The sequence below is a fragment of the Poeciliopsis prolifica genome, unplaced genomic scaffold (genome assembly GCF_027474105.1).
Source record: "Poeciliopsis prolifica strain line A6 unplaced genomic scaffold, Auburn_PproV2 SCAFFOLD001, whole genome shotgun sequence".
NCBI classification, from domain to species: domain Eukaryota; kingdom Metazoa; phylum Chordata; class Actinopteri; order Cyprinodontiformes; family Poeciliidae; genus Poeciliopsis; species Poeciliopsis prolifica.
This window is the reverse complement of record NW_026562376.1, coordinates 11,080,896-11,150,554: the sequence shown is the minus strand read 5'-3', so window position 1 is coordinate 11,150,554 and position 69,659 is coordinate 11,080,896. Positions and strand designations below refer to the sequence as shown.

Genomic DNA, 69,659 nt, shown 5'->3' with positions numbered 1-69,659 from the left:
CTTTGGTCTATCCTGAGTGGGGAAGAACCCTATCCAGGTATCAGTGATTATCTTTTAATCTTTTCCCATAATTAAAAACCTTCTTAGTTAAAATTACAATAACTTATTTGCTTTACATCAAATTTCAAATTGTAAACATAGTTTACACCCATTTCCACATACATGTCTATACACATTCACATTTACCCTTGTTAATGCAGTTTTGTTGTTTTGAATACTTAGGGAAGCCAGTAAGTCTTGTGAAATACAGCATTGATCGTGGAGACAGACCTGATGTCAGTCTTTGCCTGGTAGAGGAGAAAGAAAAGAAGACAGCAGTGATTGAACTCATGGAACATTGCTGGAAACAAAAACCATCTGACAGGCCTGACTTTAATGGTATGAGCAGTTTTGTCATGGAAAGAAGAATGTGCATTGACTCTTTGTCATACAGGACTAAAATCTTAATGTTAATCTATTAGTTACATAAATGTTTGATAATTTGCATGATTCTTTTGATAGCCCATATCATCTGAAAACACAAACTTGTTTTTCTTTTAGAAATCGTCCAAAAATCTGAACCGATTTTCTCACTTCACAAGGATGGAATTGATGCAGCCATTCATGACGTTTTACTGAAACTAAGACAAAATGTAATTCCAGAATAAAAAACGAGTATGTGTTCTTTTGTAGCTGCTACATAATCTTTACTTCCCTTTTCCAGCAGTCAGGAAGTAGCAGCCAGTTTTCTCAGGCAAATGCTGCAGAGTTGGTTCCTTCACCCACTCCAGGTAGATTGATCAATGCTTCACATGGCTGTATAACAACCCACTAATTTTATACATTTCTTTCTGTCTCTTTTAGGAAATGATGTTGTTGATCGTCCCTCAGATAAAGTTCAGGTATTCTCGAGTCTAGATGTATTAAATGTGAGCTTGAAATGAAGGGAAAATATTAAAACAAAAAAGAATATCAAATTTAAGCTGTTTTGTTCTAAATCAAGAGACTTCATTCGTATGTTTAATTAGCATATTTTATTTCAGCTACAGTGAAATAATTGTCCATATTTGGTCCTCATATTGATTTGTAAGTCTCTCAACATTCATGTTTTCTCTGTTCTCAGCAGCCATCTAATGTAGTTGAAACTGAAGATTTAACAGAAGAAGAAAAAGGTCTGTAGCATTTTTGTGAGTTTCTGTGTCAAAAAACAAAAAAATAAATAGGTGGTGATCATGTTTTTTTTTTCCTGTGTGCAACAAAACACTACACACAGTGGCGATTGTTGATGACATCAGGGAAGCTGTGATACAGAACAACACACATGTCATGGCAATTGCTGAGGATCTTAAGAAAAGGGAGATGATCCAAAAAGAAACCTACTCCGAAATTGAGGCGAAAGAAACGAACGAGGCAAAAATGAGGGAGCTCTACAAGTCATTACGTGCAGCAGACCTGGTGAAAGTTGCTTTCTATGATGCACTGAAAAAGCATGAACCAAATATTCTGAAAAGTCATGGTATGATTTCCTCTTATTAGTCATGCAAGGTTTTATTTGTGCTGTTCGGGTTTTTATTTTCTCCTTTTCTCTCCTCAGGTGACACTTGAGGCATTCTTGCATCAGATGATCTAAAGTGTGTGTGGTTTTCATCATTTTTCTTTGTTTCATTTTCAATGTATAAATACAAATTTCAACATGTATCCATCCTTCTTATCTTGAATTACAAAACTGGTGGAGACACATCGAAAAAGACTGAATATATATGAAAAGACACACATTCTTTTTAAATTTTAAAATAAATTTCACTTCATAGTTAGGTATTTGTGAGGTGAAATACATCCCAAAACTATTACTATTACAACTAATATTAATAATTAAAAACTCAGTAAAGATTGACAAAATATGACGAAGCTCAAGGACTATAAATATTTTTGTTACGTGCTGCAAATGTTAGCATCTGGATTAAGATAATGAAAAATGGGTCAAATTCCACTTTTTATTTTTCCACCTCAGTGGGAAAAAGAGCTGTGGAGCCGTGGAGATGGAAGGTTTGTAAGAAGCTTTTCTGGTTCAATCCCTAACTATAACTGTCACAAACAATTAGTCAATCAACTGTAGCTGATGGTAGGAAAAAAAAAACACTTGTTGCATTTTAATTTACTGGAATGCAAATGACTAAAATCATGCTAAAAAATAAAAGAAAAGAGGAATTAGGGCAAAATGAATCTTCTATATCAAATTTTTCTATGGCAACGATTGTTCAGTTGTTTGCAGATTGTTTTTGTGTTTTTTTAAATATTGGGTAGATCTTTAAGACTCAAATAATTGCTATGTTCAGTTTTATTGGCATTTTAGTTTTTTAATGTGTGCACACATGCAGACACCAGTTTTCTCTTTACTTCATTTTGGAGGTGAGACCTAAGTAGGACTTGACATTCACACATTTTCAGAATTCTGGTCCTTCAAGGGGAAAGTGTTACAGCGTAATCTCGGCCCATCCTTCTTCATCAGTGCTGCCTCCTTACTCCACCCTACACACCTATCTCACTCCACCCCATCCTGCTTTAATGCTCCCAATCCTCTTTGTGGGAGAGTGACGTCTGCTACAGTCAGAAACAGAGTTAAGCTCAGCAGCCACCAGGGTGACGGAGTGGAGAGAAGCTCCCAGGCTTGAGGGAAAACAAACACGGCTGGGACCAACTCAACTTCTCAACCTGGGAGTGTGCTGACGATTCTGAACCTACCATCCCTTGATAAGGAAAAAGACTCTTCTTCCTGCTAGAGGGTTTGGTTTCTTACAGGATGAAGTGTTTTCCAACTGGAATATGAACACTCCTGATAACTGACAACATTTTTCAAGGTGTATTTTACTGGTGCTGCATACTTAAGCTGCAGGTATATCTGTGCAAAACTGACAATTTTATAATTTGGTTAAGCTGCTGCTCAGAGGGCAAACTAACTGGCAACAAGTACAAGCTTCCTGGTGTGAGCATGCAATCAACTGAACAACACATGGAGTGTCTCTTGAGGTCTGCCAATGTTTACCTGGAGTGCAAAGTGTGATTCCAATTGTATGCAAAAAAACTGAAGAGGAGCGTGCGTGTGGAGGTCACAGAGCTGGATTTCCTGGAGATGGAAGGTCATGGATATGACCGCTTTGGAGAAAGTGACAGGGACAATTACCAGATTGATTACAGAAGAATTGTAGGAGACATGGAACCAGCACGGCCTCGCGTCTCAAACAGAGATGGGGAGCAGTCTCAACACTCCTTTTTGACTCATGCCTACCCGCCGTCATATGGACATGGACATGAGACTGCAGCCCAGAGGTACAGCGCCACACGAATCCAGGCTGGATATGAGCCAGAAAGGTCAGTGTCCACATTGAGGCATCATTACTTTCAGTTAACAGTAGGAAACTGTTAACTGAAGCATAGTACCATGAAAAGGGAAAAGTAATTCAAATATTCTCACTTTCTGTTGGCAACAACCACTTCCCATTCCAATCTATTTATCAGCAACCTTGGCAGCCAACCAAATCCTCTTACCTTGTGTGCTGCCGTCATGAGTATATAGAAGGAGTTTCCATTGATGGGGATACGTTCCGGTCTGCACTCCTGATCTAGGTACAACAAGAGTTATGCAGAGGTCAAGACAGAAATAAACATCATTTTTAGATAAAGATTTAGTAAAGGTTTTAATTGTTATTGCTGTCAGACCGATCGTAATCTGTCAAATTACTTATGAATCTGAATCATTCTTTTTCAAAGAAATGTTTGATTTAAGCATTGCTCTGGCTGTTGCTTGTTAAGATGTCAGAGGTGGCAAGTTCAGTTGATGTGTTCATGTTTCAGCATGGCGGACTACTTGATCAGTGGAGGAACAGGTTATGTTCCAGAAGATGGACTCACAGCACAACAGCTGTTTGCTATTGGAGATGGGCTGACATACAAGTAAGACTTTACTGAAGCACACACACTGCTAACCTACTGAGACCACTGCAAAAATGCTTTCTGCAGCACTTCCACCTGCAGCGAGCACAGACTTATGCAATGAGTTTCATGGTAGCTAAAAGTTACAGTGATGACACATCTGCTTAGGCTTTAAATGGAGGATTAAAATGAGTAATAGTACTTTAAAGGATTCTGAGTTTAAAAGCAGTATGCTTGTGTGTGTGTGTCATGGTGTTGGTATGAATTTAGTGTGGAAATAGCTATCAGGGTAGCTTCCTTGTGGAGGTGTGTGTGTGTGTGTGTGTGTGTGTGTGCGTGTGTGGGTGTGTGTGTGTGTGGGTGTGTGTGTGTGTGTGGGTGTGTGTGTGGGTGTGTGTGTGTGTGTGTGTGTGTGTGTGTGTGTGTGTGTGTGTGTGTGTGTGTGTGTGAGACAGAAAAATAGGGAATCGGAAGGAGAGATATTAAAATAGTGCTTCACTTCATTGCCAATTTTATTACAATATAGTTGCATGAGTTGCTTTTCATGTGTAGTAAGTGGTGCAAGCAGTTACTCGTTCAATTATTTTACACAAATTTATAACCTGGAGTAATGTGAAGGTAGCTTATGTTGCATTTTGTAACTACAATGGGTGCTTAATGGTAAAAGAAGGGAAATTTAAATCTAAGCTAACTTTTATCAAATTTTAATAATTTAACAATTTGCAGCCATTTGACGCAGTAATTACTTCTTCTAAATATATTGTTATTAGTGTTATTATTATTATTACTATTATCTACTTTCTTTCCATTTTCAGTGATTTCCTTATCCTCCCTGGTTTCATAGATTTCACGTCTGATGAGGTGGTGAGTAATTTTAAATATATGGGTTTTTATAGGCAATACTCTTACTGTTTGTGCCCCAACTTTTGCAAAAGTATTGATACCCATGAAGCTCCTATACTGGCTCACATTACAATCATAAGCACCAATTTATTTGAGGTTATTTTATATGACAGACTCACACAAAGTATTACATAATTTTCATAAATATATTTTACAAAAAAATCTGAAAAGTGTGCTACAAATATATATTGAGTCCCCTACATAATTACAAAACAATAGAATCCATCTCTTTTTAATTATGTCCTCTTATGAATACAGTTGGCCTATGCAGTTTGTTAATGTGCCTTAATAAGTAAAGCAGTTAGAACCAAATAACACATCAGAGAGGTCAAGAATCATTTTAAATTTAAATTAGGTTATAAAAAAACATATGAGCATAGGGTTATTTATTTCCCTTTCTCTGTTTTCAAGGTCTGCTGGGACATTAAATTAATTTTATGCCTGCTCACATGGGTGGTTGCCTGTTAGCAGGTGTTCAAAACACACATACACACCTGCGTCTTTTAGCACTTAAGAGCTAAACCCAGTAAATAACAGTTCACTGTGTCCAAACAGTCTCTTACGTGTATTACATTGTAGTTTTGAAAACTATCACAGAGTGAAATTATGGTTCACCATTTTTATTTTATTTTAAAGGACCTGACGTCTGCACTGACAAGAAAGATAACTCTGAAGACTCCACTCATTTCATCACCCATGGATACAGTCACAGAGTCGTCCATGGCTATCACCATGGCAGTGAGTACAGACTCTGAACACATGCACTGTGCATCTCAATTCATTTAACATCAGCTAAAAAGAAATTTAAAGCAGAACTTCCATTATATGAAAACATGCCACACATAGAGATAAATTTCAAGCATTTGTTTGGATTACTTTTATGGTTCATGAGGAAGTGCCACAGTCAGAGGCATTTCCTCATGAGTGTCTGTGGCACTCATGAAGAAAAAACACTGATGCAGTGATACAAATTAAAGAAAGACCTGGCCAAAACCTTAGTGTTGATGCACTTTTTTGGCAAACATACACTTCTGTTTAAACATCTATTTTCTTATATAAAACTAATGTTTTACGAGATAAACAAATTTCAAGTTTGCATCCGCTGTAAGCCATCACTGTGCATGTTCGATCCATCCAGGATGACTTTCAAGATCTGGTCACAGCAGCTCTGATTAAAATATGCTCTTGACCTGTATGCTGACCTAAATAAATTTTCCATTTTCATCTAATGGGGTACTTATTTTTCCTTGTTTCCATTGTTTCCCTCTGGGTGATGTTAGCTGATGGGAGGGATTGGAATAATCCATCACAACTGCACTGCTGAATTCCAGGCCAATGAGGTGCGAAGAGTCAAGGTAAACTGACAAAATAAGTCAATATAGACAAAAACTTTCATCTTAAAAATAAAACATGTCAGTGGAACTATGACCTTATTTGTTCACAGCATGGACAGCAATAATGCTACACTGTGAATAAACACAGATGTTTGTTGTTTTTTTGGGGTTTTTTTGCCAGAAATTTGAGCAAGGTTTCATCACAGACCCAGTGGTAATGAGCCCACATCACACAGTGGGTGACGTGTTTGAAGCTAAGACACGCCATGGTTTCTCTGGGATCCCAGTGACAGAAACAGGCAAGATGGGCAGTAAGCTGGTTGGCATTGTGACCTCCAGGGATATTGACTTTTTGTCCGAGAAGGATTATGAGAAACTTCTGGAAGAGGTGGGTCTCGAGTTGTTTGAACTGGGAACAAATTTGTCTTATGAACATATCATGCTACACCCATTATTCTGTCATTTGAAAAAGTGTATTAACATCAATCAGTCTATACAGTTGCAATATTTTCTAATACAGGCCATGACAAAAAGGGAAGACCTAGTTGTTGCGCCAGCTGGAGTCACGCTAAAAGAAGCTAACGACATACTGCAGCGAAGCAAGAAAGGTAACGATTTCAAAAGGTTCTGCTGCTGAGAGGAAAATGAGTCGGATTATGAAAGCCATCTCCTGGTTTTACTGATTTTAAAATTTGATTCTTTCAGGAAAGCTCCCCATTGTGAATGACAGCGACGAGCTTGTTTCCATCATAGCAAGAACTGACCTGAAGAAAAACAGAGATTATCCTCTGGCTTCCAAGGACTCACGCAAACAGCTGCTGTGTGGGGCTGCCATTGGTACCAGGGAGGACGACAAATACCGACTGGACCTCCTCATGCAGGCTGGAGTGGATGTGGTGGTTCTGGTGAGTCTTGAGTATTACATGTTTCAGATTTTGATGGTTTACTTTATATTTGTTAAGGTAAACTCAAAAATAGTAGAGTATGAAATGTAGCAATAACTACTTCCTAAATCTTAATAGTATCATTAACATTTTTTGTGACAAATTTGTCAATAACTAATTCAGAAATAACTAATTAGTTATTTCAACTTTGTAATTTTTTCTATAATTTTCCTTAAACCTTCACACAGTAACCAAGTGCATCATAGGACTTTGAGCAGAATATTTCACCTTTGTAAACCAATGAAGCCTCTTCAGTTTGAATGACCAAAAAGTATCACAGTTTAGAACAAGGTCACCAAATGTAGGTCCCCATCTCTGGAGATTGTTCTCTCATTTTACTATTTATTCCTGTGGTCGCCATGAATATTATTTGTATTTTCTCCCAGAAGCAAATGCGAATTTGCTCCATTTTGATAAATGTATTTGTTACAAATACATGTATTTGTTACAAATACATTTATTAAAAGTACTTTTTTGTGTTCATTGGGTGCAGCAAAGCTGCAGCTGAGCTTTTTTTTAAATTCACCTTTAACAGGACATGAAATTCCCTTGATTTCTAATAAAGTTAGGATGGATGAAAGTGCTTTATTGTTTATGTTACATGTTTTCTAGATTGTCTTTAAAACTATAAAAAGACAAAAGCATTTAGTGAAATTAAATAGCATGTTCTATCTCTATGGATCCATCTTCTGATTGCAGGACTCGTCTCAAGGAAACTCAGTTTATCAGATCAACATGATAAACTACATTAAACAGAAGTATCCCGATCTACAAGTGATTGGAGGAAATGGTGATTGTGCTGTCTGAATTACATCACTTTGACCACATTTGTTTCCTTCATCTTTCAGCTGTTCTCTGTTCCTCTGTCTCTCTCTAGTGGTGACAGCTGCACAGGCTAAAAACCTCATAGATGCTGGCGTAGATGCGTTGAGGGTTGGGATGGGCTGTGGTTCTATCTGTATTACCCAGGAGGGTAAAAAAAACGAAGCTGACCCAAAAATGACCTAAACAGCTATTTGATCTACATCATTTTTTACACGTCAACTACTTGTTTCAGTCTTATGTTGTTCATTTCTTCCTCAGTGATGGCATGTGGACGACCTCAAGGAACATCTGTTTATAAAGTTGCAGAATATGCCAGACGTTTCGGAGTACCAGTAATCGCAGATGGAGGCATTCAGACAGTGGGGCATGTGGTGAAAGCTCTTGCTCTGGGAGCGTCGACAGGTAGAAATGGGCAAGAGTCCCAAATATTTACCACTTTCTTTGGTTCTGTGGGGATATAATAACTGTCCCCATCTTGCAAAATAAGTGTTTAACTGTGGACATTGTTGAGCAAAATGTTCTTGCCAAACGTTGCAAATGCTTCACTCCAAAATTGTATTTTTTCATCAGTGATGATGGGGTCTTTGCTCGCTGCAACCACTGAGGCTCCTGGAGAATATTTCTTTTCAGATGGTGTGCGTCTGAAGAAATACAGAGGAATGGGCTCCTTGGATGCAATGGAGAAGAATAACAGTCAAAAGCGTTACTTTAGGTATAAATGCTTACAGCATTGTTGTGGATAGTAGGTGGCTGATGGCTCCCCCTGGAGCCTGTAGGACAAAACCACTTAACAATTACTTTAAACAACCATATTTGAATAACAATTTTTTTTTCTTAATAAAGTTGTAATTGACTGTTATTGTAAAATAGTGCAAAAAAATATTTTGTCTGTATGTCTTGAAGTGAGGGAGATAAGGTGAAAGTAGCTCAAGGGGTCTCAGGATCAGTTCAAGATAAAGGTTCTGTCCAAAAGTTTGTTCCTTACCTCATTGCTGGGATACAACATGGCTGCCAGGACATTGGAGCCAGAAGTTTGTCGATTTTAAGGTCAACACTTTATGAATTAATTTATTTGAGCTTTTGGTGGTGTGAAATCTTTAGCAAGTTTTCACTGTGTGTGTTGGGTTGCAGGTCAATGATGTATTCAGGAGAGTTGAAGTTTGAGAAGAGAACCATGTCTGCTCAGATGGAGGGGGGAGTTCATGGGCTCCACTCGTAAGCATTTCCCTTGGCTTTATATCTCTTTTATTGTGCTTTAGAATTTGCATGAGTGTGTTTATATTGCCACTTCATCTGTTTGGGACTTATGATTCAGTATTGACTTTTACAAGCTATTCATTTTTTGCTTCCTTAATTTGCTTTTGTCTGAGCTGGAACGAAATTAAACTGTTGCAACATCACAACAATCTTTTTTCTTCTTCTTTTTGCCTTCTTGGTGTCATATTAGATATTCTTTTTTGCCATGTAAGTACTTGCATACCAACATCCTCATCATTGCTTGACTCGTCTGAGCTGAATGTAGCTATTTTACTAATAAAATTTATGATCATGTTTTTTTTTTTGTTTGTTTGTTTATTTTCAATTGTAGTTACAAGAAGTGGCTTCAGTGAGGCAGGAGGGCGAGGAAGCATGCGATCGGGACCAAATGTCCCGACCCCAGCTGCAATGAGCCGATGCAATGGACTCATGTGAATAGAGAGTTGACAATAAGATGATAGAGTATATTTGCAAATGTCTCTCTTTGCGTTAAATCAGGATAAACAGCAAGATTGTGGACAACAAAAAGTCAAACTACAGGACACATTGATCATTTGATGAACTCTTCTTTTTTTTCTGTTTTTGCAACGGTAGAGGGTTGAAAAAGTTGTAAAGAAGACATATTTTAATCAACAGGCACATTTTAAATTTGAAATACAAGAGGATCTTTTCATTTGAATTGAATCTGATAGAAATCTGTGTATATATTTGTAGAAAAATACCAAAGCATTTTATTTCACATTGTTCAAATTTATCCCTTCATAAGAAAGTGTTTTCAAGATTCAATAATTAGTAGTTTCCTTTTCATGTCATTCCTGATTTTCTTGATTTGTATCTACCTTACATTGTTGACCAAAATCTATCTTCTTCAAGTGTTTATTGTTATCATGACAATGCTTGGTATTTTGTCTGTTTACATCCACCATTAAAAAAGAAAATACCTACTGACTTCAATTATCATTGAAACAATACAGAATTAAAAAAAATAAAAATAAAAATAAAAAATTATATATATATATATATATATAATTTTTTTTTTTAACTTTTTTTTTATTTTTTATAGATATATATATATATATATATATATATATATATATATATATATATAACTTTTTTCAATTTGGTAATTATTATCATTGCTATCATAAACAATTCCAGGAAAATGTCTGAAATTCGTGCAATTTGCATCCAGCTGAGTTTATTCAGCTGTTCCAATAATGATGTTTAACAACATCATTATTGTTCTCATCTACATAAAATAAGAAAAACATTGAAGTGATAACTAGCACTGTCAGAGCAAAAATATATATAGATTTTTTGAAGTCAACATTGTGACACATTTGTAAAGTTTTTATAAGTACTTTGGCATACAAAAAGAAAATATTTAATTCTTACTTCTCACAGATAGTCAAGAATTTGTGATAAACATGTCTGATCTGTATGCAGACAATTGAATATATAATAATACAGGCTATGAACACAATGTTAAACAAAGAAAGAAAGAAAGTACCACTGCAATGCCTCTTCCCATGTTTACCTTAATACTTCCTAAAATCTTTATTGTAAATCTGCTTTGTGACCTCCTGTATTGGAAATACTGAGTTTATGAGAGGCATAATAAAATGTACACTATGAACATTATGTGTTAAATTGTTGATACAATAGTTAGCAGAATGACAGTGTCTCAATTAGTTCGAAATGAAATGAATTCCGGTATTTATTGAAATACTTAAAAATTTTACTTTTCTCAATGGCAAAGCTGTAGATCAGATTCACAAGGTTTAATTTTATTGATGAATGTGTGTAACTTAAATTCAATGGAACACGTAGTCAAAAACAAATTTCCAACTCATATAAATAAGGATCTAATAAATGCAAATTTATTCAACAACACGACTGTCTAATTTCTGTTTCTTGAGGTTTTGCATCATATTTTCTGTTGGTAATCATTTAAAGTCAGCATGGTTAGTTATCGCAAGTTCTGACTAATATGTTGTCACTGGGTCTTTCACATGAAATAGTATGAAGATAAAGAAGTCAGATTTGTATACATTGAAAATTTGTTAACATTGAAATGTATGGAACATTTAGCATGTTTTAATGTCATAAACATACAATCTTTAAGATGTTTTGGGAGTTCGTGGTTCTTCTTCATTTTCCACCCAATAAACTTTAAAGAGAAGCAAATTCTGTGACAGTAAAAGGAATTATGAATGCTACATTTGGCTTGATATTTGTGTTGTGGCAGAAAAACAAAAATGCCAACTCTACTGAATGGCTATAACAGTCGTTGTAGCTAAAGCTTATTTTAACTCCATTTGGTGAAGAGAGTCAAAGATTCCAAAGAAAATCATTTTTTTCCATCCTTTATTTCATTTCCCACTGTTGTTTCAGGGTTGACATTTAAACAACACATTCTTGCTATGCAAATGTTTCCCTTGCTGAAATAAAAACATATATACATATAATTTGCTAACAATAAGAAATTGTCTTATTTTCTCACCAATGGTTTGGCGAGTTAATTATGAAAACATTCAAATTTCTTGTAGTAAAGTTAGATCTACAGCACTTGCACTGCTTAAAATTTGTAGTTTCACACTTTATATATATATAAAAAATCTGTGTTTATTTTTGCTATTTATATTGAGCATAATGAACATAGAAAACATTCCCTCAGTGGAAACCTTTTGAAGTTATTGGGTAATTGCTGTATCTTTTTTTTAAATTTGAATTTTAATCTCTAAATTAAACAGCAATAAATGTCAAATGAAGATGTGGGGCAAAGATCTTTAACTTCACACCATTTGCTGGACAATGGTCACTGAATGCATTTTTTTGTGTCTTTCACAGTCTCTTTGATCAGGATTAGACAACAAAAATAATTAAGTATTTGCAATAATTCATCCAAGTTGTTATCAGAATATCCCACCCAAAGTGCAAAAAGCTTAGTTGATCTGTACTGCAGATAGATCACCATTTTCGTCCATTTAACAGGAATTTCACATGATAAACAAAAACTTGAGCTTGAAGTCTTTATTGTAAGAAACCTTTGTAAGTTTACTCCAAACTAATGTTCTGAGCAAAAAACATCGAGCAGATATTCTGCTTGCAAACGTTTGATGCCGTGGACTGATTTCTAAATTGTACAAGAATAAGAGTGTAAAAAAAACATTTTTGCAAGATACACAATATTTACAGATAATTTTTAGGCCGCATTAAATTAATAACATACATTCTACCTACATTATAGGTGATAGTCTCTTTATTATTTTAAACTTTGAATTCTTAACTTGCATAAATTTTCAAATCTTTTTACAATTCAATAGTGTCACTGCACATACTCAGGGCATCAATTTGTTTGCATACATTAACAAACTCTGCTTGTACTGCCATATCCCATTCAAGCTGCTTGCTTTCACTTAAATGCTTAGTCACTGGTAACCGGCCGGACCCTTGACTGTCTTGGGATGCTAAGCTCAGGGTTCTGTATTTCCTGTGATAAGACAGAGAGGGTATTGCCCTTGGAAAGTTGCTTTGGGCAATACATTGCCCCCTGTTTGTCCATGAATTTGAACGCAACTTTCCTGTTTGTTTTGGATAGTTGCACAAACCTTGGGTTGAACCAGTAATGCTCCCTTTCCAGTCTATCTGATCCGTTGGCGCAAGTGCTTTCCTGTGAGACATCAAAGACCCATGTGGTTGAGAAGCTCTGGAACTGGATATAGCATTCTCTTGATCCACGTCTCCACAAGATGAGGCCCGGTGTAGAGTATCTACAGCACTTTTGGGCCCCTGGTTTAATGAGTCCTGGGCAGGAGAGCTCAATGAAAAACTAGAGGAAGTATGGAATAGTCTTTGTGGACTAAAAATGCTGTGAGAAAATAAGGACTCACTAAAGAGAGCCTGGTCAATGCTGCGGGACAAGTCTATGGGAGATGGGGGTCGGAGATCCCCAGTGGAGTCACTATCTGTACCTATGCTATCAAGTGATGATAGCTGGAGCTCGTCTGCATTTTTAGGTTTGCTGGGTGGTTTTTGAGGTGTGTGTAAAGGCAGAGTACTCTTGTTTGCGCTCTGCTTGTTTGCACAGTCTACTTCTTTTTCAGGACAGTCAACCACTGAGCAAAGAGGAAGCGCTTCTGACTGCTTCTTGGCATCAATATTGCAGACCATCAAGCTTTCCTGTTTAACCTGGGACCAGGACTCAAGAGTGGAGAGAACTGGAGAACTCACTTCTTCCTGTGAGGGTCTCCTGTGTTCTCGCAAAGGGGAGTTGCAGGATAGACGGGACCAGGATCCTGGTCTGCTGCTATTAATGGTTTTCAAAGAGGGGTTGTTGTTACAAAACAGAGGATGTGTGCCAATAATGCATAATCCTAGACACACTCCAATCTCACAGAACCTGTAGCCAATCTGGTAGCCCCACCAAGGCCAGGGTTCGAACCCAAAACCATCAATTCCACCCAAACCAAGAGCATGCAAGATCCCATAAAGCTGAAAACCACCACAGCCCAACAAGCACAGTGAACTTCCTATTCCAGCTCCTGCTGCTCTGTCCCAGTCTTCTACTTTGGAAAAAGGGCAAATTACAGGGCGTATCATTTCTGGTGATCCGCCAGTCTCTCCATTTTCACTCAGCCTGTAAATGTGTTTTGTGTTTAGTTGTTTCAAGCAGTAAAAGATGAGGTAGGAGAATGAAAGAAAGATAGCTATTAAGACAAACAAACCCTGAGGGAATAAAATGACCACAGTGGGGACACTGTGAAATAATTGGAGGAGTCCAACACACCCAAGTGAGATCATAAACTGCAACAGGCACATACACAGCAAAAGACAAGGCTTTGGCAAGGCTGAAAATGAGGTAGAAATAGCAATTGGTAGTGAAAGATAGCTGCGTGAGTGCAAGGACAGAAGGAAAAAGGCCAAGGAGAAGGCTGATATTAAACAGGGCATTGGTAATTCTGAGAGTAATTGAGTGACCAGAGGAGGAAGACGGTATTGAGAATTATAAGCGTCATACAGCAAACTGAAGCCTTGGATGCCTGCAAATGCCAGAATGAAGAAGTGTAGCATTATAAAAAGTCCAATTCCAGGGGGGCACCGTAGAGGCAAGCCTAACAGGCAAACCACAGAGATTAGGCAAATCAAAGTAAAGACAGATCCCAGACCATAGATATGTGCTTCCCATGCAAAGCCCCATGTTGCAAAGGCAGAATTCCAGTCTGAATACAGAGGAACCAGAAGGGCAGGACTGAGAGCCAGAGAGGGAAGCGAGGGCTCACTTGGTGTAAAATCCTCTGGAGAGCTGGGAGTCCAGGACTGATCTGATGTTTTACAGGGTGTGGTGGGTATATCCATGTCACCCTCGAGCAAAAGTGTGCCAGTGGCCTTTGGGACATTTAGGGTGTCATCTGTAAAGAGAAGAGATTGTGACACAGGAAAATATTGTGCACTTACTACGTTTTTGGAGCAGCTCATGAGATTAGACATTAAATAATATTCGAGTCAGGAGTACAGAATGCAATATGTTGAAAATATTGCAATTTTTGCAATATTTCTGAAATGTGTTTGGTTGATTGAAAGAAATTTTTAACATTTTTAATTATTTAAGTGAAGTAAATGCCAAAAAAGCAATAGAAATGTTAACTGTTTATGTGAACAAAAACTGGGGTTTTAACAAATAATAATAATGATAATAATAATAATAATAATAATAATAATAATAATAATAATAATAATAATAATAATAATAATAATAATAATAATAACTGTTTGTGCCTACAACATCCTTTTTCCATTGGTTTTCTGTCAAACCATGTTCTATTATTTTAAATTCTTTTTGATCACCTATTTGAATAACAGCAACATGATTATGTCAATACAAATTATAAAACAGGCAACTCAGGCAATCATCTCTTAATTCCAAAGGCTTTGGCTTTTAAAATGAGACCAGAAGTGAGCAGTGAGTGTATGTGTGAAGTCAATCCATAATAAAACAGAGCAGGCTTGCAACTGGGAAGCTCTAAGTGGGTCACACAGAGAGAAATGGGAGCAAGAACAAGTTGTATGCGTTGGTGTTCATGTGAACATAACTGACAGTGATTTGTTTATTAACCAGTATTGACCTGATTACTGTTTTTGTTTTTGGGATGTAGCTATTAAACAGGGTCAAGATGCTATGAGAACCTAGTTGTATTCTCAATCAACTATAAATGATTGATTCTGTGTACAAGAGATATGAATCTCTATGTGGTCATGAAATAAAAGGCTAGAACGTAAAGCTGGTTAGAAAATTAAATGTGTCCTATTTAGAGAACTTTGTTAAAGATGAAGTTATTGTGTTAATACAGAGTCAGCAATCACTATTGCAAACAGTGGGTGTTAATCTCATTCAATATCAATATTGTGGTCCAACTAACAATAACTAAGCTAGATTTGGTTCGGCTGATTTGTAATTTGGTAAACATTAGTGGAGTAAAACATGCAGATGGAGGAAGAACCATGTATTCCAGTTTTGTCAAAGTGCACTTCCCCCAATCATGTAAACACAAACTCCCCTGACAAGTGACTGTGAGTGCATACAGTAAATAATGGTATGAGGCATCTGATCACCATCCGAGGCAGTGATCAGCGCGGCACACTTTGTGAATGCAATCAATGTGTTTTCGAAGAGTTAAATATTAGGGAATTCAAATGCAATGAAAAGACTAAGAAAGAAAGGTAACCAAAAGTAACAGATTAGAGTTGTAGAGAGAGTAAATCCCAGTGGTCACAAAAGATGTAAAACATACTTCTTTAGAACAAATCTACAAAATATAAAATTGCATCTTCCTGTGTCTTCCTGGCAGGAGCCAGTCACTGCATGTTGGCATTTTGGATCATTTTGCTCGGCTTGTTTGGCTACATTTAGTGCAAAACATCTGCATCAAAAATGCTGCAGTGACACAGATTCTGTTGTGAGATGCTATGTGGTCAAATTTACTGCTGTACTAGTGAAGTATGTGCTATGAGTGAGCTCATAAACTGCTTTCCTGTGAACTGAAGACTTGATTCTTACCTATGGCTCCCTCGGTGCTTATTGTTACTCTGGTTGAAATAGTATCTGCAATAGAATTTGTCCCAGTTTGATTTTTCTGTATGAATGTTGGAATGCCTTCAGTCCGTCCCTCGTTGTTTTTTGCTGCTGATGGAGTTTGGTAGTCTGGGTTATTGTCTGGTCCAATGAATGGTGATGAAGTTGAGTTCCAATCAGGAATGGGTGATGGAAGAGAGTCAGAAAAAGGTAAAGGAAAATGAATATCAGAAATTTCATTCTGCAATGTTGTCAATGTTTGCTCATTCTCTCTGATTTGCGGAGGATGCTCTGCAGACACTTGGCTTCTCTCATTTGACAGAAAATGTAATGTTTCCTTTGTTGGATTTTGTAGAGCCTTTCCTAACAAAGATTCAGATGTCTGTACATCCTCCACTAGAGTGGTGTCCTTCTTCAGCATGTCTGAAGGCTTTGATGTGAGTCTTTCATCATTGGGATAAGAAGGAGATGCCTCAATACCTTGAATGTCACTATATTCTCCAATTACACCTTGTCTGTCTAAGTCCTCAGATGACGAGAAGGGCCAATTCAAAGGGCGATTCAGGAAGTCAACATTTTCAGGTCCAAACATAAAACTGTCTTGTGCCAAACTTGATTGCCGAAGTTTTTCTGTGGGTTGTGTAAGAAACCGTGTCGCTTGGTAGTAGTCAGTCTCTCGTGTTTCTTTGGTATTTTCTTCAGTGAAAGCAGTAGCGTGAAGTAAGAGAGAAAATGAAAGAAGGAAAAGAAAATAAATTTTCCACAGTGATCCCATGCTGAGGGTCTCCAAGCTTCACTGATTGTTGTCTGTTCACATGTTTGGACTGTAAACATCAGGATGTCAGTGATTCAATTTGTGACAAACCTGGAATAGAAGTGAAAGACAAATGATGCCTCTTCACACATTGTATATCTCCAAGGTATTTGCAATAAGATAGATTAAACTGCATCATGTGGGTTTTGGACACTGCAAGATTACAAAGTAAAAAAATCTTTAAACAAACTGTATGTAGCGGTCCTATTTTCTCAAAATCATTCAGATTTCAGTTTTCTTACCTCATAAGTGATCCGTTCTGCTGCAGCCTTTTCAAGCATATAAATCCCTCTGTGCTGCTTCATGTCTGCAGTCTCGGTCTGCACCGCACTGTCTCTTTTCATACTCACTATGCTGTGCCTCTCTTCTCTTCATCAGCCAATCGACTCATGGGACAGACCCCACCTCCTCCGGCCAGCTCCAACCCTCCCACATGCTGCCGCTGGACAGATCTGACAGCGAGACTGTTTGCAGCAACATCTAGATGAACATTGTCTCCTTTTTTGGATTCAGGCACTGAAATCCTTCTGAGAAAAGAGTGATCGTGAAAGACGAAAGCCACAAGCATGAGATAAGATCCTTTGCATGCTCTTCAGGCTATCAGTAGTAATAGAGAAAACTCTGAGGTATTCTCTATTTAAAAGATATGCGTATTCAAAACATTGAGCATAACTAACAGGAGCTGTTAAACATACATAAATTATTTATTCATCCATACATTTGGTTCAGAAGCAAGCATTCATAATTCATGAAGATGCTGTTGTGCGCATGTGCTGACAATATCTATTCATGGGACTTATTATTTAATGAAATATGTCTTATCATTGAGTCTTTTTGATTACAACAGATTTTAGCTTCTAATTGAATTAGTTTGCTTAATGCTGAGTGCATTTCATTTCATTTCATTTGGGATTGTGTTTGAGCTATCACATGAAGAAAGAATGCATCCATATTTTACTGATCATTAAATTAAGTTTAACGCACATTCATTTGTAATTTTATTTATCACACTGTTGCACCTTTGCTTTGTGCTTCTTTAGCAGAATTTAATCATGTTAGCATGTGAGAATGGTAGGTAAGAATGACAACCCTGAGAAGCCATATGTGACTTGTTTCAGTGATGACTCAATGATTTACATCACTTCACCTGTGCTTTGCAGGTGCTCAGTATGCACTAGTGAAGATACACTCACCTCTAGATGCTGGATACTCAGAGCAACTCCATCTGAAGCACTCTGACATTTAATGCTTAGAAGAGCTAATAATTATTTGACATTCCAGATAAAAAAGTCTGATTAAACTTTAATCCTCACACTAGGTATGAAAATATATTATGAATAAAATGATACCACAACAAAAGGACAAAGAGAAGCACATGTACAAACATAGCAGAACACTTTCGATTTTACATCCTTCTTCTTAAAAGTCATGCACTATAAACTGTTATTTATGAAAAGCAAAGAACATTCTTCATATAAATTACATATTCCGAACAAGAATGACATTCCTGGAAAGGTAGAAAACAGTGTAATCTGATATGTTTCCAAGGTTCAATAAATTAACACAATAATTTCTAAGTTAATGTAAGAAAAACATATTTTTCTATGGCTGTTTCAGATAAGTCAGTTCTTCTTAGTCAGCCTTTCAACAATATCAGACATGTGACTTTTTAGACTATAAGTCCTGTACAAATTAAACCTAAACAAAAAGAAACTCAACCTTGGTTAGCTCATTGGATCAAACTTGGTAACTTTTTGACATGAAAACCTATATTAAAAAATATTTTTAGATTTCACTTTTCACTGTTCTTATGGTCTCTGAAATACATCAACTCAACATCCCACTTTTTTATTTTATTTTATGTGTTTGTGTGTGAAAAAAGCATGGCAACCACCAGTTGATTTTCATTCTGGTAAAAAATAGACATAAAGCAGTTAGACATTTTAGAATTAAATACTATTTGGGAAAAAGGGAGCTCTTACCAAAATATATTAAAGTAATAATGCAATCAATTGTTGTGTCAAATACAGATCTAATACTTGAACAAATTGCCCAGTGAAGATGAGGAAAAAATCTGTTTTAGTTTTAATTGTACCATCATAGTATATGTAATGCCATCCCGTTTGTCCATGTGAGCTATTTTTTTCTCAGAAACCTCGTGACCTAATTTAATCCCAGAGATACTTCTAAAATAGACTATGATCCACATACCTTAGGAAGCATCTGGAAACAGTGACTATGAAGTTCAGACAATTATTGCATCTGTTTATATCTGTCTGACTAAAAAAGAATTTCAAAAATGTGTCTTCTTGTAGTCTACACTGACAATCATATCTCATCCTATGCTGCCAAATGCACACAGACTCTTATTATTTAAAGAAAAAAAATGTGCAAAAAAATCAAAATATCATTCCAAAATAAACAGGAAATTATTTAATATGTTTTTGTTTTGTATCCAGGCTTTGGAAGCATGAACTCTTACAGATATCCTGTTTGCTCATAACTTTTGCACATGAAAATATGATTTACATTCACATAGGTAGGACTTGGGAGTGAAGGGAGTGAAGGGAGTGAAGCTAAATCAGATGAAACACTGAGTCAGAGAGGAACTTCCACCGCAGCCCAGGGTGAGATTAACCCCGAGTTTGATGAGGACACAGGAAAGCATCAAGTCAGCCGTAACTAAAAGGCTGGGGAGGAACAATGACAGCCCAAACATATGAGCTCAGTAAGGGACATGGGCAAATTATTGCCGCTTCACACTTACTATGTGGATATGTAGAGTAACTTGGATCTGTTCTGACAAATCCTCCTGAACAGAATAATGTCAACAGGAATTGGGTCGCATATGGGAACGAGAACATGTATGCACTGAATAACAGAAACTTTTCACTTTTTCTTTTGACACTTTATGATCACATTGCTTTCAGAACCACAACCTTTTTCAAGTCTTTGGACCAGAGTTCTGCAACTTGTGACTCTGGAGCCCTAAAATGGCTCTTTGGACCTTGGCTCATAATAACTTTAGCCTGAAACTATAAAGTACCAACTAATATATTTAGAACTGGATATAATACAAAATAGAGTTTTTTAATGGAATGATTACAAAAACCTCTGCAACAATAATGTTATTTTAAATATTTTTGTTTGTCATTAGGTGGGAAACGTGTCCTTCCTCTTTTTGCAAAAGGTTGATGTTCTTCATTTTAATAAGGTGGTTCTTTAAAAATGACAACAGATAGTATAGTAATATCCATCTAAATTATCGTTTTCTTTTTTTTTTTTTAATAAAAGAACATGTAACATTTGCGGTTCTAATCAAGGTTTCTGTAGGTGGACTGTGAGAAAAATGCCTTTTCTTTATATTGTAAGGGTTGCAGACCTCTGTTTCAGACAAATAACTCATTTGATGACGTCAATAACCTGCACAGATTCAGTTTCCCTGGTAGCCTGCTAGGGGGCGCTAAATACACCTATGAGCTGGTTACCAACAGCAGAATAAGAAGCCACCCAGTGGCAGAGAGAGGAGGCTTGAATGACAGACTCATTAAATCAAATGTTTCAATTACTTTTACACCATCTGTAAGAATGCCCTCCGGAAAATAAGTCCTCGATAATTAAAGCGATAATTGATCTTTTGGACCAAATTTAACAGGTCAGTTACCCAGGCAACATAAACGGAGCGGTTTACATTCGAGTTTCGAGCAGGAGACCAAACATGTAATGATTTTCTAACTTTGTGGATTGTTTGGTTGTTTACTAAATGTTTAAATCCAATTGAAGTTAATTGTACGAGAACGTCAGCGTGCATGTTATGTTCTATTTTCACGGAACATGCGCATTTCTTTCTTTCTTTTCCCTGTTCTCCTTGCAGGCGGACTTGCTGTCCTGTCTTTCGACGCCGACGCGTTAGAGCTGGAGCTGGGGTCATGATAGCCAGGACAAGTCTGAGCAGAGGCATCACTGTCCACCGCCTCTGCAAGAACGTCACCTTGTACCTCAATGAATTGACCTCTCCAGACCGAAGGGTCCAGAGCCCTTTCCCTGAGGACCACAAACCCCTCCTGCTGATGCTGCCGTGGCTGGGATCACGACCCCAAGCTGTGACCAAATACTGCGAAATCTATTTTCGGACTGGTTTTGATGTGCTTGTGGTGGAAAGTGAGGTAAGGCAAAACAAGAACAAAATAAGGCCAGGTGTGACTTTGCGCCAAAGGGAGTGCAATCTTTTCATGATATATATATATATATATATATAAATCTAGGTAACTTGTTTAGATCAAGAAACACTTGATCTTTAGTGCATTTTATCTTTGCTGCAAAATCAGGAGTTTAGTTTTCAAATCAAGACATAATGCCAAGAAAAAAAGGCATCCATCTTAAATAAGTAATGTTGATGTCTATCAGTTTGGAAGTGTTTATAAGGGAATATATACATTTGATGGATCATTTTGAAGTCTGCCATTCTGCAGAAAGTGAGATTACATCAAGTGGAAAACATTTAGAAGAGTTTTATATCTTATTAGAAATGTATGTATCATACATGTGTATCATACTGGCTTGTAGCCAGTATGATCATACTGGTTTGAAGCCAGTATGATACACAGCTTCAAAAAAGTTAAAAAATTAAGCTTTAAAAAGTTAAAGCTAGATCCAAACTGGGTGAGACACTGTACCCAAACAGAGCAGAAAAGCTCCACAAACAATGGTAGAATAATAACAGAAATGAAGAGCTGCATAGGCTCAAAGTCCAGACCAAAGCCCTACTGAAATGATGCAGTTTGACCTCATTAGAGAGAAGAAAAGTGGGTCAAAGTTCCTCCTCAACGCAGTCAAAGACTGAGAAAATAACAACTACAGTGTGGTTCTTGAATTAATATCGTTTAAGTAATGACCTGGATATGTTGTATGCTGCTGTACATTAGAAGTTAAATTTAAATTAAACAATGTAGAAAACTGGTGAACCTCAAGTAATTTAATTATTGCTTGACACATGACATGGATGGATGGATGGACACCATATAAAATGTATTGAAAATTTTGGTTGTACTGTGAAAGACTTCAAGATGGTATTCATGTTTTTGTAAAGCACTGTATATTGTAAGAAAACATAGGAATTTGCAGTGATAGTATTATACCATAAATACTAATGTACACTGTTTCTTATTTACTTTTTCTAACATTTGGAGGTATAGTTTTGAGATGTAGTTTTACAATTTTCTCAACCTGAAAACATTCAGTTTATATATAAACTGGTATTTTCATTATAAACTCAGTTTTTTGTTTTCTTTAAACAAGGTGAAAGACTTCCTGTGGCCTCGCTGGGGACTGGAGCGTGGAAAATCATTGCTGGAGTTGCTCCAGAGTGAACGCTTGATGTCCCGCCCCCTCCTCATTCATGCCTTCTCCATTGGCGGCTACACATTCGCTCAGCTGCTGGTCCATATCTCCCAAGACAAACAGCAGTACCAGGCAGTGGCAAAGAGAATCAAAGGCCAAGTGTTTGACAGCTTGGTGGTGGGGTCACTGGAGCACATGGCCACAGGTTAGTCAGTATCCAATTAATTTAACACACTTAACACAACACATTCCATTTTAAATCTTCCTCCTCTGTTCCAGATGAATGAAATGTGCTATTCTCTATGTCTAGGTCTTGGCAAAACTTTGTATCCTCGTTGGGAGAATCTAATAAGGCAAGCCAGCATGTTATACTTCCGCATTTTTAAACGCCAGACGGTAGACTACTTCAATGCAAGCATCGATGCATTTTATAACACTCCAGTCAAAGCCCCAGCGCTGATCTTCTCCTGTGAAAATGACCTGCTGAGTGATGCACCAAGTGTGGAGAAATTAGCGAGTCATTGGCAGAATCATGGGATGGACATAACAACAAAGAAGTGGGAAGTTTCAACGCATGCCGGTCATTTACGGCAACATCCACAGGAATATCTGAACACTTTAAACACCTTCCTACAGTCACTCGACATCGTCCCACTGAAGGCCAAGATGTGAGGCTGTTACTGGCTAAATTAAAAATACCTCGGTTGTACTACCTGTGCTTAGTTACTTTAGCAGCTTTAGAATTTTAAATAATTTTTATTTAAATCACAGCTGAAATGTCTTTAAAAATTGGGTTCAGTTGTTCTGATTAAGAAAAAAAAGACAGCAAAATAAACTGTGAGTTCACCATTCAGAACACAACTGTTGTGGCTTCCACAAGTGATACTGTGAAACAGCAGCGAAGAACACAGCAAGGCAGATTTTACAGTAAACTGTTAGACCTCATGTTTTTTTTTTATTTATCCGTGTCACTTTAAATTAGATTGTCAGAATCTTTGTTGACCAGAAAGCTACCGTTGTAACTTTTTTCAGTTCAATATTTCGTTTATTTTTCTTTTAAAGCTGACAGACAAGATTCAAGCGCATTTCACTTTTTCGACGTCTCAAGTGGGAAGTTGGCTTTTGCTGAGTAGAAACGGTGAATCTGCAGCTATTCTTCATCTTTTGTACATTTAACTTTGCCACACCTTCCCTGTATTCATTCTGGAAACTGTAAACCAAAAATGTTCAATGTGACAGCCTTAAGTACATTCAAGACTTAATTTCCTCATTACTTTCCACTGAGACAACTTGTGACAACACAAAGACAACACAAGTTGGCTTTTCACAAGTAGTTGCTTATTTGTGGTTTAAACATGTTGTTTCTTGCAATGTATGGGTGTCTCAATATATTTTAAAATTATGACATCATATATTCCTATAAGAATTATATTTCACTGAGCCGCAACGCCTTTAAAACGTAAGTGGATGTTTTTGGTGCTAGTATGTAAAGAACACAACTTTTTTTTTTAACTTGAACTTACTTTGGTGTTCATTCAAAGCAGAATTTACCAAAAGCTCCATTACAAATCCTCTCTAAGGTTTGTTCCTGTTGTACTGCTTATGACATAAAATTATTTGTAAATTCAAAAGATTTGAATATTGTTACAAGATTGCGGTCTCAGCAGTTGGTCAGAATACAATCATCGACCCCCTTCACAACAAGAGAAAACCATACAAATCACTGCTGAAGAAATTGATTGTATGGTTTTCAACCATATTAACAGAAAATGAATGTGATGTGGTTGGAAATGGTGCAACAAGGACAACCAAAAATCCATTCCAGAACAGCCGCCACACAAATGAATACTAGACATAGGCTGATAATGTCACATCTCTGCATCAAGTGTATGTACGTGTACGAGTGAGAACGTAAGACGGAGGATATGTAAGTTGTTGTAGAGTGTAGAAAGAAAAATTGCAACAGATTATGTGAAATCTATTGCAAGTCTTCCATTACTTAAAAGGGAAGCATCTGAATTTTAAAGAAAATGGCTATGCTTTCTTTTATGGTTTCGTTTGTACCTACAATTCTGTTGGACTCGGCAAGAATAGCTGTAGTCCTGCTGAAGCTAATATGGCTCTTATTAAACATAAACTGTGCTTTCACAAAAACACCAGAGCTTTCCAGAATAGGCAGGAGCTGCATTGGAAATCTGAAGTAGTTCTGATTCGAAATCCTCATTTTTTTAGGAGATTGTTATGCAGTTTAATTACTGAAGATCATTGTTGAATTTAGTGCCTTTAATTTGAGTTTCATTGCCTGATTGTTTGTGGAAAAGGACACAGCAAGTAAATGTTAACTTTCACTGTGCTATTTGTGCAAATTACTAATCAATAGTAAGGAGATTTGATTGAAAGTTCACCCGGTGTTCTTATTCATTTTCTTTTTAGTTTAAAATAAAATTCTATATTATAATTAGGTTATCTATTTGATAGTGTTTAGCATGAGCATTTGTAAAGAAAACCTTTTTGTCACTATGTCTCTTATGTTTTGGTTCCCCCTGGTGGCAAAGAGTTGAATGAGTTCATCTAGACATTACTTTATGAATATTACTGATATTAATAAAAAAAAGTAATATATTAATATCATATTACTTTTTAAAAAAGAAGAAAATAATAAAAGAAATAGATTTTTGATAAAACAATTTCTCAGATAACATGACAATTTATATGTAATCCAAGATAATGTGCAAAAGTTTGACTTATCCCACTTATCCATGTTATGCTTAATTGGAACCAGACTTTCCGTCTTTTTATTTTGGATTAAATTAAGCAAGATGTCTTTTTTATTTACGGAAGATTGTAAAGTATTTTCCCCCAAATGGAGTAAAAAAATTGTTTTGACCAGAAGTGGTTTAAAACTTATATAGTACAATGTCATTTTAAACATTGTCAAGATCGGGTGAGATCGATCATTGTGTCCATGCATATACAATTAAATTACTTAAATGTATGTTGTGACCAGCAAGGATTTTTGTTTATCTAATTAAACTGAGTGAGCGAAAAATAAAAAAATTTACAATTTTTTTTGTTTTGTTTTTATTATTTTGCTTATGTTATTTTTTATTTTATTATTGTTTTATGTTAACATTATTAAGCCAGCAGCTTCTCGTTTAAGACTAGAGCAGATCTTTTTTTTTTTTTTTTTTCAGATCTGGAAAGGTGAAGAAAAGCTCGAAGTAAAGGTTTAAACGTGGATGCCTCCAGGCCGATAGGCGGCAGCAAAGCTCATCCCTAATTATGCGAAAAAGAATAAATCCCCGAATTTTCCAAGATGGCTGCTCCCACATGTAAACATGCGACTTAATGTGGGAGATAGCGACGCTTTAGCAAACATTTTTATAGCATCTGTTTGTGTGGATTATTTATGTCAATACTGGTAGCTTGACAGTGAAGTGCAGTGTTGAGTGGTGAGCAAATTAGAGTTCGGTTTGTGGACTTTTTTCAGAGCTAAGTGTTAGCATTTAGCTTCCAGCAAAGAGCCATGCCTGCACTCACGTTGTTCGTGGCATCGTTGCCAGAATCAGCAACAAACGAGCGGCTTGAGGAAATATTCTCTGAAATTGGTCCAGTGAAACAATGCTTCGTCGTTAGAGAAAAAGGTGCATACAGATTTATACCACTAAATGCGCGATTGTGTGACACGATCTTGAATGACGAGCAAATGACCTGACCCACAATTGTAAATATGTAAGAATACCCTGTTAATGGCTGTTTACTTTTATTTCCCATAATTCAGGAGCAGAGAAATGTCGGGGCTTTGGCTTCGTCACTTACTCTATGGAAGAAGACGCAAAGCGAGCCTTGAAGGAAATAAAAGAATACGACGGGAAAAAGTTGTCTCTCTCAATTGCTAAAAAGAAATTGATTAATAAAAAGAAAACAGGTATTTATTAAGTGTCATTTATAAAGTTACACAGTAAAATTTATGCTTATTTAGCTTTTGATAGCTGATCATTTTTCTAGGTCATTTTGTTCACCGTGTTATACTTCTATAAATGTCATAGTTCCAAACAAAATATTAATTTCACAAACTAAAGTTTTTTTTTCTCTAACAGACCAAAGAAACCAGCAGCATTTTTATCTATTTACTTTACCAATGACACCCCATAAATATGTGTGTAAACTTACATAAAAATGAAAGCCCCAACAAACATTGTTTTCAGTCCATTTAATAATAATAAATGTTTTTATTTTGCAGAAAAAGAGGAAGCTTCAGAAACACCTCGACATGAGCAGGGGACTAAAGACGTAAAGAAAAGAATATCTAAACAAGGCAGACTTGTCGTAAGGAATCTCAGCTTTAAGGTATAGTGTGTTGTTTGGTAAAAATTTACAAAGAGCATTTTTGAAAGTATGAGAGGAAAACTGTTTTATCCACTTAACAAATTTCGGCTGTTTTGCTCAGTCTTTTTTGTGTAGACGGTGAGCATCCATCAACATATTGCTGCTAGAATTTTTTCTTATATTTAAAGAAACATGTGTTACACATTATCAAGTGTTTTAGGTTTCCTGGCTCTAAAATATGTTTGCCCTCTAAAAACCTGTTGATGTGTCTGCATAATTCATTTCAAACCTCCAACTTATTTCTTTACAAACAAAAGCTTTCCATTTCATCAGCTTAGTTTGATTCTATATATTTTGACATGTTGACTAGTTTTATTCTCTTTGTTTGCATTTTCTCATAAATAAAAAAAGTTTATACTGTATTTAGCTGACTATATATAGTATATGGTCTTATAACACACATTGTTGCATTGACTATGAAAAATAATTGTAAACTTAAATTCTCCTAATAAATTTTTTATGTTGCAGTGCACAGAACAGGAACTTAAAGAAACATTTGAAAAGTTTGGCACTGTTGTGGAGGCCAGTATACCCCTCAAACCAGGTACTTATTTTGCACTTAATGCATACATAAGCTTTGCCTTGCACTGCATAAATACATTTCCTTTTTTTGTTTTGTTTTCTAATAGATGGAAAGATGCGTGGATTTGCATTTGTCCAGTTTAAAAATATATCTGGTGCCGCAAAGGCACTCCAAGCTTTGAATCTGAAAGAGATAAAAGGTCAGTGGAAATGACAGCATTTCTGGTTTTACAGTATTCAATTCATATCATGTTGTAATCCTTTTTGAATCTTCACAGGTCGCCAAGTAGCAGTTGACTGGGCTGTGCCAAAAGAAAACTATATTGCAGCACAGCAGTCTTTAAAAGGTAAATGCGTGTGCAGTAATTATTCATAGCAGAACTTAATGGTCACCTAAATAACTCTGGCTTGACTTTGTGACAAAAAGGCCTGGTGCTTTGAATAGCAAAGGACATAATTATTTGCAACAGCATGTTAGTCAAGAACTGCATCTCTTGTACTGTCCTGAACTATTACATATTTTTAAATTGATTCAATGGTGTAATTTGACACAAATGTTGTTTAATACCCTCTACTTGAGTAACAATTTGTTTTATATTTTTTTAAAATATTTGTTTGAACATGTTGAGGAAATTTGTAAAGAGGTTAATAAGTGGTCATTTTGACTAGACAATACATTGATACCTATGACATTTATTTCTTTTTCCACAAATTCTATTTATTTTTTCTCTGAATTCCTTTTTTTCATTATTTTTCTGATGTTACAAAGTTAACACCTTTTCACCTAAAAACGATCAAATCTTACAAGTGATGGAAGAAAAACAAAATAAAAAAAACACAATTACTAGTTGTTTTAGTTTATAAATATATCTGTTCATAGACTAATTTTGTAAAATAAAAACTGATATTCACGCTGCTTTTTTGCTTCACACTTAAGTTTAACAAAATATTTTTTCCAAAAAGGTTTCTGTTGTGACATGTTCAAACAGTTGCATTTTTCAAAGCTCTTTTTTAAATGTAAAATGTTATAATTTAGGTATTTTATGCTACTCTTACATTTAGAAAACCAGGGAATATTGACATTGATATACTTATATTTTACTCCCTTATCTTCTGACCTACAAGGTTAAAATGTATCGTATCAGGCCTTTTCTTAACGGTGATTGGTTTTCATTGTCAGGAAATAAAGTTGCAGAAGATGCAGAACCCAAAGCAGGAAGTGAATCTGAGGACAAAGAAAAGAAACAAGAAACAGCTGTGAAGAAAAAGTGATTCTTATGTTTATACATTTCTGATACCGTTGTTCTGCTCTTAAGTGTTGCAGTGTTGCTAACGTTGCTAATGCTTTTGTAGAGGTGGATTGAAGGCAACTGCACAGCAGGTGGATGATCTTCAGTCAAGCGATGAAGATGTCATTGATGATGATGATGATGATGATGATGATGGTGCTGAAGAGGAGGATGATGATGAAGAGGAGGATGAAATAAAGGAGGAGGATAATAGTGATGACGATGATGATGGCTTTGATTCAGATGAGGAATACAGTGAGAGTGATGACGAAGAGGAAGAAGAAATTTCACCAGGTTTAAATTTATTTTTCTTGTTTTATCATTGTATTTATTATATTTTTTTACATGATTTTTGTGTTTCTCTTGACTTTAGTACAATCATTCTAACATGTTACAACTGTTTTAATTATTCCCTAGCTCAAAAACAAAAGCCAAAGAAACATTTGCCTTCAGATGTAAATGAGGGCCGAACAGTTTTTATCAGGTGGGATTGTTTTTCTCTCTGCTTAACTCTTACCAGCCTAAATATATTTTACTCTTTTTCCTGTATGTTTCCAAGCAAGCCTACAGAGTCATTAATAGTATTATCATTTATAAATCTGGCATTTAGGAACTTGTCATTTGACACGGAAGAGGAGGGTCTGGAGGAAGTTCTTCTACGGTTTGGAGAGGTCAACTATGTAAAGGTTGTTCTCCACCCAGAGACACAGCATTCCAAAGGTCAGAAAAACTGTCAGTTTTTTTCCTTCTTCCTCTGTAGTTTTCGTTAGATTGCACTTACCTATTTTATTTTTTTGTTTTTTCAGGTCTTGCATTTGCCCAGTTTAAGACTAAAGAGGCTGCAGACAGCTGCATAGCAGCAGCTCAAGATGAGACGGAGGTAAAAACAAAAAGAACAATCAATGAATGATGATAACTTCTGCCCCATTGGTTTTCAGTGTCAATATTGGTCCACGTTTTTGGATGTATGTTGATGTTGCTGTAACATTTTCTCCAGAATGGTGGAGTCCGTGCAGATGGCAGAAAACTGATGATTGTTACAGCAGTGAGCAAAGAAGATGCGCAGAAGCTGAAAGTCGACAAGAAAAAAGTGGAGACGGGCAGCAGGAACCTGTACCTGGCCAGAGAAGGATGTGAGTGGTTCAGCCCATCTTGCTTTGTCCTTATTAAATTCATAACATTGCATCTAAAGATGCACCAGTCAGAGTTTTTTAGCTGATTTCTGATCAGTCTCTCTTAAAGAGCTTTTATTAATTCTCTTTTTTTAGTCCTTTGGTGGTAATTGATGGAGGCAGTGTTGTGCTGTGTGTGACAAAGCATTCAGTATAAAGCTGAGTTTGTTTCTGTAATTGGTTTAGTTTATTCATTTGAGCTTCAATCTGAACTTTTAACATGTTAGACATAGAAATTGTGAAGTACCGTATGAAAAAAAACAACTTTTTTGTTGCCCAGTTTAAGACTATCAAGGGTTTTGTAAAAAAAAAAAAAACAAAACTTAATGCATCAAAATGGAACGTGAATGAGTTCATAAACACATGTTGCAAATATGAACAAATAATCAGGATTGAAATATAGTAATACTTCATTAAAATGTTTTTCCATAAAACCTGTATATTTATTGCCATTTTTTCTAAAACACAGCTTTTCAGTAATTGGGATAAAAATAAAATGAATAACCCAAATAACACATAGAAAGTGAGTTTATCTTTTTCTATGGTATAAGAAAAACAAGCATAATATTGATGCATGTACCTTTATCTTTCATTTAGTTGTATTATGTTTAGGAAATGTTCTTATGTTTTGGGGCCTCTGCCTGGTCTGCATAGGAACTCTGCGATGTATTTATCACATAGAGTAAATGTTCGTTGATTGAGCTAGAGAATCAATCAGAGCTTGCCCGACTCATCATAACGACTATATACAGTTCAAAATTAATTTTTGGTACTAGATTTTGTACAGTGACAGTAGTGCTCTGTGTGATCTTGTTTTTGTTTTCATATAGAGCTTTAGCTACCTCTTGTAATATGATCAGCTGCCCATAATAATAGATCATCAAGGGTTAAAGTGAAAAAATATGATTATGGGATTCACATTTACAGTTTTATTCAGCAGGTGGCCTTTACCACGTGGTTTTTCCACAGAAGATAGATTTTCACCTTGATTCTAGAGTTTTGTTTTATTGCAAGAGTTTTAAAGTGGAAAATAATAAAGTAGTATTACTTTATGTACTTGTTCCCTTGTTACTACAAATGTGCTTTTGACATGTCAATGTTTCCTTTGACTTATTTTGTCAATATTCTTTATTATAATAGCTAACTTTAAGGGTTCTTTCCTCAGGAACAGCCTCCACACAGCGTAATATTGTTATTGTAACTTAGTACAGTTTAAGTGTGGTGCATTTACTGTTAAAAGAAAGATGGGATGTTTTGGTTTCTGAACAGCTTGTCACTGCTCAGGGCTGATCAAACTGAGATCTGCACATTTAGCTCACAAGGTGGTTTCTCTTGAATACAATTTTTAGGATGCAATGCACTAATTCTGTCACATTGTTGCTCACTTTGAGAAATGTATTTTTTAAATACATTAACTTTGTCTCTGCCAACTTTTAATTTGAGATGCTCCTAAATGTATGCTTTCTACTCACGTTAACTTTGAACCCTCAGTGATCCGCGCCGGAATGAAGGCAGCAGAGGGAGTATCTGAGGCAGATATGGCCAAAAGAGTCAGAGTGAGTACCTTTTGTTTTGGTGAATGAATTTTAGTGGATGATCTCTTGAGATGTCAAAATCTCTCAAGTAACTTCTATTTTGACTCATGAGTTGTGTTGTTTTTCTTTTTAGTTTGAAGAAATGAAGAGAGCCAAGCTTCGGGATATAAGTGTATTTGTATCGAAAAATCGCTTGTGCATCCATAACCTGCCAAAATCTGTAGACAATAAAAAACTCAAAGCTCTGTGCCTTAAAGGTCTACAAGGAACCAAAAGAGTTCAGATCACAGAGGTAAGATTTTGTTACTTGCAAGAAAAAAAAAAACTAATTAGCTTGTTAGTTTTTCTGAAATTTTCTCCTGTGAGATTTCTAAAATTTATAGATGGCTTAAGGGAAGTCTTGAATTTATCTGTGCTGAAACAAGAGAGTACGTTATATTTGTTATTGTTCATCATGTTTATATGAATGTCTATGTGTTTGTTTCCTGCCTCTGCCTTTAGTGTCGGGTCATGTATGACAGGAAGCCAGAGAAAGGTCGAGTGACGGGTCAGTCGTTGGGTTATGGTTTTGTTCAGTTTCGAGACCATGAGCAAGCTCTCACCACTCTGCGCTACCTTAACAACAACCCTGACATCTTTGGCCCTCACAAGGTACACTTTTTCTATGTTTTATCCAGTATCTGTCTGATTCATCTTGATTCTTTATTAGGTAACTTTTAATTAACCTTTTCTTTTTCATGTTACCTTTACCGGGAGCATCTCAATGCACTATACAATTACATTTCGCAAGGATGTCACCAAACAATTTTTGTTACGCTTTTATTTCAGTAAAAATGTTGCATACTTAGTTTGCTATTGTAAAATCATTAACTCAGTAAAACTGCATCTATTAATGTCGTTTCTGATCAAACTCAAAAGAAAATAATTTTGAGTCAAAGATGAGAGAATATGTAGATGTCTTTGCATTAATGGTCTGGTCCAACGTATTGTTTTCTTTTGCAGAGACCCATTGTTGAGTTCTCCCTGGAGGATTCCCGGAAGCTCAAACTCAAGGAAATGCAGAAACAGAGAAATAAAGTTTGTGTAGTTATTTGTTTCTTGTGATATTTTGTGAGACTGTTGCAAGTTTTAGTCCCTGGAACAATAATGTATTTTTTATTTTTATTTTTGTCATTAGCATCATTTTATTAATATTCTTTGCTTTTATTGACAGGACTTCCTCCAAAGTCAACCTGTAAAAAGGGAAGCAAAAAAAACACAAACAGGTTCAGACACCAGAACAACAAAGAAGGATGGGAATAAAGGACAGTCTTCATCACATCTGACAGGAAAGGAGAAAGGTAGAAAGAATTTTTCTTAAACTAAAATGTTTGAGGTTTTGTATGATATATGTCAAGTTTTTGGACTTAAGAGTAAGATATATATGCTCCAATGTTGTACTCTCCCGTAATATCTCTTGTATGGTACAATTAAAAGATTTGCACTGACAAGTTAGTACAAAGAGTTAAATACACATTCTCTCAATTTTAGAGTTTTACATCAACTGCAAGCTGCTCAGGTCCTGTGATTTCAAAACAAAGTCAATCACCATGTTTGTGTTTGTGGGTGTATGTTTGATTTTTGTACAACATGGGGGTCTGTTTTCTGCCCTTTACTTTGATTCCTTTTGCCAAAAGGACATTGTTCCAAGCCTTGAACCTCACATACATGAGCTACAAGGCTGCACAACATATAGAGGATATATTGTCATTGCTTTGTTGGAGTGTGGAAAATGTACATTATAAAGGACTGCTTGGAGTGCAATAATTGTTGCTAGCATATTCCAGGTGTTATGAACTTACATAGTGATGAAGGCACAGATGAGGAAGAGGAAATAGATTTGAAATATATTGCACTTGACATTGTTACCAATATTACTATTATTGCAAGAGTTTCTGAAATTGTACTTCTAATAGAGCTGCTTAATAACAGAAAAGGCATTATCAAAATTTTGTTGGTCAACACTGTAATCATGAAATAGGATTCAGATTCATTTAAAACAAGGAGTTGCATGTTGCTTTTTTTAAGTCAAGGTCAACATGATGAAAGTTAAGTTCAACACTTTGTTTTCAAATTTCAAATCAAATATTTATTTGTATAGCACATTTCAGCAAGGCATTTCAAAGTGCTTTACATCAAATGATTTGACATTCTCCACCCATTTCCTCATCTTCCATCTCAGCAAAAAAAAATTTGTTGTTACATTTCGACAGCGAGTTGATGTGAAACTTAAAAGAGTCATTGCAGAACTCCAGACCTCTACTTAATAAAAATCTACAACAGCCATTTTATTATTTTTTTCTGTAACAATTTTTAAAAGTTGGGACTTTTAAATTTAGCTTTTGTTGGACTGTGTTGTTGGTTTTCTTTGTTTTGTTTTATGAAACTTGTAATAGGAAATAAGTTTAAACTACGCTTGAGGGAATTGATTAGATAGTGTTAGAATTTGGTCTTAGCTGCTATTATTGTTTTCTCTTTTATCTTCAACAGACACTGGTGGAGGACAGAAGCAAAACTTTTCAGGTTTTCAGACCAAACCTGAGATTGAACATGTTGATTTACAAAATGGAAAAAAACGAAAGAAGGTTTTGCCTTTTCCTTCCCATCGCGGACCTAAGATCAGGTACGGTTCCATCAGCACTCCTCTGTCTGCTTCATGGTTTTCTGTTTATTTTGTCGATTTGAGCAGGCGGTTTGAAGCTGTGGATGTAGAAAACTTATGTTTGATATCTCAGGGAACATGTTTTTGACAGTTCGTCTAACTCTTGTCCTTTCACAGAATGCGTGACAAAGACAAGCAACAGGTTCCACCTCCCAAGAAACCAAAGCCTGGATCTAAAAGGAACAAGCGCCCAACACAACAATTTGAAAAGCCCAATCAGGCCAAAAACCAGGTTTGGAAATATTGTCTCAGTTGTTCTTATTTGTTCTCTGAGAAAGTACAGGTTGTGTTTTTTGGGGTGGGAGGTAACTTTAATAATTAATAAGCAGATGTAAAATATGTTATCTGGCTGTCTCTTATGTTGTACTTCTCTAAAGTGTATTTCCCCTTAAAGAATTATGCTGTTTTTGCTTTTTTGTCATATTTAAATATGACAAAAAAGAAGTTATAACATTAAATTTAAAAAAATAACCAGAGCAAAAACAAAAAGTAATTTTCAAATAATTATTTTAAACATCATGGAAAAAAAACATTTCAAACCAATTTGTACATATTTGAAAAAAAAAATAGCTGCAGTTGTTAAATCTTTTTTTTCTTCCTTTTTTAGAATGGAAAACTCAATTTAACAAGCATGTAGGGAACAAATATTTCTCTTTTTTTACTCACTTTATTGTTATCTAGTATTACAATTTGTTTGATCTGAAACATTTAAGTATGACTGAAAAACAAAAACAAGGAAAATGAGGCAAACACCTTTTAATACCTCGGTATTCTGAGATGTAGATGGATACTTTTTGAATTATTATCAGAGGATTACTCAACCACCAATACAATTCAAGGGTTTAAGTGCAAAGACGTATGTTCAGCTTGTGTTTATGCTTGACAATAGAACAGCAGTTAAAAGTGGTTTGTCTTGCGTCCTGTTGAGTCTAATGTTACTTTTTTTGGTTGTTTTTGTTTTCAAAAGCTTAAGAAACAGTTTAAGAGGAAGGACGGGGACCATTTTGATTCCTTGGTGGAGCAGTACAAGAGGAAACTCATGGGCGGCGGCGACAAGAATGTCTCCATCAAAAGAAGCAAGTGGTTTGACAGTTAAATCCATGACCATGTAAGAGATGATTGAGAAATCCAGGGCTTAAAGTACTATCTAGTGGGATTTCTGAGTAGATACTTTTTTATGAACTGTGCTAAACTGTACAGTGTATTTGCTCTGTTCATGACACGGTTGTTGTCAAAGCGAATCTGAAGTTTTGTCATATTTGTTCTGATTTTCTGCATATCTCTTTTGAAAATGTAGTCTTATTCTGTACATTTTTGCTGTTTGTGGTTTTTATTGTTATTATTTTGACAATGTCTGGCTATATTTGAATGCTTTTACTCATTTAAATACACATAACTTAGGTACACGTAAAATGTTTTTTTTCACTTCATGACTTTCGAGCTCATTTGTATATATAACACAACACTGACAGTTAGGAAAAAGTTGAATATTTATTTAGTTTTATTGAAAACATTAAAACTTCACTCATTGTACAAAAATATTCAAGAGATTTCCTGTTGCTATTTACCCATTTTGCAACAGCTGTTGATATTGCACAAAAATAAAAGTTCCCATTTACCATGTGCCTTTGGTTCTTAAACAAACCAAAGTTTTTATTATTGGCTTCCGGGGTTTCCCGGAGTGACAGTACATCTCGTCTGGTTGCAGTTATTAAAACTGCGGATTCAGCATTAGGCGCTTCACCAATTACTCTCACTGAGAGCTCGTTGTTGGGGCAGCACTCTTTACATATAACATATATTGAGATATGAGATTAAATAGGTTAAAAATACAAGAAATACATATGCATTTGTTATAAAATAAGTGCATTTTTAAATGAAATTATCAAAAAATGTATTGCACAGTTTTGACCTCAATAACAGTGCTAGCGCAGATTTCAATCTTTGGTTTCAATCAGTTTTTCAGCAAGATGCAATTCCATCAATCTGGTTCTGTAGCAGTTTGAGGATCTCCCTCACTCCATTGAGAGCTGCCAAGCTGACGGCTTCAACGTGGCGTTCTGGGTCCTGTTCCCATTCGTTCTGCAGTTGCTGCAGGTGCACTGGAAGTGTGAGCTTTGGGTTCTTTTCTGTGCAGTTCATCAGTTTGCGGTTGATGGTGTCGGTCAGTCTGGAGATGTCAGTTTTGACCTGGGCAACATTCAGTAGATTTTCAGAGATCAGATCGTTGTAACCATTCATAGTTGCCACTATGGAGGAAAATCCTTCCAGTTCTTCAGGTGGATTGACTCCCAAGCTGGGAAGAGCCTGCAAAATGACAACATATTTGTAGCCACAAAACCATCTAATTTATTCAAACTTCAAGCTGCACTTATTTTAATTTCATAAACTGTGAAACATACCTGGAAAGCATTCAGCCTAACCATAAGCGTTTTTATTATTGGCTGAATATTGATCTTGGCATCTGGAAGAGGTTTTCCTGTACCCACACTTAGAACATGGAACAAGAAAACCAGCGCCACTAGTGTCGAGTCCATGATTGTACTTTTCTGGATACTGAAGAACATGTTCCTAGAATATCAATTAGAAAAAAAAAGTCAAAACCAGTGAAAAACATAACTCAGAATATAGCTTTTTTATATTTGTTAATGCTTTTAGAACAATCAGATTGAAGCAGTTCAGATAAGTCACCTTGTAATTTCAGTTTTAATACATTTTGCACTAGCAAACATTTGTAATATAAAGAACTGTGATTCTCTGACTGTGTGCCATGATCAAAGTTCACTGACTTTAGCTAACAAAGTTTTTTTTTTTTTTTCCCCCTCTGTACTTTTAATTTTGTAGTCTGAAAGTAGTGGAAAGTGTGATTAGATCAGCCAGGAAAAAGGTTGAAAAAACAATATTGTGACAACATCTTATAATCTGTCAATTAAATAAGCTTCTCAAAATCACATAAAGTTAACTGATAAATGATAAATACAACTAAATAATGAACAAGTTTGATAGTGAACACAGAGTGGGAAACACCTCAACATAGTAAATAAGAGATTCAAACAGAAGCAGAAAGAGTGGACCTTACCTCGCTTGGCGTTTGAATGGGGTGACACTGTTTGCCTTCCATCAGGGTATCTTATATTAGAGGGCTGTTGAGTCATCTCTTACTCACCTCTTTTCGACCCCCACCCCCATCCCACTTACTCACTTCTGCCCATCACCTTATCCTGCATGCTCTATGGTGCCGCTGCAGAGAGTTCATTTAAAAAGTAAAAGTTGTGTTGCAAATGGCATCAGCATTCTTAACTCAGAAAACTGACCAATCCACAGACATTCACTTCAACTTGTCTATTTACTCTGAAACTTGTTTTTGTGATAGGTTTTGTTTTATACTGTAATTTAGTCAAGATATCTTTTCACACCGGTGAACATCAGAACTAATTATTCATTCTAACAGATTGAATGGTGATTATTGGAATGTTTTAGTCCATTTGCAAGAACAAAACAGAAGATTTTGTGTGTATTTTTGCGTATGTGGTGGGTGGTGGAGGATCAGAAAAAGCAACTTGCCTATGGCATCACCTATGTAAGAACTGCCACTGTTGTATAAATATACAACAGTGTTGTATAAATACATTATTTAAAAAAAAAAAAAAAGATACCAAACCTTTTTGGTTTGATACTTGTGAAATTTAAAATACTTAACATGACTGATGTATGACTATTGATGGTTCGATCGAGTTGTAATATTCAATATGTAATGCATTAGTGTGCATGATGAATTGGGAATGATTTTCCAAAAGAAATGCACTGAATTTCTAAAGGTTCAGTAGATTGCTTAATATAGTTGTATGATTAACTACAGTAGAGTTGAATTTAGACACATTCTGAGTTTTCTTTTAAAGGAACTCTAATTCAAGTTTGAGAAAGTTTATAGGGTGTAAAGTCCACAAAGCAGTTGGGGGGCGGATGGGGGAGGGGAGATCCACAAATGGACCTGCTGTTTGGGGCAAAAGAAATACTCATGCCTATTTACAAGTGAAATAGTTCGAATCATGTTGAACAATGGAATGACGCTTTGGAATTTTTCATCAAAGAGAAACATTTCTCATACCAGGATTACTATTGCAACGACACATCATCAGTAGGGTAAAACTAACCTGTCTCCTGAGCTTTCGAGGGTTTGGAGAGCATGTTTCATCACATGTGAAATGTATTTTCCCGACATCTGGAATGAGTAAAAGCAGTCTGCTCTGGCTTTTTCCACCATTTGACGTCAAAATGGCGTCAAAATCAGATGCGCCTCATTAGTACCTCAAACATAAGTGTAAAGGCAACTTTTATAAAGCGTGCAATCAACGTTAAGGAATTAGACAAAATGCAATGTATCACTAACTGAGGGGAAAATGTAAAGGCCATGACAGTTGATGTCACACTGTCATTCTCACTGAAATAGAAAACAAATAATTTTCAACCATAGTTGATCAAGAAAACTTTTTGGTATTGAGAACTGACTTAATAGCAGGCATGGTTGCAAAATTTCAAACCTCATAACAATACTAAGAAAAATACAGAAAAGCATTTTCAACACAGGGCTTTTTCTACTAAAAGTCAGAATAATCTAAATAAGTCTGACAGAATTTGTATATGTTTACTGTCTTATTTAACCCAAACCAATTATCAATAGGCAAATCTCCATTGGATTCAATTGTACAATTTAAGAAAACAAGGTTCTTGCCGATGTAAATGCATCACATTTAGTTTTGTGATTAAATAGTCATTTGGAAAAGTTGCTGTCAGCTTTTGAGTTTATTTTTATTTTCCCTCCTCTAGTCAGTCCCACCTCTGATGCAATATTTTTGGGTAATTTTATACCAGATTTACACAGAACAAGATTTTTGCTCACTTTGTAGAACTGTGTCAACTCGGGTGGGAACCTTCGTGAACAAAAACTTCCAAATTATGCAGTTGGCATGTGCTTTTGATTTAAAACTTTCCATTACACTCCTGGCTACACAGTTAGAATTATTGTCTATGCCTGTCTCAAGTATTTTCCACCCTTTAATAAGATTTTTTCAGGGATTGCCCGAGTTCATCATATTTAATCTTCCCTTTACCTGCCAAAGAAAGCTGTCGGAACAGACTGAAGATTCTACAGCCACGTTTTATGGGAGGGATTTCTTTTTTTCTAAAATGCAGTATCCATTTATGTTCAGTTTCTTTAACTCAGACTGAACTTCACCAAATGTAGAAACGTTTATGTGGATTAAATGCCTGTACTAGTTGAGTTTCAGTGTAGACGTAACTGACTCAAAGTCTTAGCAACACTGAGGAACCAAATTTTGTGAAAAACTAAAATTGCTTTTGCTAAAACTTTTTTTTACTCTGTTTGTACATTTATTTTATATTAATGACTGCCTTTGTGACCATTGCTTTCAAAAAGAATACTAAAGATAAAAAGATATTTCTTTTTTGTCCAAAAGGTTCTTCTCATCAGCTTCTCCTGCGTTTGAGAAGAAAACTCTAAAGTCAACTCCTATTCCTGCCAGTCAAGAAGTCTGTCAAGTAGAACAGGAATGCACTCCAAGGCTTCATTATTATTTTATGGCTGAAGTGTGTCACATGACTTATTGGACCACATGAGTCACACCAAGTATAGCGTGTTTCTTTTCACAAACTCTGCACAGCACTTAAAATAATCAACGTTGGGGGAAATTGTGAAATTTTGTTACCGGTAAACGGCATAAAAAACAAAAAAAAAACCTGCAGACTTCAAGTTGGATCAAGCTCTTCTGATCCATTAAAGCGGCAGACTGGGCCACTACAGGCCCGACACAACATCAGCTCGCTTGTCCACATGCAGCACTGAATCCTGGAATATAATTTAATGGGATTTGCTTCAGTGAGTCACAGGAATGATGGGAATTCAAATTCACTTTTCTCCCATCTGCTGCCATTCAAAACAGCACTGGTGAATTTCTGGACTTCCAGACAACTGAATGACGTTTAATTGTGAAAATCTGGACTGAGCAAAACAGAGTCAGCAGGCGGCGTGCTGAAAAGCAGGCAGACTTTGAGATTGACAAAAGCTCAGATTTTAAGCAGCTGTAAAGGTTATTATTTGAGCGAAATCAGCAATAATGATCTATTAAATAATTTGTGAGTAGAAGGATTAAACCAAAACTGTCAAATGTGCAATTCATAGTGTGATATGGTAAGCAAAATGACAAACTTCAATACCTAAACCCACATGAATGGAAACAAACAATTGAGATGTGATGATGCGCACCAGATATAACCTTCATAACACAGATACCATAACAGCCGGTTTCTACCAACCATTGCTTCCAACAACTTACGTCTTAAATAAAGCATTTTGCCATGATGGTAAGTTCACGCTTTAACTAAGCTCATTAGTTTTACTGTTTAAACTTGTCTCTTCTTTTTCTTTTTCCGCCCATTACCTTTCTACTCTGTTTTTAATGTTAAGGTTTATGGCCCAGCTGGGTCTACATAGCTTAGTCACACTGTTTTGGTACAGTTTAGGGAAATTTAGGTTAACTAGGAAAGGCAATTGTTGTGGTGTTTCTTTCTGACTCAAATCCAAAATAAAAAAAAAGACAACAACAAAAACTTACCTAAAAATAAATATTTATAAGTTTTACTGCAGACTACAAGGAGTTGTTTGTGACATAAACTCTTTAATAATAAACTTTCACATTGGGCTTTTTTTGTGGATTTACATTGTTTTGATCTGAGCATGCTTTTTCCACCTTTTATGCAACAGATGTTTTCTTTACATTTGAAGGATTAAAGATGGCAGTGCCACGTCTCTTCTGCAAGGCATTTCTAAAAATACTAGTTCAACAAACTGTCCATTTTGATGGACTTTGGTGTACATATCCTAAAAGAGCTGTCTCACTCTATTGTTGAGGGCCGCTGTTTGGCAACTTTTACTGGAGATGCCCCTGGTTTAACACACCTGAATCAAAAGGCTGAGGTACCATTTCAGCATGCAGTCAGATTTTACAGTCTTGTTAGTGGCCAAATTATTAGAAACAGGTCTGTGCCAGAGACACACCTAAATATTGAAGGACACCTGGGTTAATGAAGGAATCCTAGATTTGAATTTACTACCATGTATTACCTATTTTATTATCTCTACAATATTTTCACTATCTACACAAGATTGAGCAGCAGCCTGTTTTGGGGGTAGCGGTGATTTACAGCACAGACCCATGTAAAATTATGGTCCATGTCAGACAAAACTTTATTGTGTTTGCATGTTTATATTTTTACTTTCTTAAGTTTTTATTTTAATCAGAACTGCATGCATCTTGTTATCGATGCATGCAGATACACACTTAACATTAAGAAAATGATCTACGCCCTAATATAAGCTACGCCCATATTAGGGCGTAGCTTATCTGGGAACAAAAGGAAATTTGAAGCTAATATCTGGGGCCACTTTGTGATTGCTTTCTTATGCACTCATAGCAATGGTCCACCGCTGAAATAGTGAACTATTTCTCTGATGTTTCAATACATTATCACTTACTTATGCTTTCATAAATTGGATTGCTGATTTCAACTCAGTTTTCTTGGTTATTTGAGACGATCTCTCCAAAGAAAATAGCCTGGATAAAGCAATTCCCAGCAGAATATTACAACATGTAATATATATATTTTAATAGAATACTGCACTGCAACTAATTGCCAACAAAACAACAACTAGATACACAGATCAGGAAAAAGTTTTAATTAAAAAAATAGAGAGGGTGAGGGAAATAGGTCAATTAGGTAGCTTGGCCATGACAACCTTTACATGTAGATGTGCTGTGAATTTGGGTATTTAGGTTCAGTTAAAAAAAGGCAACCCACACACAAGCTCTCTGACCTGCAGGTTTTTAAATGAGATAATTTACTACCACTGTGTTCAATCACATTGATAATCCCCCCCAAAAAACATCATGCCTGAAAATATGTTGCTGTAATGGACAGAATGTTCTGTTCTTTGTGTGGGAAATGTTTACATGTTTTTTAATGTTGAATCCTGATATGCTAGTGGCATTGTTGTCAGTCTGTGTCTGTGCAACAACTCGGTGTGCAGCATGCGCCGATATAGAGAATGAGAAAATAAAAAAGAATATGAGTGGTTCTGAGCTGTTCTTCAGCATTAAATTGATGACATCCACATCTCTAGGTTCCATCAGCTACATCATACTTTTTATTTATTTACACACATATAGAGTATGCATGTAAACTGTACTCAATTATTTATTTATTAGACTTCTTGATTTGGGACCAGAGTTCTAATTTTGCACCTTAAGCAAAAAAACTGCAAAATTATATGATAATAAAAATCCTTGAATCCTTCATGTTGTGAATAGAATCGTTCTACCGCTGCTGCCCAGATATAGTGTGTAACAGAATAGTCTCTTTGCATGCCAGCGCATTTGCAAAATTTCCAGATGTAAATAAGATGCAACGTGTCTATTAAATTGTATCATCTGATGAATGCTGTATTATTGCCATCACAACTTGAAGTTGCATTGGAATTGCTCTGCACTAGTGGAAAAAAAAATACTTCAGTGTATCTCAAATATACTTACATTTGCATAAGTATATCTTAACAATACTAAGTATTAAGTGTACTACATATAAATATATGTGAAGTATACTAACAGCATGCTTCTACCAATTTTGGCATTGTGAGTTTAAACACACATTTGTACCACAATACACTTTTAAGAAATATATTAAATAAAAACATACTTTAAGTGAACTAAATGTTTCTCTGCTCAAGTGTACCACTGAAACAATATGCATTTAAAGATATTTTTTGTATATTTTAAAATATGTGCTCAAAATAGAATTCACTTCAAGCTTACCTTAAAAGTAAACTATTAAACACACAGAAATTTCAGTATGATTTCAATTACATCTCAGTGTATACTTTAGGCTAATGAAGTATGCCATCTTAGGAGCCTTAACAATCTTTTACTATTTTGTGAAAATGGCTAAGAATAAAGATGTATTAGGAGCAGACAGAGACCAGAGACTGCGTAAACTCCCTCCTCCAGAAATGAGGATACATTGCATTGGTTTTCAAACTGAAGATGTGCGATGTCATGTGAAAGGGCCTCTTCCTCAGACCACAACGCTGGCGTGAAAGATCAACCTAAGTTCACAAAAAAAGTCTAGTGTGAAAGTTTAGTGTGTTAGAGTTAGGTCTATTCTGTGTCACAAACTATTCTTATCGGCAACACATCTTTTTTTTATTTTCAGATGCCGTTCCTGTATTATTTTTTTAATTTTGGTTTAGAGCCAGGAAAAAAAAGTAAAAAATTTTTGTGGCAAGAGACTGTCCTGGTTCAAACACTCTGATGGACCAGGACAGATTCTGAGGATTTCCATAGGTAGAAGTGATGTAAAAGATTTTAACATATAATTTTTTTTACCAAAACAGTGTGACTAAGCTATGTAGCACCAGGTGAGCCATAAACCAGAACATTAAAAACAAAGTAAAAACTTAAAGGTCGGAAAAAAGCAAGAGTTTTTATGAGCTTAGTTAAAACCTTGAACTTACCATCGTGGCAAAAAGTTTTATTTAAGACAAAGGTTGTTGGAAGCAATGGTTGGAAGAATCTGGCTGTCATGGTGTCTCTTTTATGAAGAACATGTGCCTCATCACGTGGTAGGCAATCAGCACAGCAGAGCGCAGTTAGAGTTCTTCCATTCTGTTGGCATATGAGTGTTGAAACACTGTTAAGATGCCATGTTCACCAGACAAGGTCTTTCTGCCCTCCAACTCTCTGAAAAGAGGCTTTTTCTTGTGCTCCAGTTTGAGAAAGATGGAGCTTTTGGTAGTGGTGGTTCGCAAAAGTCGACCTGGAGCATCGTTCAGTGAGCTATGGAGAGAAAAAAAATCTTGTAGAAAACACTCTTTAAAAAATAAAAACAATTCTTATAAGGTTATTAAGGTAGGGGATGTAGAATCTGCAAAGGTAGAAGCAATTGTCACATATTTGCCTACAATAGCTGAAAACATGATCTACTAAAGACAATTTACAACAATTTCTGGAGTAAAGGCTTCCTCACACTGAATGTAATTAGTGGGGCAACTTGTCTTCTCACTCTGGCCAGCTGTAAAAAAAATAAAAATAAGGAGTATTAAGTATGTATTAATACAGTGTGAGTATATGTATATATCTATATAAGTTGATGTAGTTTAGTCTTACTCTTTTGACTGAAATATGATTTAGTTTAGTCATCAGAATTATTTTACACTTAGGGTTAGGTGTGCCAAGTTATCTTATAGATGTGGCTGCTGAGCTTGAGAAGAGTAAGTAATGGGTGCGCTTGATTCTTTGCGAGGCACGTGCCAGTTGGGTGGAGATGGTGAATACATTAAAAAACGTATCATTTGCTGTTTTAACTTGACCATCAGGCATTTAGTGGTGAGAAAATGTCTCATCAGGTGCTTTTGAGCAGCAAAACGTTTGAAGCACTTTGGGACTCTGGTACACGATTTGTGCCACAGATGAGTCGTGGAAAGACACAAACTTCCCTGAGGTTTCACTGAACAATGCTTGTGAGGTTAGTTGCTAGAATGAACCCCTCCATCTAGAAGCAGCCAATGGTACAGATGTGCGGTGGGTTTAGGTACCATTTAAACTGACAGCCAGTGACTAAGAGTTACTCATACCTGTTTTAGTGCTCAAAGGTAAATAGCAACAGTGTCCAATTATTGGGTTTAATGCTATCAAGCACTTGGTTTTGGAAAGTATGAAAGACGGGACTAACTAAGGGGGAAAAGAAAATTTCTGAGAACAGTGCAATTACCCTTCCCAGACCTTAATTGAAACGACAAAACCCTGACCTTTATAAAAGCAGCTAGTGAATAACAAGTACGAGTGCAATGTGAAAACACCAAATGGGAGGGAATGTGCCCAGTGTTTATTGAATGTAGGGTAGAGACTGAGACAGAGGACATTACACTGATATTTAAACCATGTGAAAATCCACAGAGGCTGGATGACCCAGACTTTTGTGACATTGATTTCAGTGAAAAGCAGGGTCTATTCCCAAGAAGACTGTTAGTGTTACAAAACTCTACCACCCATGACTACGATCAGCAAGAGCCATTGTAGATACTCTGCAGTCAGTGGGGTCTATTTAAAAAAAAATAATCTTATATCTGCATCCATAGTATTTACCAGTGGTTTGGCTGCTAAGGTTCTGATGTTGAGGACAAAGTCTGTGTTGTGGGGGAGTATGCGATAGGTTGATGTATGCAGGCTAGAAGAGTTGATAGTATATACAGTTTAAAAACAATCATTTTTGTTAGAATCTTCCTTTTTAAAAGCATTGCTAATGCAGTGTAAAAGGTTTAAGAATATTATTTCCAAAGTTTGTACAAAAGGTATAAATACCATGGGGCACCTACCTCCAAAGAGTCACTTATCTTATATGCAAAGCAGACTGGTCAAAAAAGGGATAGGCTAAAATAAAGACATATTATCTTCTGCCCCTGTTTGATTATATCGCTTTCCTAAACCATTTACATCCCAAATAAAACACAAACACTGGTAAATGTCCTATTTCTGTAGAGGATAAATAAAGATTTTCAACAATAGCAACTTAAGTTGGACTCCCATATAACAAGAAATGAGTCCTATTCAGCAAAAAAACAAAAACAAAAGGATTGTAGGACATTTTCACTTATTGACAACAAGATTCTGATGTATTATTCTAAGTGCTTTGATGTGGCTTAGATAAAATGTGTTAAAATTATTGATTTCAGCTTGTTCCAGAAGGGCGTCTCATTCCACTCCTCTCCATTCGCTTCTTCCTGCAGTGACTTTCCTGGGAATAGTTGAGAACTTTTATTTGCTGACAGGCTTATTATCTGTTCTTTTTTTATTACACTGCTATAGTGCATTTAATGATTACTCAACTTCAGCCACAATGAGAGTCTTTAGGCTTAAGTTATTTCAGGTGGTGAAAATGAATCTTATCTTTTGATTTTTGTAAGAAAATACATAATGTTGCCAAATAAATAGTGCATGCTTTGTTTGCACCTCATTTTTGCAGTTAGAACACTGAGATTGAAACATTTTGAATATCCACTGAAGCTAAACAAATGTTTGCTTTCCCTGTTATTTTAAGTTGCAGACCAAGGCAACAGAGCAACAGAAAAAGAAGAATCAAAGCTTGTTCTACTGGTGGTTAGGGATGGATCAGGACGTGTCTGGCTGTCTGTTTTCCCTCATGTCATCTTGCAAAGTACATTAGGGGTCTACCAGATGACGCTTTTTGTGTCACAGGCCATGTAAATATATTAAATTACATACACATCACTGTGCTATGTTGGAGTGTTGCTAGACATAAAGATTTGCATTAAGATAAAAATAGCATGTATATATCAATTTACTCAAAACGCTTAAACAAGACTATGTAAACGTTTTGAATATTTCTGAAATGTTTTGAACTCTTATATGAACTTTTCTAAATAAAGACGGCTTCACAATGCCATCTCATCTCCACAAACAATGACAGACTAAGTTATTTGTCTTATTCAACCTTTTTTTTTTAACAATTTGTCTAACCTTTTCAAATATTTGTTTTTCTTTTGTTGCTGAATATTCAGTGCCTTTGTTCCTTAACAGTTGAAACTCTTAGTTACAATTTCACTTGGCCACAGCCCTCAGAAAAATGGGACTGGAAAATGGCACTGTCATTTTCCATGGCACTATCACTAACCTTGCAGTAAGTTACAGTTACCTTCACTTACCTTCCAGTAAAGATAAAACATTTCAATAATTTCTAATCATAAATATAGCAGGGGTGACATTCTTACACTTTCTCCTCACATGACTATAATTAAAATAATAATAATAAAAAGCATCACCAGAATTAAGATCAAGTTTATTTTCAAATATTAAATCAAGTCCAGGTTCCTGAAAAACAAACAACAACAACAAAAACAGAAACAAACAGTCTAACAGTTGTGAATTCTTCAAAACATGTTTTCTTGTTACACATTCATTTCTCTTATATTACACAACAGAAGCTGGAATTTTTCTGTTTCCAAGGAACTGAACAACAGCCAAGGAATCATCAATTTCCAGGGAAGTGGTTTGTGAGGTAGGAAACCTTCTGTTTGATATTATTGACTTTCTCAATGCTGATAATTTTAATGATGAGATGAGAAATGCAGGCCAGTGGCTTTCAGGACAGTTCCTGTTTTCTAATAGGAAACTGCTGTGGAAAATTCCACTAACAACAGAATATTTTTTATAACAATATAAATATCTTACACTTGAATTGTTCATTTTAATTTTAAAAACTATAATTGCAACTCTGACGGAATGTTTAATTTAATTTTGATACTGCACACTTCTACTGCTGGAATTAATGAACTTTCAAAAATCCTTAGCAATGCTGCCACCTTCTGGACAAGTTATATGATGTCAAACACACTTTTGAAGACATTCCCATTCTAACCTGCAGATCAGACAGTCATTCCTGATTTAAAAAATATATAATCAGAATTATTATTTTAAGAGAATACAAAAACAGAAATCGGGATAACTGTTAGCAAGTTTGTAACTCAGTCCCAAGCATGACTGTTTTACTTTGCCAAGTAATGTGGATCAAATGATCTATTTCATAACTCCATTAGTAAGGTTTCCGTTCCATTCTACACATTAGCTGTGCTCAGTAAGAAAAGAAAATAACTCATACGTTCATAAAAAACATGCAAGCACAGTGTGAGATCAAGCTTAAAAGCGAAGTTGCATGTAAACTGCTGCTGTTGTAAGGATTCCCTGCAGATGCTTTTTGGGGTAAGGGCTTCCTGGAAAGACATCCAACAGCAAGCCCAGACCGCAAAAAGACCTGAAAAGAACATAATTTCCTCTGATGAAATCATAACCACCACCATCATCAGCTCTTTGGACCAGAGTCTGCAACAAACAAAATTACCAATTCAGCTTAAAGGTGTAAACTAAAAGTATAATGATCAACTCAATTTTTGTTTCACTTTTTTCTATATATGTTTAAAAGCATTTATTAATCTCTGTGCATGCAGACTTAGGCAAGTATATGCAACTATTTTACGTAATCTTTCTTTTATGAAGATCAACAGAAATTCTTCTTGGGTAAAAGACATTTGTCATTTCTAAGAATGACCTAAAGTATCAGTGCTCTATCATGAAATCAGGAAGTCATGGGTTGCTAATTAATTCATTTATTGAATTCTAGAAACAAGGATGAACTTGAGCAAAGTGAAGCACACGTTGAAACCTTCTTTTAAGATTATAGAGCATGAAAGCCACTATATTTGGAGATTGTTCTCTATGCATCCTCATACTGGCCTTCATCTACTGAAGTGAGTGAGTTAATTTTCAGTGAGATCATGATTTCTTCATGGTGCATGTGCTATTATTTACTCATTTATTTGCAGAGACCACATGGAATATGACCAGGTTGGAAAACTGATCCACACCATGTTTTAGAAAAAATATCTAAAAGAACACCCGAGAAATATATTCATGTTTAAAACACATTATTGAGTCTAAAATCACGAGGTCAAAGTCTTCTAATAAATGCAGATTTACACTGTAGTATCCAGGTTTATACTGGAAAACATTCAACCCTCAGCACACATCCAAAAGGACATGTGTGTCAGATAAACAGAAAACAAGCAGATATCTTTTGTTTCCTGAAGATTTTTTACCTCCTGCTCAAAAGATCTTCAGTTCTAAACTTGTGGTTACGCATTTGAAATTGACGTACGATGGATGATTGAGAAACTACAGCATATACCCTCATCAAATCACCACAAATAGAAATTAAGAAAATGAGTGCTGATAAAATCTTGTGTTGTCAATATTATTGTTAAATTTTGCAATGATGATATCGGTTATGTTTTCAAAACTATTCTCTTATCTATTGTTGATAAGCTTTCAGCTAGGGAACTATTATGTGTGCAAGGTGTGAACATCAAGAGTGAATAGTTTCTATCCATCAAATGTAATACATTCACTTTAAGGGTGAATTCACATTTATACAAAGCCAACAAATACATGGAAAATAGCCCTTTAAGAAACCAACTTTGTTCACTGTAATATTGTGATGATTTGCTTGAAGTGAATTGGGCAGCTCTAAAGGGAATTGCAGCTGCTGACTGTTAGTCATTTTTCAATTGGACATCTTGCCTTTTAGGCAACAATAATTAGACTGATTACTTTTTAGAAATATTAGTTTTGTTTATACTTAAGGGAATTACATGGGAAGTAGTTTAAAAACAATCCTCTTAATTGCTTTAGACAATAGATCTGGAACGCACAAACTGGGAGATGTCTTTTTTTTTTTTGGTAGAAGTTACACAAAATGTTGATTCAAGTGATGCTGAAAGGTTTCCTGGATCCCAGATGACAGAACACAATTCTCATTAGATTACTTGGTATAAAATCATGAGCAAATGCACTTTATTCAAATGCATATGATTTTAAAGTTTAATTCCTTTTTCCTAGTGTCCACCTAATATCAGTATCTCGCGTAACTGTTAACATTCTCCATGGAGAAGCAAATTTAGCTCAAAAGGTGACGTCTGGAGGTAAGAGCAAAATATAACCTTGTGTTTGGGCCTCTAATTCAACAGAAGTTAAAAATTTAGAACAAGGACAGTATGTTATTTTTTTGAACGGGAGTCTTCTGGACTGTGGATGAGGCTTCAGCCAGTACGGACAGAAATGAAGGCGGACCACACCAGATGAGCTTCACGTGAGCTGTCCGTGGTTCTGAAAGCCTTTTACACACGCGCACACACACGCCTACACGCGCACACCAGACCCTGCCGGTAAACGCCCTGAGCACCCCACACCCCCAGGCCCCCCATTCCACCTCCTCTCACGACATTGTGGTTGTGTGTGTCTGTGTGTGTGTTTAAGCTGTGAGAGTAGGCTATTTCTTTCTTCTTTTTTTTTCCTGCATTCAACATGCATCTCTCCTGGGGTTTTTCTTGTAGAGAGGGGTTGCACTGTCAATTCATCCTGCCTACACCCACGTCACCTGGCCAGAAACCTCGCTTACTACCCACTGGCAAATGTAAATAGTTGAAACGGACACCTGACAAAGTCCCCGACATGAAGGTAATTGTCTGCATGCACATTCAAAGTTCTGAAAAAGACACCATCTCCACTCAACACAGACGGTCTGGTTGTGCGCGTCGGCAAGTCGCCAAGCTGCGAACAACCATGACGCGCACAATCTCGAGCCACAATAGCCGGTACTCCGTTCACCATTATATATAAACATCAATCAACAATTTGCAGTCAAAACGCTATCGATCAATTTTTAGCAAGCACAAATAGGCTAAAAGCTGTGTAACAGATTGTATAAGATTGGAGACAAGGGCGAAGGTGGTCGTTACCTCTGTGCGTCTGGATGCGAGAGCTTGGAATAGGTCGGGGCTGTGCAAAGAGAGAGAGAGGAGAGAGAGAGAGGAAGAGAAAATGATAATGCAAAAATAAAATACAACGTTATAATATAGCTGGTGGTAGAGAGAGTAGCGATATGCAGGGAAAGCAACAGAATACGAGGAAATCACACTCAAAGAGAGAGAAGAAAGGGAAAAAAAACAGCCGATGCTGCTATGGTAGTACATCAGATCAAGTCAACAAACAAAAATGCTCACAAAAATAGTATTCCACAAGCCTAGGCTCTGGTAGAGGCATCGTCCCTTAGATGCGCTGTGGTGGAAAAGGGATATATTTGGAGGAAAAAAAATAAAGCATCCATAAATACACACCTCCTTTACTATCGCTGATGCTCGAAGGATTGGGGCGACGTGATGGCACCGGGATCATTTTCACTTCAGCATTTTCACTTTAACTTCCTATTTTCAAGGCTCTTTTTTGCCCCTTTTTTCTTTCTACTCCGTGTTATTATTATTATTTTTCGGGAGGAAATACACTTCGATTTTTGCACTCGTTTCCGTCCTTTCTGTAGGAAATACTGCAAAAGCTCCAAATGGAAGCCACTCAATTCCTCCAGTCTGCGATTGACCCGCATTGACGTCATTGCGTCATTAGGTCTCCCCTGGAAACACGGGGCTCCCAAAAATAGCAACACATTAATTCAAGCCTGTGCTGGGGTTGGCTTGGCGGGGGCGACTATTTGTATCAATCCATAACCCCTCCTCTGATTCTAAGCAATAATACAGTCCTCCCTCCCGCTGCTTCGCTCTCAAGGACGAGCCGATCACGACTCACGGCTATTTTTGGAAAGTGAGAGAGAAGCGGAAAGGGAGGGAGAACGAGAGAGGTGGGTGTGATGAGAGACGCCCGCACCTCTGCTCCTCTCACTGTAGGCTGGCTGGGAAACAGAAACAGCCCCACTGGGATAAAAATAGCAAAAGAGCGGTCAGCCAGCAGCGGGGGTGTGGGAGGGGAGGCAAAACCGTAGAAATGATAACCATGTAAAAAAATTAAAAAAGAGGTTGGATCACTTTCTGCAGCAGACCATATCCTAATTTGCATTATTGTTATTGGCAATAATAATAATAATAATAATAATAATAATAATAATAATAATAATAATAATAATAATAATAATAATAATAATAATTGATTTTATTTTTTCCTACCAGAGTAGGTCATTTTATTCAACATCTCACTCAACAGATAGATATATTCACTTCCCATAAAACAATATTTCTCAACTGTCAGGTATTTGCACACACCTTTTTAACATTTTAACTTAACCAAAAGACAGGACGTTTATTTCATTTTATTTTATATATTTTGTTTTTTGCTTCCTCCTTTGGACAAGGAAATTAGCTTTTGTCCATTTTTTGAGTGGGTCTGCACTGCAGAATCCCACCTCAGAATCTCATGTAATTTTCTGCTTTGTGTTTTCCTTAGGAATGGCAGAAGACCAGGCAACTGGAATCTTAATATATTTAAATAAAAACATGGTGCAGGTTAAAAGTGAGATCATAAAATACAATCTCACTATGTTAATGCAAAAGGTTTGACAAAAGAGTAATAATCACACCAGAGAAAATGCCAGATAAAAATATATGACCACTGACACAGACATAGATCAACGTTGATCAAAATGATAACATAGAAACTTTAATCCTTTTTATAGGAGACTCAAACATGAGTTTGCAGCCCTGGCTGGTGCTCTCTGCTCATTCTCTGTATCAAAGATAAAAATTTAGAAAACATAAAAATGAGCCACGCCCCCATTTCCTAATTATTTCTCATTATTTGATGGACAACCATAAAAAAAAACATCTACACCATCCAACTCCATTTGCATTTGCAAATGGAGTTGCAAATGCAACTCCATTTGCATGGAGTTGCATTGTGACTCCATGCAAATGGGTCACAATCAGCTGACCTAAAGTACATACAGAAATATTGAAATGTTTGATATTTCTATATGTCGCCTATCTTAAATAACATCTGGGATGTGTCTGAGAGGGAACAACACCTCAGTAAATAGTTTAAGAGGTGGATTCTGTTCAAAATAAATGTTTGGTAGTTTGTATCTCTCCCTTTGTTAAGTCATTTTTGCTTTTCGGTGCTCTTGTTGTATGTTAAGGTTATCATTTTATCAGGCTTGTTTTGTTAAAATGAATAAAAATAGCCAAATAATTCAACTACTGAATACTATCCCATAGCCATTCACCCTGGGGATATGTGGGTTCTCCCCAGTTTCCATCCAAAGTCCAAAAAGGTATGTTACTCAAAAATGGCCATTGGGTATGCTTGCTTGCTTAATGATGTGTGTGGTTGTTTTTCTCTTCTGTACACCTCTGTGTTTCTCTTGTGATGGACTAATGTGTGATCCACCTTTAACCTATTAACTGCTGGAGATAGGCACAAGTCCCACTCATTCCTGCATGAATAGGTGATTATACACATGGATGTATAATCTTAACTGTCATATTGTATTGTTACAAAAAAAAATCCTGAAAACCAATCAGGCGTGCCTAAGCACCTTCTCCCACAAAATCACAGTCTCCAGCTGAGCTTCCACCTTGCTACCTCCAGACTAGAAGCAGCAGCAACTAACAAACACCTGGCAGAAGTGCTGAGGTTATCATACAAAGTTCTTCTTTGTATGATAAGCCAGCGCTCAAAAGAACAGTTGTTAACATCATAATGAGAAGCGTGGTTGTGATGGCGTGCTGAAGGAGGAGTCTAAGCTTCTTAAAGAGACAAGGGCCCAATTTGAAGGCATTAAATTTCAAAGTCAAATTTCCTCCAGGTTGTGTGTTATATACATGTAGGGTTTTTTATGACAACTGAAGGTAACATAATTACTAGTTTGTGCAATAAATTGGTAATATGATCCTGGCAAATATTTAATACTTCCCCTTTAACACAAAATGTTGTCATTATCTAAGTTAACTAAGTTAACATTAGCAATATTAAACAAAAGAGCTTATGCTTGTGATTCCCTCAGAGATGTTCATTAGGACATATTAAAATAATAAACATTTCTGAACATTCTGTAAATTGGTTCAGATATTAATGTAGGTGTTTACATGTTAAATCCTGCAGTACCAGAAATATCAAAGTGCAATAAATATATTATTAATTAAATGATGTTGCCACATTATTATTTTTTTTAATTACAAAGATATGTTATTAAACATATGTTACCTAAAATGCAAAGTTATTTTAAAAATATACATAATGTTGTCAGAGTATATGTTATGATTTATATACTGTAGGGCATATTCTAAACAGTAACTGTGTCTCATCATAGACATCCTAACGTCGTGGTTAAACTGACCTATTGTCTACTTGTTGACATATAAGATAAGTTATTTAACTGTTGCCTTCTTAAAATAACTGATGGAGAAAATAACTGTGAAGTAATTTTGAAAATACAGCAAAGCTATGAATGACTCCTTTGCAGAATTATCAGTTTTCTGACTTATTTTAACGCTATTTTATTTGGTCCATTTGGGATTCTATATCAATAAATGTCTGAGTGTCAATCGTATACTACTGATGCCATCTACTGGTTATTTAACAGAGCTACTTGAAAGAGAAACAACAGTTTCATCAACATTGCATCAGAAGGTAGAGAAGTCTTTTTCACTTGCAAACCCCTTGGTGCAGGTTAGTATCACATCTGGGATTTGCAGTATTAGAAATAGTAAAATGTACTGAGCCATTCAATATATTAGAATATCACTGAAAAGTTCATTTGTTTTAGTAACTTGATCAAGATGTGAAACATATGGAATTGTCTGGAAGCCTTTATTTTTCTTATCCATGATTATTTCTCACTTACAGGCAATGACAACATAATATTTAAAATTACATAATATCAAACTATTGAAAAAATAATATTACAGAGATGTGTGGTTAATTAAAAGTATATTTTCTTAATGGTTGTTGTTTTAAAAAGGCACTTTTGTCTGACCGATGAACTTCACCTGAGTGCATATTTTAATTTATTTACATTATCGCTCTCTTTCATTATTTGTCTTCTGTTCCTTTTTAAACAAGCCAAATGAAGGTGGATAAAATATGCTACACACTATGTTCTCTTCTGCAGTTTGACTGAAAATACATTTTGTTTGACTGTCAGAGATCTACAATCAATCAGAGCAGAAGAGGGCTGAATAATTTCAGAGCAGTTCTTACCAGAAGAGGCTGCAATGGCCTCCTTATACAGCAGGTGGCAGGAAGAAACATGGTCTGGTGGCCAACCTGTCCCAGTTGGTTTTCAGAAATTATCATTTGGTTTATGCAAGGATTTTTATGATGTAATGATGAATCACTGAAAATGGCATAAAAGGTGGAGTGTTTTTTTTTTATTAATGTGAGCTTGTTATTTCAGTTACTGACTGTTCATATTTTCATGTTTTTGTTACAATTCTTGTCCAAAACCAAGACACGCCTCACATTTCAACTGATATACAAATAGGTAGAGGATGAATAATAAGTTAAGTGTGCATACTTCACTTATTGAAGGCATGTTATCTTATACTAAAATAACATGCCTTTTATGTTATCTTATACTAAAATAACATGCCTTTTGGTCTTATTTGAGCAGTCAAACTCACATCTTGATTTCACAATATATACACACTTTCCCTTACTTAATCAATTGTAAGGATTGCTGTCTGCAGCCCTCAAAAGATTTTCTGTCTAATTTAGGTCTTGATTTGGTAGACCATTCTGACATTTTAAAGTTTCTCACAATAAATTACTTAATATGACAATGAAAAGTGAAATATTGCTTAACATTTTGCATTCTGGCAAGTTTGGGGGCAAAACTGACTGGCATTTAGAAGTGTTTGTATTGTCATCCACCCTAACAAAAAACTTTCAAAAAAATAAACTGATGTCAAGATGAAGTTTCTCTGTGGTTGTGGTATATGGTGTTTTGTCAAATTATCACCACATAGTTGGCTTTGTCAACTACACGCAAAGTATAGAAATCAGCTGCTGTCATTGTTTTGTTTCACATTTTTCAATTATATTTTTCCCCCCTCATCTTATAGCTCTGCAGATTCATCATAAAACCATGATAAAAGTAGCAGAAACTGCAACATTGTGTGTATTACATTGTTTTTGTTGCTCAAATTGCCTGTCTTTGTGATCAATTCCAGGACTCGCATTGTAATTGCAGCATTTTGCGCCACTAAGGTTCAAGTGCAGCGCAGTGGGGTACCTAGGGAGGCATCAGCGAAATTGCCGTGGGAGAAAATAACAGCAGCGATATCTGTCCCCAGTCTCAGAAATTAAGAGCAGATGCTGGCATCCATTACAGCTACTGACGGTAAGCAGTTTAGCTCAGCCGACTGTAAATCACTGCCACCCGAAATACTGGCTATGCGCTAGCTTTATGTGAGGTTTCATCTGCACATATTCCTGATTTATCAGCTGTTACATTTTGGCAAGGAATAATTGTCCCATGACTTCACCTTGTGAAGTTTCCATACACTGAAGAATCTATTGATAAAGACTTTGATCAAAGAAGCAAGCTTTGGTTGCATACAACTGGAGCTTGTTGATGTTTGTAAAAGGGTGTGTGTCTCTTTAACAGTGTTGTAAAGGCACTGCAGGGAGAAACACATTGGTTCAATTTCAATTAGCCTGAGACTCACATTAACTTAAGATATTAAAGAGGAGGGTAATGCCGTTGTACAAACCAACAGTCTGTGAAGGCTGGAATCTGCTGAGCTTGCATCGTCTAACACACACCAACTCACACACTGGCTTTTCCAGACTGAAAATCCAAACTACAATTCCCAGTGCATGTTGGGCTACAGTGACATAAAATTGCTCTACCTTTTCATTTGTTGGGGCTCTGTTTGACTTATCGAGTATCTCTCTGAAGGTTTCCAGGGAGCATGATGGTGATTCAGTGGGGAACATGATCAAACACCCACAGCACATAGTAGAGAGAAACTCCCAGAAGACTCACTTGTGAGATGCTGGTATTTTCAAATACCACAGACCCAATGTCATGCAGTGATTTCAAATAAAGAAATGCTTTCAAAGCAAGAAACAGCTCTACCAGTAGTGGTGTTATGAGTCACATGAAGCAAAAGGGACCTGACTGGTTATGTTTTAGTAATTACCATAATCACTTTGGTCGTAGAACAAACAGTATCTGAACTCACCAATACACAACATTTACCAAGAAGTTTAAACACCAGACCAGATTTGATTGTGTATATTCACCACTGTGTAAGTCATGACTACATTGTATTTAATGTCAAATTTAGATTCCGTACTTTCCTATGTGGTTCTTAATTCTTCTGCTTTCTCCTTTAATTATAATCAATAAGAAAGAGCTTCTTTTGTTGCAATCAAGTTTTTATGGCAACTTGCAAAAAAATTCATACCCTTGAACTTTTCCAAAGTAGCTGTATCTGAGAAGTGGATAGAAAGACATGTGTATTCTTGAAGTGACTTCATTCTCCTACAAAAAATCTAGTGTAGTGCATTTCTTCAAAAAGTCAATTAATTAGTGAATCAGTGCGTCTCTCTGTGTGAGAGAGATTTAATCTGTTTTCTGTAAAGGACTCATGTATTCTAGAGAACGTTAGTCAACAAGCACTAATGTTTGTCGAGGAACACAAAAGACAAGCCAGAAATAAAGTTGTGTAACATTTTACAACATGGTTAGGTTCTTAAAGAAGAAACCCAAGCAATGAATATGTTGCAGAGTACTGCTTGGTCTATCATGGAAGTAGGTGTTGTCATTGTACTTTCATGTAAACTCCAAAAACATGCAATGATTAATTCCATTTCAATGTGTAATGAAATCCCAAATTGTCCAGTCAGAATAAGGCAACCTTATTTTCACAACCATTTTTTCAAAAGCATGCACCGGCAAATGTGGCTTTTGCATATGTAACATCCAAAACCATTGTGGAGCAAAACAAATAGTCTCCAAATATGAGACTTTCCTCCAAAAACATTTTAATTGCAATTACAAAAAAAGATGAATAGGGAGCTATATATAGCCACTTTGAAAATTTAAAGCCAAGTCAATGGAGTGGATACTTGATCAATCACATAAAATACCAATTACCAATTTAAATACCAACTATGATGTCAGAAAACATAAAACACTTTTCTTGGGTATGAATATGTTTGCAGGGCATTGTACGAGTATTTGCTGAGGCACCCGTCCAAATCTTTCCTGTAACATGAGATTAAATTCTCTATTAATTCAGTGAACTCTTCGAGTCTGAGAAGTCTGCCTCACCACATCTCAAGCTTCCAGTTCAACTCAGACTCCTGTCGTCTGGAGAAATTCTTCAGGCAGTTCCACAGTTGGATGGTGAGTCATTTGTAAGGATGAGAACAGAACACTTGGGGGCTACTTTGGGATATGATTCGAGAAGAAGGATAGAAGAAAGGGTAGGGAAAGAGGGAAAAACAAATGGATTGACTTTAGATATTAGCACTATTTTGAATAAGATAAATAATTTAGAAGTAGTTAAAGGTAAACATCTTGTTTCTGTGAATTCTCAGTGCAGCTGTGTTTGCATTAAGAATTTGCATAATTTCTTTTAGTGCGTACTGGGAAGCTCAATTATCTTTGTAGCTCACAACCCAGCTGATCTAAAAGCAGAGTGTGCTTAGTCAAATGGCTGGCCAAGTTCATTTTATGTCTACATGAATAAACTGATTGTCCATTCCTTGAAAGCACAGTCTGCTCTAATAGCCCAGTAATCCACATTAATTCTGTTAAATAATCTAATAAAGTATTTTGTTAAACAAAATTAGAGTCGGTATGACAATAGACTACCTACAAAATTGTTTTCTTTCCACTTTGGGCCAGGCTTTGCCTAAGGAATGGTGAATAGCACAAAGAATATGCAGTTCCAGCCCAGTTTCTTTGCCTGGAAGCAAAACACGAGCGGGAGAGATATCCGGGGGATGCCATAATATTGTTCCCCTGTTAGGTTAAGTCTTGGTTGTTGAAAACAAACATTTATAGACATGACCCAAAACCTTTTATTACTTGAAAAACGTACAGAAAGAAACACAAAACAAACAAACAAGCATATATATATATATATATATATATATATATATATATATATATATATATATATATATATATAAATTTCCTTCTCACCCACCGCGGGTGGTTCTTATCCTCTGAGCTCGGGTCCTCTACCAGAGGCCTGGGAGCTTGAGGGTTCTGCGCAGTATCTTGGCTGTGCCAAGGACTGCACATTTCTGGACTGAGATGTCTGATGTTGTTCCTGGGATCTGTTGTAGCCACTGCTCCAGTTTGGGGGTTACTGCCCCGAGGGCCCCGATGACCACAGGCACCACTGTGGTCTTCACCTTCCAGGCCCTCTCCAGTTCTTCCCTGAGGCCCTGGTATTTCTCCAGTTTCTCATGCTCCTTTTTCCTGATGTTGCAATCACTTGGTATTGCTACATCAACCACAATGGCTTTCCTCTGATGTTTATCCACTACGACAATGTCTGGTTGGTTCGCCATTACCATTTTGTCTGTCTGGATCTGGAAGTCCCACAGGATCTTAGCTCTGGCGTTCTCCACCACCTTTGGGGGTGTTTCCCACTTTGATCTCTGGGTTTCCAGTCCATATTCTGCACAGATGTTTCTGTACACAATGCCTGCCACTTGGTTATGTCGCTCCATGTACGCTTTCCCTGCCAGTATCTTGCACCCTGCTGTGATGTGCTGGACTGTCTCAGGGGCCTCCTTGCACAACCTACCTTGGGTCTTGTCTGGTGTGGTAGATCTGGGCCTCTATTGCTCTGGTGTTTAGGGCCTGTTCCTGGGCGGCCAGGATGAGGGCCTCTGTGCTGTCCTTGAGTCCAGCTTTTTCCAGCCATTGGTAGGATTTACTGATATCAGCCACTTGGGTTATTTGCTGGTGGTACATCCCATGTAGGGGCTTGTCCTCCCATGATGGTATCTCTGGCACCTCAACCTCCGTTCCCTGTTGTCTGAGACATTCACTGAGCACATTGTCTGTTGAGGCTTTGTCCTGATGTATTTATGGATCTTAGGTGTTTCGTCCTGGACAGTGGTTCTCACACTCACTAGTCCTCTGCCTCTTCCTTGCGGCTCGTGTACAGTCTCAGGGTGCTGGATTTGGGGTGGAACCCTCCATGCATGGTTAGTAGCTTTCTAGTCTTAATATCTGTGGCTTTTATCTCCTCCTTTGGCCAGCTAATTATTCCAGCAGGGTATCTGATTACTGGCAAGGCATAGCTGTTTATCGCACAGATTTTGTTCTTGCCATTGAGCTGGCTTCTCAGGACTTGCCTTATTCGTTGGAGGTATTTAGCTGTGGCTCCTTCCTTGTGGCCTCATCGAGGTTGCCATTTGCTTGTGGTATACCTAGGTACTGTCCTGTCTATGTCTGCTATTGTTCCTTGTGGGAGTGAGACTCCTTCTGTGCGGATCACCTTCCCCCTCTTTGTGATCAGCCGACCACACTTCTCTAGTCCGAAAGACATCCCAATGTCAGTGCTGTAGATCCTGGTGGTGTGGATCAGTGAGTCGATGTCTCGCTCACTCTTGGCATACAGCTTGATGTCATCCATGTAGAGGAGGTGACTGATGTTGGCCCCATTTTTGAGTCGGTATCCGTAGCCAGTCTTGTTGATAATTTGGCTGAGGGGGGTTCAGGCCTATGCAGAACAGTAGCGGGGACAGAGCATCTCCTTGGTATATGCCACATTTGATGGACACTTGTGCAAGTGGTTGCAGTTGGCTTCAAGGGTGGTTTTCCACAGCCTCATCGAGTTTGCAATGAAGGCTCTCAGAATCCTGTTGATGTTATACATCTCTAGGCATTCATTGATCCAAGTATGCGGCATTGAGTCATAGGCTTTCTTGTAATCGATCCAAGCCATGCACAGGTTGGTGTGTCGGGTTTTGCAGTCTCGGGCAACTGTGCGGTCTACGAGGAGTTGGTGTTTGGCTCCTCTGGTATTTACACCGATACCCTTCTGTGCCGTGCTCATGTGTTTATCCATGTGTTTGCTTATCTTGGCCGCTATGATGCCTGACATGAGCTTCCAGGTTGTGGAGAGGCAGGTTATTGGTCGGTAGTTGGGTGGGACTGGACCTTTGATGGATCCTTCTGGATTAGGATTGTCCGCCCTTCAGTTAACCATTCAGGGTGAGTCCCACTTTGTAGCAGCTGGTTCATTTGGGCTGCCAGTCGCACATGGAGAGCAGAGTTTCTTTAGCCAGTAGGCATGGATCATGTCAGGCCCTGGTGCTGTCCAGTTTTTCATGCCTGAGACTCTTTCTTGAACATCGTCACAGTGATGGTTACCGGGGCTTGCTCAGGGAGGTTGCTGTGGTCCTCTCGTAGAGAGATCAGCCACTGTGCATTGCTGTTGTGGGACGCCTCCCTTTCCCATATGCCATATATATATATATATTATATATATATATATATATATATATATATATATATATATATATTATATATAGATATATATATATATATATATATATGTATATATATATATATATATATATATATATATATATATATATATATATATATATAATTTTGATTGAGTAAAATCATCATATCCTAATGATTAAAAAAAAACTGAAACAAATAAAAGGCTGGGTCATATACAGAAAGGTGCAGAATATGATTTTTCTAAGAGAAATTGTAAAAACTGAAAAAGACCAACAGCATGGAAAATCTTTGAATCCTATTTTTTTCTCTCAACAGTTACATTCTGTACAAATTACCTGCATTGCTTAGCTGCTGAGTAGAATAGAAAACACAATCCACTTAGGAGGTATAATTCACATCTCAGCAATATTGTGGCAGTGTCATACATCATTTCTTGTTCAAGGGTCTCCTGCCCCCACTGTTTTGCAAATATTGATAAAGTTGCATCATTCAATGGAAAAAAATAGAAGGGAGATCTCTTTCTGGCAGCGGACAGAATGATTGTATATTCTTTCTAACAGTGTGATGGATGATGAAATGCTGGCCTCAAAAAACAAAAGTAAACAAACACAACAAAACAGCATACTCGGCTAGAACACCCCAAGGATGTTCAGTAAAGAAGGGAAAGGAAATTGATATGCTCTCGAAACTGTTTATTTTGTGCCTATTGAGGATGAGTGTGCTTGTGTTACAGTTTTTGTCAGTCGCATTGGTGCATTTGTCAGATCAGAAATGAAATTCTCAAAACTATTTGTTCAGTCTTCAAATCATTGTGTCACTTGTGCGCATCAAAAAATGCTGATTCTCATTCTGTTGAATACATTGCAAATGCTTGTGTACATCCATGCAAGTGATTATGTACGTTTCTCTGCTTTTTCTTATATTTTCAATTATTCATGTGATACTGATCAAAATGTATTATCATGGGTTTCTGTTGAATATTCTCAACCTCCACAACATGTAAACATAACTTAGTTGCATAAGTCTTAACTATGCAAAATGATTGAGGAAGTTGTCAAAATATGTCAAGCATATTTACACACATTTCCATAAGACATTTTTCCTGAATCTGTCCTGAATTGGTAAGCTGCTTCTATGTGAATCCTGACTTTCTCCAACAAAAATAAACATGTGCACCATTAGCTCAGCCAGATGTTGCCAGAGTACAACGTGATGTTAGAGGCAGGTTAGGCAGGAGTTAGGGTTACTGTTGTGCCAATTTTTTTTTTGTTCCAGCATCTTTTGGAAATGGCTTTTGACCTTTACCAAGATGTCAATGGAGTTCCTTTTAAACAATTATCTATTCTTCAAAGGTGTTGAGGATTTTTTCTCAGAATGGAGATGGAAAGCAAATGACCCCCATTTGCCAGCCACCTAGCCAGATGTCGGTTCTGGGTGCCACGGATGCACTACATAATCTCTTCACTGCAGATGCCTGTAAAGGCTGGATGTGACTCTCTAACAGATTCTTTCTACACTGCACTGGAAGAGTGAATATTTGCTGTGATATGGATGAGATTTTGTAGCCCAACTGCCATGAATGACATTAGAGGTTTAGGAAGAGTGCACAGTAATTCCTACAGCACTGCATGCATATGTTATTTAAGGAGATTTACCTATGTTTCAATTTATAATTCTATTTTCTAATTTTAAATTCTAATAATGTGAGCTTCTGTCAAGGGATTATGAGAAATAGTTTGCTTTTCTTTTGTAATGAAGTAAATAGGTAAGTTTCTAAAAAAACAGAAAAGTGAAATAAAATCATCACAGTCTGACAGACCCTCAAATGCAGACAATTCACAATGTTTATGTGAATGGGATACAGCACTATATCATTTGATTCAGACACAGAAAGGAAACCGGTATAGTACAGGATACAAAAGAACCAAAATGATGTGGAACAGAAGGAACCAGTATGAAGAGACTAATTAATTAAATGCATCAGTAACAGCTTTATGGGGAGCATGAATATGTAGAGCTAAGGGAAAATAACTAACTGATGCAGAATGAATACAAAGGAAACACTGAGACCAATGAAACGAGAGAAAACACCATAAGCATGACCAAACTCTGAAGATGAAACAAAACACAACACAGATGTAAAAACCTACAAAACTAACAAAACACAAACCCCAAGTGATAGACAGACAGACAGCATATCTAAAAAAAATGAAGCATTTTAAGCTTTTAGAGTCTGTAGTGAGGAAATTCGTCAGAAACAAGTTCAGAAATAATTTTTGAAAATTTCATCATTCCACAGGGGGAATATTTCTTTCTATAGATCTTGAATCTTAAACCAGTGCAGAATCCAAAAATATTGCTAAGCTGCTGAATATAATATTCAGCCCACTACAGGCGGTTCGGACAGCAGGATGTTCAGACTGATAGCAGGCTGTGTTTAACTGCAGTACGCCTTTAGTCACCAATCTCCTCCATATACCAAGGTAGGTATTTTGTGGAAAATAGCACACAATTTTTTTTCTTCAGTTTTATATAATTTTAAAAGCTGTCAAAACCAACCACCTTGCAAAGCTGTCAAGGTGATTGTCACATCTTTATACTCAGATCAGTCTGTTTTTCTTTGCCTTTTTTCTTTTTGTTTACCATTTATTTCTATAACATATGTGATACAGCTGTGATGTAACTGTGAATGTATGGAGAAAACATGTCAGTGTGAGCCACTCATTCATTCTCCACCTTCTCAGCATGGGGTCTGGAGTCTGCCAGTGTGTTAGTGAGTGCATGCAAAGCACGTGCAACTGAACACGCAGCTGCTATCCTGCCACTGTTATCAGCTTTGATGAGGGATAGAGAAGGACAACAGAGAACAGCTTGTGCAAGATTCAGTCTTAAGTTTGCGTTTTTGGTGTGATGGAGACTGAGAAGCCATGCAGTTGCAGCCTTTGTCCTGCGTGAGGCAGCAGAGATATAGCCGCCTTTCCTTCATGGCACACACTGCCGCATCATTGACACACATGAAAACTTGCACACAAACACGTTTGACGCTCCCACAGAGACACTCACCGGGGCCAACATGTTGGGCACAGATTTAGAATGGACACAACAGATCACTAGCTGGTCAAGTCTCTTCGTTTTAAATGGACACAGATGGTGATGGTGCATAAAGTATTTAGATGGGGAGGAGGAGTGTGTGGCGAAGGATTGGGATTTATTACAAAACATTGTCTTGAATGGGAGAATGTGATTTAATTCTACTTCAACAACAATAAAAGAAGCTGTTTTTTGCACCTTCATGAGAAGGGACAAATGTGTGCAAGCAGCTGATTGATGGAGTTGTTTTGCCTTCAGAAATGAAAAACAAAAAAGGTTAGGAATGCACTGAAGCAAGACAGGGTGAGCATAAGGCAATATCTGTCTTGAATACCACCCCCCTTAAAGGATAAATATGTTTTTGTCCTTCGAAAGAATAGCAGAGTGTGGCTCCGTCCTCATCTGAGTTGAATGGAGGCTGTTCTGTGTAGTCATTCTTATAGTAATCCTTCAAGCATTTATCAGAGAGGTCTTCTCTGTCAAGACATTTTCACTTCATCTCAGAAATCATTCCCGTCCTCCAAATGGCCCAGTGATGAGTGACAGGCCACACATTGCTACCTCTGGCCCTAACAGGTGGTGCATGATGATGTGCTTCTGCCACAAACACACATCCACACGTGCAAGTGCAGAAAGAGAGGGCAGGTAATGAAAAACACCTGCGGTCTTGACAACTGACACCTAAATGATAAATATTAAATAGAAAATTAGGCATGCTAAATATGCAGCACGCTAATTAAGAAGAGCCGCAGCGGTGACTGTTGTAACAGTGAGACTCATTGGGTTTCTGACATTGTGTTCTTATAAATAGATTCATGAGGCAAAGTGGTCCGCTCAAGGTCTGCTAACCAAGGTGGGATGTGGGAAATAATAACATCTGAATTCTGATGATTGGTAATGAGGATATAAAATGTAAATACACATATTTCTGTATTTGCTGCTGTTTCCGGTCTTGCATACTTCTAACTTCTAAATGCATGTTTCTCAACTGGGGCTTGGATTGTTAAAATATCCTGGCATGTTTTGTCAGCATATGAATATATATGTCCTGTCCTGTGCATACATAAAAGAAGCTGATTTCAGATCATTCTGCTGTTTGTATGGAAGTTTGACTTTCTAATTTTAAGACATGGATTGCAATTTACAACCTCAGATTTTTAACTGTATTAAAGAATAAATTGTAAAGTATATTATGAATCAGACTTGAATTTTAAATTTTTTACAAAAACAAAAAAAAAAAGAAAGAAAGAAAAGAATATATTTGGATTCAACTTTACACTGGAGAGCATTCATTTCTTGTGATTGCACTTCCATATTTTGGGTGTCTGCCTTCACCAGCTTTGTAGAAAGAGACTCAATTTGTTCTACAAATTTGCAGATAATACCTCAGGCTCTCTCCGAACAGATGGAACCACAAAGTTTCAAGTTTTGCAACAGTTTATCAATCAAAATTAAGTCTGTACATTAACTGGGGCATTCTAAAACATGAATCTGCTTTGATTTATCCATTCTGCTGTAGCTCTCAAAGTATCTGTAGGGTTATTTTGGAGGTTTTCTTTTGGATTGCTCTATGTTTAGCTTCATTCATGTTTCCATCAACTCTGACCCACTTACTCTTTAACAGCTAAAGAAAAATAGTCTTCAAAATGATATTGATGTAAAGTGTGATATTTTTGGAGCACCAACTGTTTTGCATTTGAGTAAGAAAGAGTATTTTATTTTTAAACTAGAGCACAAACTGGTTTATCGGATCCCCTTCAAGTAGCAAATGGCAAACAGGACTTCTAATTGTTTTTCTTCAATAGTTTTTTTTTTTTTTTTTGTTATTAGTATTCCATAGATGTCCAGAGTACAGAACTAATATATCTACTTTTGAAAAATTCTCTCATCTAAGCTCTGGATCTTGGGAGTTACCATCATTCTCTGATTAATGCTCGTCTTCCAGAGCCAATTCAGTTTAGGTGAATGGTAACATCTTGGGAGATTTGCTTCTCCACCGTACTCATTTCGTTTTCGGATGATGAATTGAACAGCGCTCCATGACATGTTCATAACTTCAGAAATTGTTTCTGAACCTAATCCTGCTTTAATGAGGACATTATGTATTTTCCAGGCACACGTTGCAATTTTATATCGCAATCAAATACCTAAGTTACCTTAGACCACTTTGCCTCATGAATCTATAAAAGTGTTGTGCATGTCCAGCATACAACGGCAACAAAAATTGACTTGAAATAATAGTTGTGTGAGTCACTTTGAAACTGACCTCCTAGTCTTTCTAACACTCCTTCCCACACTAGAGCTCTGTGGTTTGTACGATAAGCTCAGCAAACTCTAATTTTCACCAGGTGTTTGCGAATTGCTACTGCTGCTGGTCTGATGGAGCTGAGTAGGGGAGGCTCTGCGGGGCTGGACCCCGACTGGGAGATGAAGCTGAAATTCAGAGTTTTGAGTAAAAATTGCTCATTTGTTGGAGATTGAATGAGCAAGAGTTTAGGCACCTTCAAATGGCTCCCACAGAAGATTCAAGGATTGCTCAAACATGCATCAGTGAGTCAAAGCAACATTTGGGGAATGTGCATTATGACATTATGACATAATTTAGAACCCAAAAAGCCAATTTTGCATAATAGCCCTCCTTTCAAGTACGTCACAACTTTAGCTCTGACTTGTCTGGTGTGTTTCTTTTCCCTACATGATATTATTTGCACCCTAGTCTTTTCTAACAAACTTCCTAGGCTTTTGTGTCGCAAATGAATTGATGAAATCACACACAATTATGTGACCTATTTACCAATTATGTGACCTCAGATTAAAATTTTGCTCTGAATTTTATTTTGGGGGAACCGAATAAAGGGATTTTATTTTGGGGGAACCGAATAAAGGGCAGCAAATAGTGCACACTTTTCATGAAAACATTTTGGAAAAAACATGCATTATGCCATGACTTGGTGTTGGTAAAATCCAATTAAAATACTCGGAAGCTTCTGGATGAAATTTAATAAAATGCAGAAATGTGTAAGGGATATCAATACATTTGTAAGGCAATACGCATCCAAACATGATTAGACAGAGTAAGCCGTTCCACAACACTATAGTTACTCTAAGGGATTTCTTTGCTAGCTTCTGCAATACTGAGAAAAAGTACACTCATCCCTTTAAGTCACATGTCCCAGAAGTTACATAATCACACAAATATGCTATGAACTTTCTTTTGTTGGATACATTTATGTCTCAACACATTTACACGGAGACCTGCAACACTGAAGCTAAGTAATCACCTCTGGGAAATCTAAATGAGAAGTCACTGGAAGTGATTCTCACACTTAAACTTGTGGGATGTTGCTGGCTTACCAGCTTCCCCAGAAAATCCCATAAAAGCTTGGTCTCTCTCATCAGCAGTCCAACTTGTGCTCATAGCCAAGGGATTTAAGATAGCATCCCTTTATTTTGGAAGGCAAGGCACTCAGCAGTGAAGGATTTCAAAGAATGCTCCATAGGGATGGTATCTTCATCAAATATAATTACCATAACTCCAAGTTTTGCAAAGCTCAAGGTAAGGTCTGTAATTAAAGGAGCTATGTCAAGCATGGACTGGATGCCTAAGTGTTTTACAGCACATCAAAAATTCAGTATGTAATTTTGAATGTAATAACAGCCATTCTAATTTGGCATACACATTTGAAATGACAATCCATGTTAGAAGAATGTTTCTGTGGGAGTAGAAAAGTATTGCCTCCTCCCCTCCCCCGACTCCTTGTTCTTATTGGAGGCAAGTAACAATTGTTGCAGCTACATAACTACACGAAACACAATCAGTGCCAATCCTCCTTTATTTGTAGAAATGTCTTACTTTTTCTTCACCATGGACCACTCAATCTCTATATAGAAAAACCAAACTTATAAAAATCTTTGGCCCTAACCTGACCACCCCTGTAAGAAATTTCTGAAGGGACCCCTATTCTTGGCAGGTACAAAATTAGATTATCTGGGTGTCAGGTTGAGGTAATTGGTAAATGTACTCTCACAACGAGTTGGATGCAAAGGTGGAAGCAAGAGTGCTTTGGGTTCACTTTACATTGATGACTAAACACAGGTGCAATCCATCACTCACTGATATGGTTGACTTAACTGTGTGATATACCATTCTATTTACAGAGGGTGTTGATTTTACAGCTGTCGTCTCAGAAAAAAACATCTGTTCTAAGATTTCAGCTGGGTTAACCTTTTTGAGCCGAGTTTACACGTTGTCCATGTGTATGTATGTATTTTTGCTGACTACTCTGACATCTTATACACTGTGCAAAAGTAAATATTTAAAGTTTATTGCTCATCCTATATTGGCCACAGGAGCGACAAGTAATATGCAAGGGTGCTTGTCTTGTGCATCTCTGTATTGGTGCTATGATTGATAAGCGACCTGTCAAGGCTTTTTTCCTGTCTCCTGCAGATGACAGCTAGGATAGGCTTCAGACTACCCTTCAACCTTGAACAGAATAAAATAAGTATGAGAAATGAAACAGTGAATGGATATATCCAGCACAATCCTGTCAAAGTTGGTCCCTGAGGTGGAAGTCTGTCCTCAATAAAAACACATGAAACACAAGCAGAATGGAAGCATGTATTTTATGCATACACTAGAACGCACTCATGCATGGAGATGCAGTGTCACAGGCAAATGATCTAAAGCTTTTTCCCATGTTCTAGGACCCTTGATGGGGAGGGAATGAAATTAAAGAAGGTGTTTAATGCAGTGCGACACCTTCATTTCACAAAGTAAATGGCAATTAGTCAAGTGTACACAGACCTTGAAAGTTAGTGGTGTGAAAAGAAATTGATTTAAATATAACATGAAAATGTTAATAACAGAAAACAATTTTCCTGTTTTACCGATGTCAGTACAAAAAAGGGGACAAGCAAGTACTCAAGCAAATGTACTTGTAATTTTGAAACATGCGTCAAAGGATAAAAGAATCGTGTCATACAGTTGCTCTGGACCAATACATCAGATTCTGAATTAGGACATGATGGAGAAGCAACATTTTCTTGATGTTCAGACCGTTAGCTCTAAAGAAATAGAATATGTGTAGAAATAAAGGTGTTAAAAACATAAATCAAAGTCTGGCTGACATAAATTATACAGTCGGGCAACTTTTGTTTTTAAATAAGAAAGATCAAATAACTGAAATTATCTATTGAAATTATGGAAGAGAATAGGATATATTGATAGAGTGAACAGGAGAAAGCTGCAGTAAAATGGTGCTGTTATAAAGTTGCCACAGACTGAGCTGCTATTCTGAGTTTTATAGATGTCCTCAGGCTCCCAAGCCTGCCATGTCCCTGCGGAGCCAGAACATCTGTCAGTGTGGACAGAGTCACATGAAACACGCATAATTTCCTTGGAAATTACTAATTACTGTTAAGGCAGCAGAAAAGAGGTTGTGTGATGGGTATCAGAAACAACAACAAATGGTAGATCCCAGTATTTCAATGTAAATATAATTTAGAGAACAAAAATGGCTTAGTCATGTTAAAGAAGAAATGTTTAGCTCTCCGCTAACACCTTCTTACCTAGACACTAAATTGGCCTCACCGAAGCAACATGAGCTTTGTTCATCTGGGTCCTCTAAGGCAT

General features: G+C 36.6%; 6 protein-coding genes and 2 long non-coding RNA genes across 18 annotated transcripts in view; 5 read left to right on the top strand and 3 right to left on the bottom strand.

Annotated features, from left to right (window-relative positions):
* The window catches only part of LOC129367423 (receptor-interacting serine/threonine-protein kinase 3-like), a 30,344-nt gene extending 28,669 nt beyond the window's left edge, over window positions 1-1,675 (top strand). For 3 of the 5 annotated variants that reach the window (XM_055041827.1, XM_055041836.1, XM_055041818.1), the window contains 8 exons: window positions 1-37; window positions 223-378; window positions 541-632; window positions 704-770; window positions 844-881; window positions 1,103-1,151; window positions 1,253-1,495; window positions 1,574-1,675. The exon at window positions 1-37 is cut by the window's left edge and continues 13 nt beyond it. In XM_055041827.1, coding sequence (XP_054897802.1) covers window positions 1-37; window positions 223-378; window positions 541-632; window positions 704-770; window positions 844-881; window positions 1,103-1,151; window positions 1,253-1,495; window positions 1,574-1,584 — 693 coding nt within the window. In that variant the 3' untranslated portion in view covers window positions 1,585-1,675. The remainder of the gene's footprint in view (window positions 38-222; window positions 379-540; window positions 633-703; window positions 771-843; window positions 882-1,102; window positions 1,152-1,252; window positions 1,496-1,573) is intronic. The other 2 variants (XM_055041845.1, XM_055041855.1) reach the window with 2 other exon arrangements.
* A 79-nt stretch (window positions 1,676-1,754) lies between these two features.
* impdh1a (IMP (inosine 5'-monophosphate) dehydrogenase 1a) lies at window positions 1,755-10,114 on the top strand. 5 transcript variants are annotated; one of them, XM_055041792.1, is made up of 16 exons: window positions 1,755-3,348; window positions 3,832-3,930; window positions 4,725-4,773; window positions 5,449-5,550; window positions 6,093-6,167; window positions 6,328-6,534; window positions 6,667-6,754; window positions 6,852-7,051; window positions 7,790-7,880; window positions 7,968-8,063; window positions 8,174-8,317; window positions 8,486-8,627; window positions 8,819-8,962; window positions 9,047-9,130; window positions 9,363-9,379; window positions 9,504-10,114. In XM_055041792.1, exons 1-16 carry the CDS (start codon window positions 3,110-3,112, stop codon window positions 9,605-9,607), a joined length of 1,881 nt encoding a protein of 626 aa, XP_054897767.1. In that variant the 5' UTR covers window positions 1,755-3,109; the 3' UTR covers window positions 9,608-10,114. The 5 variants fall into 5 exon arrangements, with proteins under 5 accessions (XP_054897767.1, XP_054897758.1, XP_054897749.1 ...); XM_055041800.1 differs by adding an exon at window positions 3,496-3,603 and having other exon boundaries at window positions 3,258-3,348; window positions 8,819-9,130; XM_055041783.1 differs by having other exon boundaries at window positions 8,819-9,130.
* Window positions 10,115-11,532: 1,418 nt separating this feature from the next.
* prrt4a (proline rich transmembrane protein 4a) lies at window positions 11,533-17,385 on the bottom strand. Of its 2 annotated transcripts, XM_055041490.1 has the most exons (3): window positions 17,301-17,385; window positions 16,230-17,109; window positions 11,533-14,583 (listed from the first exon to the last, which is right to left on the bottom strand). In XM_055041490.1, the coding sequence occupies exons 2-3, from the start codon at window positions 17,017-17,019 to the stop codon at window positions 12,485-12,487; spliced, it is 2,889 nt and encodes a 962-aa protein (XP_054897465.1). In that variant the 5' UTR covers window positions 17,020-17,109; window positions 17,301-17,385; the 3' UTR covers window positions 11,533-12,484. The 2 variants fall into 2 exon arrangements, with proteins under 2 accessions (XP_054897465.1, XP_054897472.1); XM_055041497.1 differs by lacking the exon at window positions 11,533-14,583 and having other exon boundaries at window positions 15,798-17,109.
* A 3,152-nt stretch (window positions 17,386-20,537) lies between these two features.
* si:dkey-5i3.5 (uncharacterized protein LOC565091 homolog) lies at window positions 20,538-25,467 on the top strand. 2 transcript variants are annotated; one of them, XM_055033601.1, is made up of 4 exons: window positions 20,538-20,713; window positions 20,933-21,224; window positions 22,357-22,603; window positions 22,709-25,467. In XM_055033601.1, the coding sequence occupies exons 2-4, from the start codon at window positions 20,988-20,990 to the stop codon at window positions 23,068-23,070; spliced, it is 846 nt and encodes a 281-aa protein (XP_054889576.1). In that variant the 5' UTR covers window positions 20,538-20,713; window positions 20,933-20,987; the 3' UTR covers window positions 23,071-25,467. The 2 variants fall into 2 exon arrangements, with proteins under 2 accessions (XP_054889576.1, XP_054888726.1); XM_055032751.1 differs by having other exon boundaries at window positions 20,538-20,778.
* Window positions 25,468-25,715: 248 nt separating this feature from the next.
* rbm28 (RNA binding motif protein 28) lies at window positions 25,716-35,315 on the top strand. Its single transcript, XM_055036628.1, has 20 exons — window positions 25,716-26,042; window positions 26,180-26,326; window positions 26,642-26,748; window positions 27,256-27,331; window positions 27,417-27,509; window positions 27,588-27,656; window positions 28,490-28,577; window positions 28,663-28,892; window positions 29,016-29,082; window positions 29,209-29,318; window positions 29,405-29,478; window positions 29,596-29,731; window positions 31,262-31,326; window positions 31,439-31,597; window positions 31,807-31,956; window positions 32,308-32,382; window positions 32,519-32,645; window positions 33,835-33,967; window positions 34,124-34,238; window positions 34,974-35,315. Exons 1-20 carry the CDS (start codon window positions 25,925-25,927, stop codon window positions 35,100-35,102), a joined length of 2,268 nt encoding a protein of 755 aa, XP_054892603.1. The 5' UTR covers window positions 25,716-25,924; the 3' UTR covers window positions 35,103-35,315.
* Window positions 35,316-35,720: 405 nt separating this feature from the next.
* LOC129364166 (leptin-like) lies at window positions 35,721-36,858 on the bottom strand. Its single transcript, XM_055036641.1, has 2 exons — window positions 36,409-36,858; window positions 35,721-36,313 (listed from the first exon to the last, which is right to left on the bottom strand). The coding sequence occupies exons 1-2, from the start codon at window positions 36,571-36,573 to the stop codon at window positions 35,969-35,971; spliced, it is 510 nt and encodes a 169-aa protein (XP_054892616.1). The 5' UTR covers window positions 36,574-36,858; the 3' UTR covers window positions 35,721-35,968.
* A 6,789-nt stretch (window positions 36,859-43,647) lies between these two features.
* Window positions 43,648-46,870, bottom strand: LOC129359077 (uncharacterized). Its single transcript, XR_008605865.1, has 3 exons — window positions 46,797-46,870; window positions 44,102-44,146; window positions 43,648-43,911 (listed from the first exon to the last, which is right to left on the bottom strand). It is a non-coding gene; the product is annotated as an uncharacterized LOC129359077 (long non-coding RNA).
* An 89-nt stretch (window positions 46,871-46,959) lies between these two features.
* On the top strand, window positions 46,960-56,521 carry LOC129359073 (uncharacterized). Its single transcript, XR_008605864.1, has 3 exons — window positions 46,960-47,149; window positions 55,656-55,825; window positions 56,387-56,521. It is a non-coding gene; the product is annotated as an uncharacterized LOC129359073 (long non-coding RNA).
* The last annotated feature ends 13,138 nt before the right edge of the window (window positions 56,522-69,659 follow it).

Excerpts from the sequence above, each read along its gene's own strand:
- impdh1a (XM_055041774.1), top strand. The coding sequence starts at position 3,110 with ATGGAAGGTCATGGATATGACCGCTTTGGAGAAAGTGACAGGGACAAT. Across the intron at positions 4,774-5,448 it reads ATTTCACGTCTGATGAGGTG|GACCTGACGTCTGCACTGAC; the intron begins GTGAGTAATTTT and ends TTTATTTTAAAG. Across the intron at positions 5,551-6,092 it reads CCATGGCTATCACCATGGCA|CTGATGGGAGGGATTGGAAT; the intron begins GTGAGTACAGAC and ends GGGTGATGTTAG.
- prrt4a (XM_055041490.1), bottom strand. The coding sequence starts at position 17,019 with ATGGGATCACTGTGGAAAATTTATTTTCTTTTCCTTCTTTCATTTTCT. Across the intron at positions 14,584-16,229 it reads AAGCACCGAGGGAGCCATAG|ATGACACCCTAAATGTCCCA; the intron begins GTAAGAATCAAG and ends TTCTCTTTACAG.
- si:dkey-5i3.5 (XM_055032751.1), top strand. Across the intron at positions 21,225-22,356 it reads TGCTTGTGGTGGAAAGTGAG|GTGAAAGACTTCCTGTGGCC; the intron begins GTAAGGCAAAAC and ends TCTTTAAACAAG. Across the intron at positions 22,604-22,708 it reads ACTGGAGCACATGGCCACAG|GTCTTGGCAAAACTTTGTAT; the intron begins GTTAGTCAGTAT and ends CTCTATGTCTAG.
- rbm28 (XM_055036628.1), top strand. The coding sequence starts at position 25,925 with ATGCCTGCACTCACGTTGTTCGTGGCATCGTTGCCAGAATCAGCAACA. Across the intron at positions 29,732-31,261 it reads GTACCTGGCCAGAGAAGGAT|TGATCCGCGCCGGAATGAAG; the intron begins GTGAGTGGTTCA and ends TTGAACCCTCAG. Across the intron at positions 31,598-31,806 it reads AAAGAGTTCAGATCACAGAG|TGTCGGGTCATGTATGACAG; the intron begins GTAAGATTTTGT and ends CTCTGCCTTTAG.
- LOC129364166 (XM_055036641.1), bottom strand. The coding sequence starts at position 36,573 with ATGTTCTTCAGTATCCAGAAAAGTACAATCATGGACTCGACACTAGTG. Across the intron at positions 36,314-36,408 it reads TTAGGCTGAATGCTTTCCAG|GCTCTTCCCAGCTTGGGAGT; the intron begins GTATGTTTCACA and ends GTCATTTTGCAG.